Here is a 72,089-nt window from a genome sequence, read left to right as displayed (position 1 = left end):
CAGACACCGGTTTTGTTTGTTTTGGGGTATTCATGGTGTTTGTCGACTGCGATGGTCATTTACACTAGGCCGATATTATTCTTATTTTCCGTAACTGCCGACTTATAACACGGCCCACCTCTAGGTTTGTTAGAAACCGCTGACACGGATGTTGTGGCGAGGAGGAGCCTAGGTAAACCTCCAACACTTAAGTATAGACACTCGAAAGTCGACCTTGGTCGGACTCGAGCCCGCACCCACTGGTGTTGTAGCCGCTGATTATACCACTGCGCTATCTCGCCACTGACAGATACCTATCTTGCATGACAATGTGCCCCGCTACACGAATCTGCATGGATTTGCGTGAAACATTTTCGATCATAAACATTAACAAGACGTTCCAATCTAACTTATGTTCACGTACAGTCTTTACTAAGAATTTGTGCGTCTAACATGCAGCCAGAGTTCAAAGAACTTGTCGACAACTTTGATCGACCACAGATGTCTGATTGACTTCAACAGCTATTGAAGTACATTACGTTAATAATTTTATTGACTAGTGTTTTGGTATCTTAACACTAACAATAAATACGATTCCTTTCTGCTATCGGTGGACAAATACGCGATTAATGTATCAATTCAGGAGTCCGGCCCATACAGTAAATCGTTTTCTCATATCCACCCCGAAGACTGTATAAGTTACCCTATGGTTGTTATAACAACCTGGATATGATCGAAAATAGCACATACAATTATACCTTTAATTAGTCGAGAGGTTTAATAGTGAATTCCCAAACCGAAACCGGACTTCGACCATTTACCCATTGTTTTTACTACAGTCCTTAAAATAGGGCCGCTAGACCCACGTAATTTTTTTAAAGGGGCGCCGGAGAGAAAAGGTTAAGAACCACTGATCTATACCTAAAGCACAGGCAAACGAATGACTTAAATTATAGCTTGTTAGGTTTTTAGTTTCGTGATGTCGTCGGTAATTAATACAATTCATGTTTTTGTATGACATGGAATTAATTCGGATCGAGGTAAGCGCGTTGGAAATGACTTTCATACAAAACACGCTCAATGTATTCGAATGTGGTCAATGCATACTTCATGTATTCGGATTCATTTCGAAAAGGTTAAACATTCAACTGCGACAGATACGAATTGTCATACTCAACTGATTTTTATACCAAGTAGTTATTTAGGTCACAACAACGAAGGTACAGAATAATGTATGTCTCTCTAAATAGTCGAGTATACTATATATTACAATATTGCAAAACCGTTGCTTGGTTGGTTATAAAGCTACTCCGCATACCTTTCTCCATTCGCGTTTGACAGCTACCTTGTTCCCACATGAATAATATGTTCACTCTCCTGTTAAATAAAATCAACACTCTGCGTAAGACACACAAATCCTGCCACTCACAATAATAGTTCATACTAACGACAACTAATACGCGACTCGGTGAGTTGAAAACACTGTAGCCTATACCAGAACCTGTGATCCTACAAAATTTAGTTATCGCAATATTAAATTTCCATGGGAGTATTTTGAAGCATGATTTTTGTGTGGATAAACGGAATACCGACAACCATGATAAACGCCTACACGAAAAATGTGGTGTTTCAGGTTTAGCGCGACGGATAACATCCATGTACATGGTCCTAAAATTATCATTTTACACTCACGTCGGTTCGCTATAAATCGTACAACAGTATGTAGTACAGTATTATGTTGTTTTAATTGAACTGGTGAACAACGTGAAAGTGTTTCTTGAGCGTCAAGTCCGTATGTGGATTAAAGCATACATCAAAGCGTCACAGTCACAGCCTAATTTAAACCACGAATGTATTACCTTTATTTTATCGCAAGCTTTCACGATGTTAAATATTTAATTTTCTCCACCAACCTCGAAAGCATAAGTCCAATCTATCATTTTCATCGAACACTGGAACCAATATTCTGATTTTGTTGATCAGCTACAGTTAATAATTATTTTTATTGGTATCATTATGACACCAATATCATCGAGACCTGTTTATGATTTTAGTGTGTATGGCATACCCAGGAACCGTATTAAAACTGTGTCGATTCGACAGAATGCATAAAGAGTTGAGATATTTCGATTCTATTTACATGTGATATTCTATGGATTTTCGTAGAACGAGGTATACAACGCGATTTCCTAAAAGGCCCATCTCTTTTGCGTTGCTTTAGACCGAACGCGTAATATACACATTTGCATTTGGATAATGATCTTGTTTCATCACATGAACAATATGTTCAGTGTTCACCCACGCGATAAAGCAAATCAGTACTCTGCATAAGACGTGCAAATCTGTCTCACACTCATAACAGTTATACTAACGGCAACTGTAGTCGGCAATATATTGCAGATTTCGATGTGATCAGCAGACCAATAAAAATCGCGCATAGCACTCACATTCTGCGCAATAATTGGCTTCAGGTGTTTATAGGTATTTCATTACGATGGAAGCACGTGAACCTAATTTTTAGTCGTGATTGGTAGTGACCGAGCGGTAAAATATGGTTGTGTGTAATCTGTGTGTGCGTGCGTGTGTGTGTGTACGACGGTGAATCTAGACTCTACGACATCACGCCGTGCTTCACTTGTTAGGATTAATGCTTAGCATTTTCGAGACACAATACGATTGATTTTGCAATCAGTGATAAACGAAAACCAATGAATAATGTATAACTTCAACTACACGTCGATACACCGTCAATACAAAATGTTACAATGTGTATGATTCTACAAATTGCCCCCGTGCTCCACTGTGGTTCAGTTCACTCATACAAGTACTTGAAGAAGATGTTACGTGTGTAGTTGTGGTGTGAAAACTGTGTGTAAATAAAGTTTGATAGATGCTGCCTCGTTCTGGAAATATTTTGATTCTATCATCATGTATGCTAGAAGTCACCGACATTCGTACGAAATACTTGAAGTTGTACAATTGTTTTACAGTTGATAGTTTACTGTCTGTCATAATTAGACGATATGGTTGCACCTGAAACGATAACCGCATTTCCACTAACAGTCTTGTTAAATGGTTATTCGATAAAATATATACCATAGAGGCTATCGATACAGTGAACAGCACAAGAGCGATATATTCACAGTCAAATATGGGAACCATGAACAATAATGAACCCCGATTTTCGTTGAATATTCACAACACCGACAAATCGATACATATGTTTACCACTGACATCGACTAAACAATTGTCATCCCAATGCACAGTTCGAATGGTAGGCTCATCTGGCGTGAAATCCAAATCAAATAACACCAAGGTGTGCTTTCTTGACTTCAGGATCTGTACAGAGGCATCATGCCTGTGTTTTAGCACTACCGTGTGAGGCCAGAGAAAACGGTGTACGGAATAACGTATTGTCATGACCCCGTTGATATGATTAACTCACTCGATAGAGGTTTGATAATGACTTGTTTCGAAATGTAGCTGGATGAACTAGACCAAAACTTTTGATGACAGGTTTTATAGTTGTTTTATGTGTGAAATTCCGAGACAGCGCTCTCTTGCGGCGTTAACGACTGACCTATCAATCTCGCTTCCCATGACATGACGCCATATATCTTGTCGCTTTCTTTTTCTATACTATCTTCTTTACTTTCATTCAGTGTGCATGCCTCCTCTATACATCACCTAGGCCAAGGTGGGTGTCCGATTCCATAGGCAACTCCTAGTCGATTCGAGATATCTTCCTTTCTTTTCATTGTATCGCATTTTTGTGGTGTATTGAACTGATAAAATTGCTAATAAACCAATGATGATGATGATGATGAACGCGATATCAGTCTTCATCTTGCAGAAACACCCCTACCTGAATTACATTATCAGTGCTGTGAATATTCAACGAAAATCGGGGTTCATTATTGTTCATGGTTCCCATATTTGACTGTGAATATATCGCTCTTGTGCTGTTCACTGTATCGATAGCCTCTATGGTATATATTTTATCGAATAACCATTTAACAAGACTGTTAGTGGAAATGCGGTTATCGTTTCAGGTGCAACCATATCGTCTAATTATGACAGACAGTAAACTATCAACTGTAAAACAATTGTACAACTTCAAGTATTTCGTACGAATGTCGGTGACTTCTAGCATACATGATGATAGAATCAAAATATTTCCAGAACGAGGCAGCATCTATCAAACTTTATTTACACACAGTTTTCACACCACAACTACACACGTAACATCTTCTTCAAGTACTTGTATGAGTGAACTGAACCACAGTGGAGCACGGGGGCAATTTGTAGAATCATACACATTGTAACATTTTGTATTGACGGTGTATCGACGTGTAGTTGAAGTTATACATTATTCATTGGTTTTCGTTTATCACTGATTGCAAAATCAATCGTATTGTGTCTCGAAAATGCTAAGCATTAATCCTAACAAGTGAAGCACGGCGTGATGTCGTAGAGTCTAGATTCACCGTCGTACACACACACACACGCACGCACACACAGATTACACACAACCATATTTTACCGCTCGGTCACTACCAATCACGACTAAAAATTAGGTTCACGTGCTTCCATCGTAATGAAATACCTATAAACACCTGAAGCCAATTATTGCGCAGAATGTGAGTGCTATGCGCGATTTTTATTGGTCTGCTGATCACATCGAAATCTGCAATATATTGCCGACTACAGTTGCCGTTAGTATAACTGTTATGAGTGTGAGACAGATTTGCACGTCTTATGCAGAGTACTGATTTGCTTTATCGCGTGGGTGAACACTGAACATATTGTTCATGTGATGAAACAAGATCATTATCCAAATGCAAATGTGTATATTACGCGTTCGGTCTAAAGCAACGCAAAAGAGATGGGCCTTTTAGGAAATCGCGTTGTATACCTCGTTCTACGAAAATCCATAGAATATCACATGTAAATAGAATCGAAATATCTCAACTCTTTATGCATTCTGTCGAATCGACACAGTTTTAATACGGTTCCTGGGTATGCCATACACACTAAAATCATAAACAGGTCTCGATGATATTGGTGTCATAATGATACCAATAAAAATAATTATTAACTGTAGCTGATCAACAAAATCAGAATATTGGTTCCAGTGTTCGATGAAAATGATAGATTGGACTTATGCTTTCGAGGTTGGTGGAGAAAATTAAATATTTAACATCGTGAAAGCTTGCGATAAAATAAAGGTAATACATTCGTGGTTTAAATTAGGCTGTGACTGTGACGCTTTGATGTATGCTTTAATCCACATACGGACTTGACGCTCAAGAAACACTTTCACGTTGTTCACCAGTTCAATTAAAACAACATAATACTGTACTACATACTGTTGTACGATTTATAGCGAACCGACGTGAGTGTAAAATGATAATTTTAGGACCATGTACATGGATGTTATCCGTCGCGCTAAACCTGAAACACCACATTTTTCGTGTAGGCGTTTATCATGGTTGTCGGTATTCTGTTTATCCACACAAAAATCATGCTTCAAAATACTCCCATGGAAATTTAATATTGCGATAACTAAATTTTGTAGGATCACAGGTTCTGGTATAGGCTACAGTGTTTTCAACTCACCGAGTCGCGTATTAGTTGTCGTTAGTATGAACTATTATTGTGAGTGGCAGGATTTGTGTGTCTTACGCAGAGTGTTGATTTTATTTAACAGGAGAGTGAACATATTATTCATGTGGGAACAAGGTAGCTGTCAAACGCGAATGGAGAAAGGTATGCGGAGTAGCTTTATAACCAACCAAGCAACGGTTTTGCAATATTGTAATATATAGTATACTCGACTATTTAGAGAGACATACATTATTCTGTACCTTCGTTGTTGTGACCTAAATAACTACTTGGTATAAAAATCAGTTGAGTATGACAATTCGTATCTGTCGCAGTTGAATGTTTAACCTTTTCGAAATGAATCCGAATACATGAAGTATGCATTGACCACATTCGAATACATTGAGCGTGTTTTGTATGAAAGTCATTTCCAACGCGCTTACCTCGATCCGAATTAATTCCATGTCATACAAAAACATGAATTGTATTAATTACCGACGACATCACGAAACTAAAAACCTAACAAGCTATAATTTAAGTCATTCGTTTGCCTGTGCTTTAGGTATAGATCAGTGGTTCTTAACCTTTTCTCTCCGGCGCCCCTTTAAAAAAATTACGTGGGTCTAGCGGCCCTATTTTAAGGACTGTAGTAAAAACAATGGGTAAATGGTCGAAGTCCGGTTTCGGTTTGGGAATTCACTATTAAACCTCTCGACTAATTAAAGGTATAATTGTATGTGCTATTTTCGATCATATCCAGGTTGTTATAACAACCATAGGGTAACTTATACAGTCTTCGGGGTGGATATGAGAAAACGATTTACTGTATGGGCCGGACTCCTGAATTGATACATTAATCGCGTATTTGTCCACCGATAGCAGAAAGGAATCGTATTTATTGTTAGTGTTAAGATACCAAAACACTAGTCAATAAAATTATTAACGTAATGTACTTCAATAGCTGTTGAAGTCAATCAGACATCTGTGGTCGATCAAAGTTGTCGACAAGTTCTTTGAACTCTGGCTGCATGTTAGACGCACAAATTCTTAGTAAAGACTGTACGTGAACATAAGTTAGATTGGAACGTCTTGTTAATGTTTATGATCGGAAATGTTTCACGCAAATCCATGCAGATTCGTGTAGCGGGGCACATTGTCATGCAAGATAGGTATCTGTCAGTGGCGAGATAGCGCAGTGGTATAATCAGCGGCTACAACACCAGTGGGTGCGGGCTCGAGTCCGACCGAGGTCGACTTTCGAGTGTCTATACTTAAGTGTTGGAGGTTTACCTAGGCTCCTCCTCGCCACAACATCCGTGTCAGCGGTTTCTAACAAACCTAGAGGTGGGCCGTGTTATAAGTCGGCAGTTACGGAAAATAAGAATAATATCGGCCTAGTGTAAATGACCATCGCAGTCGACAAACACCATGAATACCCCAAAACAAACAAAACCGGTGTCTGTTCGCGGACCGCTCAAAATCACGTCGCGGGGGCGGATCCAACAAGTTGCTAAACTAATCGAATTAATGTTAGGAAATCAAGTTCTTTTAATGGTTCGCATTTTGTGAAGTTAATTATTTTCGTAGATAAAGTGGAAAAAAGTATGTATCGATGGATCGAGAACACATTAACCCGATTTTGGAGTAGTCCATATTACGATTTATTTATTGTCGGGCATTTTACATATAACTCAAGTCTATCCGACTAGGTTCAACGTCGCAAACATATTTCTATTTGCTTTCGTGGTGATCAAAGTGTTTTTTAAAACTTTACCACGCTGGGTAGAGAGGATGAAACGGAATTAAGTATTAATCAATCAGTGGTATGCAAAATCAAGTTAATAATTTATTTCTACCAGAATTTTTATGTACCTTTGGTATCTTGTAAATATTAAGATGGTAGTGTGTGATAAGCATTTGCATTATGGGGGTGAGTAAAACGGACCATGAATTTGATCTGACCAAAATCAACCTCGCGTCACACAAAAAACATCAATTATATTATAAGTGTAATATCGAAAAAATTCCTATTGTGTTATATGATGTGCGATATCGAAAATAACAATTGTATTATATGATTTTTGATATCGAAAAAATAACAACACGGCGATTAATAATTTATGTTGGTCGTTCGTCGGTGCTTTAGGTGTTGATTGATAAGTAGAGTAAGTGATATTTTGGATATGCGCACTAAGTTGAAAACTCAGTGATGCTTCTGTGTATTGCTGAATTTAGCTATGTGTGGGTAAATTGGTAGTAATTCAATCACAACTCAAATTCATATTAACCGAAAAATACCTTTCGGTGATTTGGATTTTGTGATAATATTTGGTTCCATTACTGCGAATGAACAGTGATACAAAACACCAGATTACCATATTCACCATATTACGGTGTACAATTCCGATTTCTTTGATGTTCCGAATTCAACATATAAAGCAATAACTTTACCCAACTAGTTTAAGCATAATCCCAACTTTGTGAAATCGCTGTATCTCGCCATATTTTACATTGAGCGTGTTGGATGGTGCTGCGAATAGACTCAAGCACGATTCAAGCCAACATATGTCATATCTCACACGCTTCGAATAGTGATCACACGAACCGCTGCACATTGCGATGTAACGACGCTATTAGTATCTGTTTAGCTTCCCGTCACAAGTACCGATAATATGACTTGTGTGAGTTGGTGCATTCGACCTTCACTACAATGTAAGATGTGGTACACATTAAATCATTTTAATTGAGTACTGATCGGATAGTTGAATCTCGTGTTGCGAATAAATTGGGTAATATGTAATCCGTAAAGAATTTGCTCGCATTACGATATCTTACATTATAATACATGGATTCACTTGCGACAAAATATATCTCAATCTATCATTGGTCAAACATTCGCATCTCGTATACTCAATATACAACATGTTAATCTCAAAGTCACAATGTTGGATGTAATGAACATTTTATCAATCGCTTTTGCGTCTTTGCGATGATGGAAGTGTTTGTGATAAATCTGTAGACCCAGAATTTTACATTGGGAACGTTATATAGTACGATAGAATTCAAGCAATATCCAACCCGCGACATGCAAAACCGGCCACACGCTATATTCTCGCGCAACTTTTATTTTATCGTACATACAACGGTTAAGTTAGACGGGAAGGTATAACTGGATATAACACATGCCGATCTGTCAGTAATTGGCCTTGTTAGGTTTTGTAAGATGTCGATATTTCGGATGCAATGGCGATAGCATTTTCCAATACTCAATTTTGACACGGGTAAAACAGATCACTGATTGAGTTGAGTTTCAAATCATTTTGTGAATTCTTTGACATACTACACCCGAGAAACACTTAAAATTAATGAATATAACATATTACCATGTCTAGGTGAGCTTGAGATAAAATCACCTTGATTTCGGGGTGGAAAATTAACACAGTGATTGTATATCGTGGTGTAATATTGTCATAAACAGTCAGTTGGGTGTTGAGCGATTGGTGAATCTATATACTTGTCATGCAGCGAGTCAGTTGAGCGATTGTATTTATCATGGTAACGGTAAGCGATTGATCCGACATCCGCCTTGCGAAACGGTGCATCCTCGTATTACATTTGCGATATAACTACCATAGTAAATAATTGGACTCGATAGGATACCCGAGTTATTTGTCCCACAGAATATAAACTCCTTTTACAGTTGAATAAAAAAGACAGGTCGTTGGAACATAAATATAACCAGGATTTATTTAGGTTGCTGGTTACAGTGATTTATGCTCATGCAACCTTTTTTTAATCATATACATACACTGTTTGAGTTTGTCGAGTAAGGTGTGGTGTAAGTAATGTTTCAGTAATTGAATCTGTCATACAGAGTCATGTTGGGTGTTGAGCGATTGCAGACTTATCATGCCTACTTAGCGCAAGGGCCGTGCATTTTAACGCGTGCATGGTTAACCCTACATGCAGCTTGTCAAACGTTGATTCCCGGTATCACATTTACCACAGGTATTTATCGGTCTCGGCAGGATGTCAGAGTCATTTGTTGCACATAATATGTAGGTCACTACGCATTAAAAACACCTGTTTTACGCTCACGGATTGCTTCTAGACCAACCTGTTCCACGGGAAGCAATTGGCGATATAACCACTATAGTGATTCAGTGGACAGGATACCATAGTCATTTGTCTCCGCAGAATATGTAGGTTACTTCGCATTAAAACACCTGTTTTCAAAATCGATCGCGGGAAGCGCACAATGACGCTTTTTCGAAGCTCCGTAGGCCGATTTTCGACTGGCTAGCTAGCTCAAAATGCACCGTTTGTGGCTTCGAAATACAACATTCTTGACTTCCGGTATTTTACCTCTCACCAGCGACTAATTACACTACTGGCGCATCATGGCTGTTTAAATGGATAATTTCATCCAAAATATTTAGAATAAATACGACGGAAAATTTTTTTGGTATGGAAGAATGTTGCTATGGTATGAAAAATTGTTAAGCATGGTATGGGACAGGGGTGGGCAAACTACGGCCCGCGGGCCGCATGCGGCCCGCAACACCGTTTTGTGCGGCCCGCGAGAGTCTAAAGAAACTTAATAAAAATATTGATAAAATGCTTACTAAAAATCGAATTAATGCAACTTTTTATTAGTAAATTTCAACATGATAATTCTAAGGCAATGATACTCAAACTGGGGGCTCGCCTCCCTCCCCCAACCTTGGGGGCGTGAAAGCATCTGAAGGGGGCCGCGAAGCTGAGCTCAGGTGAAATATTTTTTCGCTTCCCGCGCGATTTACATCTAATCGACAGTTGTTGCTTTGTATTCAGTATGAATTTCATATTGAAAAATCTCTCATCCACGGTCGTCATCTTTCATGCCATCAAAGTATCCGATTCTTTCTCTGTATGCGTAGAATTAGGGTATTTATATTTTATCTACCCATAGTTGAAGCGTGTTTGATGCTAACATGGTTATGATCAGGCCGTGTTATTTTTGGCATATGCCAAAACTGCCAAAAATAACTTATTTTTGGCATTTTTCGATTTTTATTTTTGGCAGTTTTGGCATCGTCCTCTAAATAGATCGTTTCAGCCTCGACTTAGTTACAAAAACGCCTTATTTGGGCTAGTTTGTCAAAAGACACCACAAAATGTTCAGCATCCACGAATAATCAGTGCCAACAAACAATAAGAGAAGAAAAAACCTAACATTTTCATTGGTTAATTATATAAAAAAAAAACACAAAATGTGCAGTATCCATCGGAATCGGTGCCAATAAGCAAAAAGAAAAAGAAAGAAAAGCCTAACAAACACGCTCAACAGCTGATACTTAAATCGTTTGCACTGTAGCAGTGCTTCCAAACTCAGGTCAGTTAAGTTTCTCCTAAATTCATTTCTCGCCTAGCGAATCTGGGAAATATCGGCTTCAACAGTAGCCGCTGAGGGAAACAATGTTGCCAGTCATCCACAAAAGGTTTTCAGAGCTTCAAAATCTTTGGAGGGCCGAATCGGCTTCCATGCATCATGAAAAGAGATCACTTCGCCAGTGCCATCGATCTCATCGCGGAAATAATTCTCTTCCTGATCCTTTTCCAGGAGTTTCCTGTGTTGTCTCTCAACACATTCTATTTTGTAGCCCGACTATCATTTCTCCTTCAGTCTACCGATATATTTTCGGAGAACATTTTTTCACTTCAGGTGGCTTTAATATTACCAACTCGCATGAAAGAGTCCTGGGAAGGTTAGCTTGTTTAAGAACATTGACGCAACAAGACTGTCTGACAAAACGAGACTATGCAGCTCAGAAATAGCCAGACAGTTTGTTGCGTCACAATGTTTAACTCGATCACAATGCAAAAATCGTGGATGATTTTGGGAGTTCCAGTTCCATAAGCAGAATATAATTTATATTTTAATAATCAGTACTGCGGCAGCTTCTCATTGATACCCGTTTTTATCAAATTTAGCGCTAGACAAGCCGGTCAAAAATGATCGTAAAATTGCCTTTGGACAAATGGAAAGTATGACGTAAACCAAATGCAGTCAGCCGTTCAATCTCGCTGTGCCAACACCATTTAGGACACCATGCTTTCACCCCTAATGAGTGGGCTGGACCCAGATTAAGAAACATGCCTTTCAGAAACGCTCTTCTCGCTTGTAACGCGGTCCTGTTAACACAACACCATGAACGAAATACACTATTTGGCAGGCCGTGTTATTTTTGACATATGCCAAAAATTGCTTATTTTTGGCATTTTCAAATTTTTATTTTTGGCAGTTTTGGCATCTGGCTCCTGAAATGACAAAAATAACACGGCCTGGATATGATGCTGTCAGCATTATGTGTCCTGGAATTAAACCAAAAGTTGAATTAGTAAATCTATGAACAGTTCGCTGCGAATAGATTTAAATTTCAATCCTGTTCTAAGAATCGGAACAACCGACTTTCATCACTATAGTTTTGTCACATTGGTTATTGAGGTCGACGAGATTATACAATCTCGCCACTGTTTCTGACACGTGTACGATATCATCAAATCAATGTTTGATTTGTTTTAAATAAGCATATATATAAGAGACATGTCCTTCCTATATGATCAAATACCAATATTGCCTTTTGGTGCGGCCCGCGAATGGATTCAGATTTTGAATGCGGCCCGCGAGCTCAAAAGTTTGCCCACCCCTGGTATGGGACGATTGGGGTGGGTATGTAGGACGGACAATTCCCATTCCATACCATACCATGCCCTGTGGTCGACGTCGGCTCCTGTTAATTACTCTTGATTGGGTTCATCTAGATATCTCACCATCCAATCCGCGTAAGCGGTGTGTTGCGAAAGTCCAGAATGTCGGAATGTGAAGTCAGCAGCACGTGAATCATGACAACGAATATGGGCAAGGTGTGAAATGTCTATTGTATAGTCGAAACATCATGAATATTAAAACAACGGCGATTGGGGCCGTTACATAATTATAGTACATATTTACCACAACTTGCGCCAAAATTGCGGCAGAATGAAATCTGTGGTGCCGTTTTTTGTTTCGACGTTTGGCATAGGCCTACTTACAAAGATAGAATTGTGGTTGATGTTACGTCAACAATAAATATCCACTGGTAGTGCCAGCCTCCATGTTACAGAAATGAAAGGCTCGTGAGAGTATCATCATGTTTTGAAGCCTGAAAGCCTGCAACTGGAATACTATGGACCGGCCTGAATGCGATAAAACGATATTAGAGACGGCTATTATAGACCATGTAACTGTAACATGTCATCTTTCAGATTAGTCTCAATAATTTGACTGAAAAATGTAACAACTGTCGCTTTGAAGGCTCTGGATGACTCCATATCTGTATGGACTGAATGCCGAATTACAAGAAATCAAACTGAAACAGGTAATTGGAAGATTACATATGAATAATCCCCTTTCCGACCCCGTTTTACCGTCAAATCACACAAATAATATTGATATAGGCGCCTTCCGGCACGCTTATGTTTGATGAAAATATTCGATTCGTTCGAAAAAATTGCAGAAACAATATTTCCACGTCAATTACGATTCCTTCGCATCAAAGCACTGATGTGTGACGGACGAAAGTTAACTGAGTCTCTCCATTATCCCAAGGTCAGTGTCGGTTACCTTACAAGTAGTGACTAGAATTGCGGCAGAACGACTATGCAGAGTAAGTAAAGCCAAATTATAATAGAAATCACAAAGCTCTGATCCGCTTTGCTTGCGATCCTTCCTTCTCACTTTATTGCCATTTTTTGTAGTATTCTGTATCAAATTACAAAAAATGACGATTTTTGAGGAAGAGGATAAAGTATTTGACGCATTCTAAGCGAGACATTATCCTTATAATGAAATCAAACTTGTTTTACTTTCCAAACTTTTTGTTTATTACATGTACAATGACATTACGAATTTCATGACCGAGAATGCGATAGTCAAAAAAGGTAGCATGAACAAAACTTCAGCGAAAAATGAAATTTGATTGAACATTTGAAGAATTCACATTGTTATGATGATTCTTCGACTATAATATTTCTAGTTTTATTGTATGTGACATTTAGTCCCGTTGCCAATTGGATCGCAATTATAGCGCAGATCCTGTCACTTGGGATGTTTTCAAGTTAAACTAGAGACCTCAAGATTAAAGATAAATCCTCAGGCTGACAATCACAATCAACTTTATTCCAATTATATTGCGGTGGCGAAAAAGCGTAGTAGTATAATCCACAGCTACAACACCAATGGCTTGGCGGTTCGAGTCCGACCGAGGTCGACTACAGTATTCCTACCTATAAGTGTTAGAGGTTTAACCGTGCTCATCCTCGCCATCTCATCCGTGTACGCGGTGTCTTGTGAAAGGTCTATAAGTCGGCCGTCCTATAAGTCGGCAGATACGGAATAAAAATGAAGAAATTTCACCTCGTGTAAAATGAACATAGTAGTCGACAAGCACAATGAATACCACAAACAAACAATTATGTTGAATTGGCAATAGCTACTGGGAGAGAAAAATATATACTCGCACTTTAGAGGCTGATTTGGTTCTGTATAGTGGTGGAGTATATTTACATTCAAATGTCTTCGCGATTGCTGGCGGAACTGATGACCTTGCGGTAACTTGACGTCACCAGAGATGTACCCGAGTTTGTTTTTGCTGGTGCGATTCCTGGTGCGATAACCAAACAGAAAAAAAAACTCGATATTTTCCCTGTATCGAATACATCCTTCACAAGTGGCGAGCTAACGTAGTGGTATATTCTAAAGCTGCAATAGCAACGAGTTGCGGGTTAGAGTGCGACCAGATTGCTGGAGGTTCATTTAGGCTACTCCTTATCCGTGTATACGTGGTGTCTTATAAAAACCGCGAAGTGGGCCGTGCTATACCATTCGGCAAATGCGGAATAAAAATGAAGAAAATTGGCCTAGTGTAATTGATGATAGTAGTCGACAAACGCCATGGGTACCGCAAACAGCAACAACAACATCCTTCACGGGGCATTGGGAATTTCGAATGCTTTCTCCAGGTGCGAAATCGCTGGATTATGTAACTTACCAAAGGGGTGGCCGCCCATCATTTCGCTAGTCACCGCTGCTTTTTGATTACTTCTATAGCGTACGGCCACACACCAGCGGACAGCTGTAAATGACTATATACTTGAACCCTACAGATCCACTTTAAATTCAGTACCGGAGGTCGTCGCATCACGTGTCAACACTCTTCGCTAATAAAATGACTACCGCATAACACGATAGCCCCCCTCCCCCCTCCCGCGAATTTTGGTGTCGCCATCTGAGAGCACCATCAACTGCCTAGGACCTAGGTTCTCTAAATACTTTTTGAAAATCGTTTCAGATAATGCCGATTTCAAGGAATTCCATGCATATTTGTGCTGGCTACTGAAACTGCAATATAACGCATAAGCGATGGTACTTAATACTAATAATAGCACACCGATCATTAGAACGATCGTGATACAGAGGAAATAATAATATTTACCCGGTGCATTATACAGATCAAGAAGACAGTGATGCTATCGTGGACTACTGCGTCAAAACAATCGGCCTACTCCTACGATTGGAAACTATCATGGTCATATCTGATTTCCAGGTTGGAAAATCCAATGGAGCAGGCACAAAATCATTTTAATAGGTACATCACTGACTATAAGAACTCACTTGACGGATGGCTATAATCAGCTGGATGAGATATCAATGTTTAAGTCCTCTCGAGATGCGACGTCATCAATTTCCCATGTGCTGTATTAGACTATAGGCTACGTAGCAAGCGAGAGCATATCTACATATGGTCTTGAAAACCGAGACATCACATTTGACAAAAGACAAAAGAAAACCATTTAATATTGTAATAAAATAAGACTACCAGTTACTTTAACAATATGAACTATGCCAGGGGTGGTGCAACCTGCGGCCTATCCGTAGGTTAGTTATCTACAATTAAACTGTCATAACTAGGGCAAGTTTTTGCAACTTTTGCAACCTTTTTTACAGATTCCGGTAGTTTCCAAAATACTCAGAAGTTATGTAATATGGTGTTTTAGGCTGTTTGGAGGAATCTTATATTGCAACTTTTTGCAAACTTATCTCAATTTTTTCAAATAACTTTTTGCATGTTTTTTTCGAATATTCCTGCAATTGTTTTCAATTTTTTTCGATTTCTCATGCAACTAACTTTTTACTTATGTAGATTGATCGCTGGATTATTTCACTGTCGTTTAAATTTGAGTTCCTTTCTGATTTGACGTACATTCAGGCTAGACCATTGGGTCAATTTTTTTCAGGCGATTGATTTTGTTGAAATCGCTAACACTGAGTTTTGCTACAGTGCCTTGGATACGGATCGATTCGAATATCTCATACCTTAATAATTTCAAGGAACTTGTCCATAAATGCACCATTTAAGTGCAAGTTTGTAAAAAATAAATACAACTTTTTACTGTAACTTTTATAAAAAATAAGTTCAAATTTCCATGGATTTGACTGCAACAAAAACTAACCCTAGTCATAACCTACATGAATATGAAGTGGTGGTTAGTAGCGAAGTACTTCTACTTTTTCGAAGTACTCAAGTGGCTGTCCTCCACTTCTGGTACTTACTAAAGTAGATCTGATTTTCGCTACTTCTACTTCTACCTCGTATTATTTTGTGATATACTTACTTACTTTCAGCTATTTTCAGTTTGTCAAGTAGAAGTAATTTAATCTTCCAATCAGGAAGATAGCCTGTGAAATTTCGGGGCTGTTTCCACGGACTAAAACCATAGCTTGACCAAGTGTTCATTAATACGCACCCACCTCGCATGCGTATTCCGGATTCAAAATAAAGTCAATGTAGAAAATTATTCCGTAACAATTAAAGTCGCAAGAATTACCCAAATCTTATCTGTTGCCATTATCACATTAGGCTACCTGTTACACTAGTGGTTCTCAACCGGGGGTCCGCAAAGCATTATGAGGGCGTCCGCCCAGCCTCAGAATAGTTGATAAGATAATTTGTATGTTTTTATTTTATTTCGGAAAATCAGGAGGCAGTTTCGCTTCATTACTAGGAAAACTCCAGAGCTCACATCAACAGAATGACCGTCTGATATGAAATGTTCCACTATATGTAGACTCATTTTAATTGCTAAATTGTCTATCACCTACGGATACAAACATTTTACTGTTTAGAGATGTCGTTTTTTGTGGATTGTGGAAAAAATTGGGATGGTCAATCAAGGTGACTTCGAAATGTTTACTAAAATTTATTTTCTCCTGTAATATATATAACCATTTTCCGTAATAATTTCAAGGTAAGATATAAATTACCAGGCTTGACGTTATATATGTTCAGTAAAAAATGTTTGTCAATTTTGGTGCCATATTTGTTGCGATCATACCCAAATGTATCGTCGGAAGCAAGACCGAAACAGCACTTCGTCCGCTCCCTAACCAAGTTGGTTGTTTCCCCCACCCACAGAGTGATAAACCAAGCGACTGCGGGGCTTGCCTCCCTTCCATTCCCCCATAACGTTGTACGTTTTTTCCACTACTTGTCAGCGAGATTTCTCTTGATTAGTGAGTCAACTTAACTCGCCAAATCGCGCGAAGCGCGGAAATCTTCTATAAATCATGATTGAATCGGTCAATATGATCAGGAATTACATTGCTATCAAAATTTCTCCTCTCCTCTCTGCCCACGTAATCAGATTTACTAGTAGAGCTGAGCGAGGTGTCTTGGAACATGAAGGGCCCGCAATAAAACATATTCGAGCGTACCCGTTGGTATAATGACTTCGTTATACATAATATTATTTCGTGACCTCCTGTCTGCTATGTCAAAAGATATTGAAATCGCTGAAACGTACCAAACTGAACGATTTCAAATTTTTATTTCTTCACTGGCAAATAATCTTTCTCTGTGGGATGGCATTTGTCATGTGGGATTCAGATTGTCAGGACAGGAACATTCGGCGAATATTCACCCATTTATGCAGCTATTGACAATCAAACATATATCTAAATTGGTTCGAAGTTTTCGGTCAGCATAAGGGCAGTCCTTTTGCGCCAAGATTTTCCCGTTGCCGATTGTTCTGGTACAGTTCTTGGAGTGGCATGTTACGTATCGTAACACTTCATGTCTTGGATCGTCGTGGCGCGGCAATGGCCGACGCTGAAATGCCGATTTCTCTAAATCAATGGGTTTTTTTTTTCGGAAAAGGGTGCCCAACAATCAAAATATTTGGAAACCTTAAATCGCGCCGAGCGCGAAAATATTTTGAAGAGGTTGTATTAATTTAAAAGAAATACTCTATATTATATGGTAATTCACGAAATAATACTTCCTGGTCGGAAGCGTACCGCGTTATTATTACATTCGCCACCATCTATATTTGTGAAAATGGATTTTCGGCACTCGTTAATATTTTACCGAAGGCGCGGATTTGCAAGAAATACAATTGCAGAATTCGCTTTGAAGTAATCGAAGTGAACTCAATTTCTACATGGATATGATGATCTTATCATCAAGAAAATACACGTTGTTGTTGTTTATCACTAAGCCTATACAGGTATCATTTGCACATTTAACAGATGACGATTTCACGGTAATTGAGCTAAATCTGAACAAAAACTTTGTGGGGGTTCGCAGGGATTTGTGACGGTCCGAAAGGGGTCCGCGAAGACAACAAAGTTGAGAACCACTGTATTACACGGTCTGGCTGGCTTCAAATTGTTACGGGACACGTTTCCCAGTCCCTAATTCCTACAAAAAGTTTATCAGTACCCGTATCATCATCAAGGTCGTAATTGCCGCCCAACATGCGTCAAGTGTGTTATCATAAAATATTTTGGCCGAAAATGACCGCCTCATGTTGGCCAAAACCGTCAATAGGCCTACATATATATTGTCAATTTTCCGAGATGGTACGACGCCGGCTATCAGAAGTCATATACCTATTCTACCAGTAAATCTGATCATGTGGAGTCATAGAGTAAGTAAAATTATTATATGCAATTATATGCTATTTCCAATATTATGGAAAAATTCAATCCTGAATACGATTTTTTTCTCGCGATTCGCGCGAATACCTGCACACGTGCATACGAATCGCCTATAACAGTAAAACGTGCCTTTTCAGGAGGTGGTAAAAAGTTTGTTTTGTTATCCGATATGGGGGCCCAAGACCAATGTTTTTAGGGCCGGACGATGCACTGTTTCGGCCCTGCTCATCATCATCCATATCACCCATAACGGATTATCGGTCATGTCAAAAACAGAAAGCTGAAAGCTGAAATTCAAAGATGGGTTAGAGCACTAACTATTTTTTACTGAAGTCAGAGGTAAGCTCGTCTTATTAGGTGTTAGAGCCGAGCGGATCGCCGTGTTTAAGGAGTATAATTATAATTTTAGTCGGTCTGATGACAAAATCACAAAGACATGCACTCGGTAAAGAGAGGGCGAATCTCAGAAGAACTGCAAAATTCCCTCAACAACAAGGCTACTTCGCTAAACTGCACACTGCTCGGAGGCAAGCTACCACAACAATAAGCTTTGTAGTATCCCAAAGCCATTTTAATGTATTGATAGAAAACACGGATAGGGGTTTAAAGAGAGTTTAAAATGTACCATTTTTAACATCGTTTCGAAATAATACGGCAAATAAATAATATTTTGTGGTATTTAACCGTCACTCTCTCATACCCTAATATCAACACATCTACTGTGCAGCATTTATTAGATAACAGCGTAATTCACTGCTTTTCATTTAGAGATAAAATTTATACGCTTGGGTTTACAGCTAAAAATCTTGACTCGGCCTTCCAACGTATTTTCTGCTTCTAAGTTGGCCCGCGGAGGAAAATAATTGCCCACCCCTGGTCTTGTTGCAACTTTGCCCATTTACCCGGGACGGGACCGGCTTTGGTTTTGTTCACCAGTGACTGGATTCTTAGGGTAGGCTGAACGACCTTTGGTCTGCGAGTCCAGCAGCCGCGTATTCACCAGTGTTAGGGCGATTCGAGTCATGATTTGACTCAAATCCCTCTGGAAAATATGATTTGACTGGACTTGACTCAGCGTCTGAAGTATGTCGATTGACTCGTGCCTAGAAGTAGAATTTTCTTCAAGTCATCAAGTAATCCGTGTAGAGTAGGGCAGTGCTCTTCGACTTTTACGACGTGGTACATCCTTTAAACCTTTACTCAAAACTCGTACACCCCTGACAACATAATACACCGATTCCGTACTAAGCCGCATTCCGATTGCATATATATTATACGGTATACGACTGCATTCCAGCGGAGAGTCGTCATGGCCGATCTGGAAAACATATTCTCATGTGAAATCGGCTACTGGGAACACTGCACCTCAGAGAACCTTTGTGGTGTTCTGTGCCATCAATGATTTCTTTATAAATACCATGCGTATGAAAGTTTCAAATCGTACGCTCACTAAGTATGCACCAAAATCGCGAGTATGTCAGGAAAATTTAGTGGGATCACGTATCTAGTCGCGCGGAGCGCGAACGTTTTTTCGACCTCTTGAATGAATTTCGTCGATAATGTTGGTATACATTTTAATAATATATTCATGGCAGAAATATAGTAAAACCTGCCATGAATATATTAATGAAATGTATATTAAAGTTCTGCACCCAAAAGAGTCTCTTCAAATAATGTCGGTAGTTACATATTACTGTGGCAACTTTATTCATCCTAAGCCCAGTGATCAGATTAACCGGTAGAGCTGATGGAGGCGATGTCTTCGGAAAATTCCGGCACAAAATTAACAGTGACGCATTTTCCGGTTTTTATTAATCACTTTGTTGCATGTTGTTATTTCTTGACCTCCCATCAGGATTGTCGGTATGGTCGAAATATACTGGAGTCGCCCCAACGTACCAGATAAACTTTCATTCATGAGACGTACACGATTCCAACTTGGTATTTGATTGCAAGATTGCAAGAACACTATATCTTATACTAAAAACCAAAAATCCTGAATCGCGTTAAACGTTAAGACCATTTTTAGGTTGAAATCTTCTAAAATTTGGGCAGCAATTCTTATATTCAAACTGCATATTGACTGCCACCGACACATGCTAATCCAATTATGTGAAGACGGCGCACAATTGTTGTTTTACGGCTTCATGCGGCCGAATGTTCGCAGGCTGACCACCCCTGGCATAATCAAAATAAAGATGAGCAAGGCTAGGAAATGCCAAATATTAATCAGGGCTCGAGGTTACCGAACCACTATTTAACACATTGGTCCTCAAACTCGACCCCCCGAAACCCCCTAGCTATGCGCCTTTGCAATTATGTACACTGCGCTATATACAAGGTCGTCGCAGGAAGTACCAATTCAGAAGTCTGAGTTATCGCGAGGATTTCCTCGAAAATCACTATAGACAGAAATCGTAAGCTGAACACACGTTAACTCGATCCTGTTCTATTCCAAAAGGACCCAATAAGTCCATTACCAAAGGTTAAATGATGATGAGAAACATTTGCTCATGAAATCATGAAAAGAATGTAATATACATCGACATGCAGTTAATATGAACAATGTACGATATTGCTCATCCTAACAACCTAATCTGAAGCATAAATTTGCCTATTTATTGTGCTAGCTAGTCAACGATCCATTGTAATACGGATCTGGTACACCCCAGTACACCCCATCCGAGCGGTACACCCTTTAAAACTGATGGTACACCCTGGAGTGTATGATTCACCCGTTGGAAGAGCCCTGGACTAGGGGTCACCAACCTTTTTGAAACCAAGAGCTACTTCTTGGGTATACTGATTAATGCGACGGGCTACCATTTAATCCCGCCGTTTATCCGTGCTTAGTTGGATTTCTTCACTTAGACCAGTGATTCTCAAACATTTTTAGTCACGTCCTCCTTTCTGATAGTGATAAATTTCGCACTCCGGTATCGTTATATCACAAAATGCAACCACGATACTGCGGGCAATTCCCACGGATAGTTTGATGGCATTGAAGGTTATGACTATTGATGCGAGAATTCTCAAATATGAAATTCGGACTATACACAGAGCCATAACCATGATTTACAGGTAAATAGCGCGGAACGCAAATAAAATATTCATTTGACCGCAGCTTCCCGCCACAATCGAAAGCTACCTTCGTATATTCCGTAGGGTCGACTGACCCATCCATGTTCAACTGCTGCTCATATGATCCTCTTCTCTTCTACTTTCAAATCTCTCATTTGAATGTTTGTTACTTGGACCGCGTGCGACTCATCTGGTTCTCGCGGGTTATCGGTAGCCCGCCGGCAAAGCGCTGGTGACCCCTGGTGTAGACTGTAGACCAGGGCTGGGTAATCATTTTCCTGCGCGGGCCAAATGAGAAGTAGAAAATACGTTGGCGGGCCGAGTGAAATTTTTTAGCTATATTCTCCAGCGTATTTTGATTATATTTCTAAATTACATTGTTAATAAAGGCTGCTCAGTGAATGTGTTGATGTTAGGTAATGAGAAAGTAGTGGTTAATTAAAAAGATATCTATTTCCCGTCATGATTCGAAACAATGTGAAACATGATACATTTTAACTCTCTTTAAACATTATTATAGGCTATCACTTCACTGAAATGTATGGCTGGAATTAGCAAAATGACGTCACGTGATAAGTTATACAGCAGTAGCCAACACTAGAATCGCTCGGATTTGGTTTTTATGACACAATAACATATGAAATCAAGATTGACCCAGTGCGCATGCTAGATGTTTTACACCGAACAACGATATCAATTTCATTGATGGGTTGAATAAGCATCATTCGCTGACTACCTATATGTAGTGTATTTCACCCTTGTTGTTGTGTGATTGCGGGTCAAGCTCGCAGCATAGAGTCACTAAATATTCACAAACGGAAAGCTGGATAATTCAAACTAACTTTTGTACCAAAGCAAGTAAAATGTTTAAGATTGTCAAGGTGCATGCTCGTTTAGTGTTGATTTTTTTTATGCTGCCAGCACTGTGCATAGAGTGACCCGCGGTTGAAATGCAATAAATTTCAACCAAAGATGTTGTAATGAAGTGAAAATTGTAATATATGAAAAAGGTTCACAATGCAGAACCTACCAAGGTTCGTTTGTGAACGCGCACCTCTAAATTCCCGAGTTTCACTAACAGAACGCGAACGTGAACCTCACGTTCACACCATCCGTAGACAGTTACTTTAATGTACTAGGTTAACGAGATCCGCAATTGAATACGCGGAAGTTAGCAGGAAATTGTCCCTTCTCAGGCACATGAACAGAGAACCGTGTCTTGCATATTGTCGTTCATCTGTGCTATATATTAAACACGCTAGTAGCTGTGATCGCCAGAGCACTCCATCATCAAGGACATGCATCACGCAAATAAATGGTTACAGAGAAATGGAGCAGCGATAATCATTATTCATATTGATATCGATATCCAGGTTTACAGGGCGCTGTTCCGTTTACGGTTATGACTTGTGTTATGTAGATCTTGCCACTGCACTGCACAACCCTTGTATGTAGGAATTCACCGGTTACAGGTACAACTTAAACATCGACAATGTATAAAGGAATAACCGAAGCATGTTCTGGTGACTTTGTTCAGTACCAATAATGCACCTATTTCCTCTCGCAGTGACGGCCGTACGCGGTTTTGATTTAATTAGGGCATGTGTCTCGTCGTTGGATTCACCATAGTTGTTATTGCTGTGATATCAAGTGTACTCTGGTTCCGAACTCTGCGAGCTGTTGACCAAATAGACCTGTGTAAGTGCATGAATCCTACCATTTTTATTCGCACCACCGATAACTTTATGGCTAACTAAGACTCACATCGCATATTCATTATCCGCGTGTAAGATATTTGTATGATATTTCGGTAACCCCGTCACTTTAAAGCTATATTCTTGCTTCAGTGTTAAACATCAGCTTTAAACTTGGCATCCAACGTCTGGTGTTGAGGAGACCCGCCCTTCATAATTTGTCGCTCTCCAATGGTCGTACACTGTTGATGCCCCGTGCGTTTCTGAAGTATTCAATCAATGAGGTACTGAAGTTGGATATCAGACATGATGACGTCATTGTTTCGTCGTACATGAAAGCTGGTGAGCGGAATCTTTGTATTTATTGTGTCATTTGGAGTGATATTGCCAGTACGTTTTATGCCTTTGTGTGCACATTGTACAGTAATACTATAGATTACCAACCTACGAATAGATACGCAACTTCCACCAAAACACGTCGTTATTCTTGGGCAAGCAGTGTCTCTTATTGCTGAGCAATCTAACAGCAGCATAATTGGTAGTGCTATAGCTGGCGACCTGAGCGCTGAAATTTAAAAAAAACAGGCCTTAATCGAAAGTCTGAAAATCGGCGTTGTTCCGAACAATCGCTGGACAAAATTGACCATTGTTATGTTTATTGTGTTGCGGTGCTGCCATAGTTGCAACAATGCCGAGTTTCAGACTTTAGGGGCGGTTTCGTGGTTGTTCCATTGCCCTGACAAGATTTTAATTTATATTTACGGAATCAGTACGACACTAGCTTTTGATTAAGACTAGTTATATTAACTTTCAGCGATCGTTTCGCCAGCTACAGCACTACCTATTAAGCTGTTTTCAGATTTCTCATCAATAGGAGAGACTTCGCCGAAGCGTAACCACCGGGAGTTGCGTATCTATCTGTCTATAGAAGGGGTGGGCAATTATTTTCTTCCGCGGGCTAAATGATAAGTAGAAAATATGTTGGCGGGTCTTGTGAAAAATGTTAGCTATATTCTCCAGTGCATTTTAATTTTATTTCTAAATTAGACTGTTCATAAATTCTGCTCAGTGACTATGTTGATGAGGTAATGAAAAAATGAAGGTTAATTAAAAAAATATATATTTGCCGTTATGATTCGAAACAATGTTAAACGTGATACATTTTCAACTCTCTTTAAACCCCCTATCCTCGTTCTTCCATTAAGACGCTAAAACTGTGGTTCTCAAACTTCTTTAGGCGCGCCGCCCTTTATGATAGTGAAAATTTTCGCGCCCCCTTATCATGATATCACAAACTATTAAAATGTGCTACCAGAATGCCAGCAATTCCAACGGATAGGTGATGGCATGAAAGGTTATGGCTGTTGATGACATAATTCTGAAATATCAAAGTCGGACAATACACGGAGCAATAACTATATGCTGGTGATAAATCGTGCGGAGCGCGAAAAAAAAATTAATCAAACTTCGGCTTCGCGCCCCTTCTGATGCACCCACTTCACTGAAATGTATAAGCAATAGTACAAAGCTTATTTTCTTGGTCGCTGTTTTTCGAGCAGTGTACAACATAAATAGCTTTGAAGTTGAGCGAAGCTTGCAGTTTTTCCGAACTTCGCCCTCCCTTGACAAAGTGTTTCGTGTTTTTGTCATAAGACCGACTTTAATGAAAATCCTCACTCTCGACGATATGCTCGGAACAAAACTATGAGGACGGATTTACTCCTGACTCCAGTATACAAATATCTAGTGCTCTCTAAAGTTTAAACCTTCTTTGAGTTTCAGTTTTCGGCTTCTTTTTTGGCATGTCCGTTGCCCGTTAATCCTTTATGGGTGATGGATATGATGAGCAGCACCGTAACTGCCGCACCCCAAACCCCCCAATTGGGGGGGGCGAGCTCGATGGGGGGCCCAAAATTATTTCGTGAACTAGCATAAATCATAGAGTATTTTTTTAAAATCTATGCAATTTTTTCAAAATTTTTTCGCGCTGCGCGCGAATTCAAATAGCCATTTATCTTATTATTGGATATTGGGCTATTACCGCGCCACGACCCACCAAGACATACAATCAAGTTTTAGGCCATATAACATGCGACTCCAAGAAGTGTGCCAGAACGAGTGGCAGCGAGAAAAGCTTGGCAGAAAAGGTCTATGCCCTTATGCAGACCAAAGACTTCGCTATACATACAAAATACATATAGGTTTAATTGTCCATAGGCGCCTAAATGACTGGCGCCGAATGTTCCTGTCTTTGCAATCGGAACCTCACAAGACAAATACCATCCCGCTGGGAAAAATTTATGCCAGTGAAGAAATACCAATTTGAAATCGTGTGCGTCTCTTAGTTTAGAAGCCTACGTTTGGGCGGTTCTATATTTTTTGATATAGCAGACTGGAAGTCACGAAATAACATCATGTAACGAAGTCATATCAACGGTTCCGCCCGCCCGAAGATGTTTAATCATTATGTACGGGCCCTCTCGTTTTCAAGACACTTCACTCAGCTCTACCGGTAAATCTAATTACGTGAGTAGAGAGGACAATAAATTGATAGCATATTATATATGCAATCGCCGATCTGATTGATCGATTTTATCATAAATTATCGAAATATTTCGCGCTTCGCGCTTGCTCACAATGCAGTCCAGGTAATTTCGTGGCAAACGCGAACAACGTGATGGGGGGGGGGGGGCGTTTTATCACCCTATGGGAGCCCAAGAACCACGTTTTTGGGGGCCTGACGAGGTGCTGTTTCGTTCCTGCCAACGGGTATAAGCCCGAAGATCTTTAATTATTATTGAGTGGTCCAACCTTTTCAAACACACCTCACTCAGCTCTACCGGCAAATCTGATTGCGTGAGCAGAAAGAAGATAAAAATTGATAACAATGTATGCAATTCTCGATCATACTGACCGATGAAATCATGAATTCTATAAATTTTGCGCGCTTCGCGCGCTTAGGCGACAAAACCTGATTCACTAAAGGAACTCTCAATGAATATGATGAATAGTGGTAAACAGCGTAGCGCCGGAGGGGGGTCTGGGGGGCGAAGCCCCCCCAGACGTTCGGTCTAAAACCCTATGGGGGGCCCAAGACCAAAGTTTTTGGGGGGGCCTGACAAAGTGCTGTTACGGCCCTGATGATGAGTCAGTAAATGCGAGCAGTGATTGACTTGTTTCATGAATCAGGGATTTGTAAACGTAACACGTAACAATTGAAAACAAATACCGTATAATGCGCAATGCGACAATGGCAACAAAAAAGGTTTGAACTAAACTATATGGAAAGAATTATTTCTTGTGACGTTAATTGCTACTCATACTTACCACAATGCCTTTATTTTTAAGCCGGATTACACTCGCGAGGTACGTAGGCGCGTAATCGTAGCATATTAATGAACAGTCTTTCAATTAAATGAATTGCCAACTTAGTTGATAAAGCAGGGTTTTATTTATTCCAAGTTTGTGTTTTGAATTCCAAGCAACCTTTCGCGGGCCGCACAGAATAGCTTCGCGGGCCGCACTTTGCCAAGGTCTGGTCTATAGGTTAGTTATCTGTAGCAGTGGTTTTCTACCTTTTCGAGCTCCATTCGCACTTTCTTAGAAAATAAATTTTATTTGCACAAACCAACCGAAAATTGTTATACAAAAAGAAGATGAGGATACTTAAGAATATATTCTGTTCAGATGCACAACAAATGTCTTAGTATAGGCCAGGGGTCACCAACCTTTTTGCAACCGAGGGCTACTTTTGGGTAATGATTGAAGCGGCGTGCTACTATTTACTCCCGCCGTGTACCCGAACCACACTTAATTTCCGCTTTGATATTCATAGCACTGGGCAGGCCTGGGCATCATGATATCTGTTTAGCAGTCAGTGGGAAGCCTGGCATTGTATGATATCAAATAGTGCGCTGCACTCTGGTATTTAACTTGACACTGCAATTCTGAGTGAGTGTTCCAGATGTGCATTAATGAAGCGTGTTTTGTGTTTGTTTTTGATGAAGTTCATGTCCGAAAAGGCTGATTCACAACGATAAGTTGAACCATAGACGCTTGCATTCTTCATAGCTGCTGCGCATACACCACTGTACTTTTCCGTATCAACAATGCACCAAACGTTTGCTGCAGACTGAGATGGGGGTCATTTTGTAGTGTTACAAATTTCAATCTCCAACTGTTCAGCATCCAGAAATTACAAGATTTCATTATACCGGACAGCAGCAACGATTACAGAAAGTTAGAAACATGACATATCAAACTGCGTTGAGTGTAACAGAAACAAGCTGTGCCAAAAGATGCAATATGTAATGGGTATACAGCAGTGGCGGCTCGTCCTATAGGGCAACTGGGGCATTGCCCCACCTAAAATTCTGTTCAATAACAAGTTAACCATTTATAGACGCACAGCGCTCAATATATACCGAGATCACAGCGAAACCCGCGTTCTTCTTGTGCTTTCGCTTGCAAATGCCCATACATAGAGAAGTCTCTGCGAAAATCGAATTCTCTTCTGTGTTTTCGCTTTGTGAATGCCTATAGCCGGGGCTTGCCCCGGTAGCGCTCATAACAAGCTTTCACTATCTATTCTCTCAAAGCCGCGCACAATTAAGAAACGGTGATATACTCTCTCCTATTCGTAAAATGGCCGAGCAACCGGGGCATATATGCCTGTCGCCCCTAAGGTGTGATGTAACAATCGTATCTATATCTGAACTCGGATACCGTGATATGCGTTGAGTCGACCTTTGCTGGTATAGGTCGATTTTGATGGTGTTTCACACCATGATAATTCTTGAAACTTGGTATATCATGTCGTGATGGTGGTATTTAACACTGTCCTAAGTTTCAGGGTTTCTACTCAAAGTTTAGGGTAGTAATTCCGTTTCCAAAGTCGAGTGTGTGCTGATCCGTCATGTATCGCAAACATATTTCACGCAAAGCCGGTATTGGTCTCCATTAATTTTAACGATGCTCCTTAGCTAGATCCGTCATGAGCTTTTACATGGTATGTCTTGATTTTAGTATCGAACGCTGTGCCACGTCTCAAGGTTGGCACTCAATGATTAGGGCAGCAATTTCGTTATCAAGTTCGAGTATGGTAGAGATGTGCGCTGATCTGACACTTAGCCTACCTAACGCATTGCGGATTTCACGCAAAAGCCGGTGTATCTGTGTTCCATACTGAGATAAGTGATGAGATGATGATATCATGAAACAGTTTACTAACATCCTCGGTTTGCATTCAAATAATTAGTTTTATTTTATATTCTCCAATGTCAATTTCACCGTGGAATGGTGGCCTTCGGGCCATTTGCTCACAATTACAACCCCTGTCAAGCGCGATAGCTGTTTCGTTTTCGATGGCGGCTAACAGCTTATCGCTTGATCAGCCTATTCCTCAGTAAATTTTACGCAAAATTCGGCGTTGATCAATTCGTATTAATTTTGACAGTGTACCATACCGAAAACGGTCATGAGGCTACTTCTCGATGATTTCATGTAACAGTGTACCAAGTTTTCGGCTTTCATCCACGTATTTATTCGGTAATATATTTTCCGAATGCGATTTTGCAGCAGACATAGACAGTAGACACTATAGACCGTAAGCCGTATGTGTCGTGTGTGACAATCTCCAGCCTCAAGGTCAAAATCTCCCAAGCTGTACCGGGACCGAATTTCCGAGGCTGCTATCCGTAGTTCTTCAGAATGATGTTTTGGATTCAATATGACATTTCCTTGTCCAATCTATGAGATAACAATTGCGTATGTGTCCGAACTCGTTTACCTTTCCAGTAAGGCATACGCAATCTCTCGATTTATAGTCATTTCCATTTCTGCAGATAAGTAGTCACGTCAAGTGCGAACATGAATCGTGTTGAATCTTTGCTCCGTACGCCATTTAGCCAGCTGCCTTTAGAGCAAAAATTAGAGGTAAAGCGGCTAGGTCCGTATCAGCCTAGAAATTGCCCATTGGTCCAATCGTACGCCGGAGGAAAACGCACTCGTGCCTTTTCTTCAGCGCATTTCGATAAAAATGAATGGCTTACTTATAGCGAGGATAAAAACACCTTGTTTTGCTTTTACTGTCTTTTATTCGACAGTGCCGGTACCGGAAGCAGTGGCTCTTGTTGGAACAAAATTGGTTATCGCGATCTGAAGCATTTGTCAGAGCGTGTGAAAGCGCACCAAAAATCCAAAAATCATTGTTTACGGGAAATTCATGTGACCATCATGAACGTTGAAAAACGCTACTGTGACGTCATATTGATAACAAGTCGCTTGCGGCCCTTGCCCCTCCACCCGATATTGTCACAAGCCGCCACTGGTATACAGATATCGAAAATCTGCTAGTGGGCCTACTTCACGGCTATCTGACTCCGAACAGTAATATTGTTTACTACTTTGGCATTGTCCTGGTCGTCGAGCTATCGCCACGGAACCCCCACCATTTCAAGAAGACCGTGGACGGCATTCCGTCATGTCGCCTTTATAGGCAATGCGCCGTATCTTGAATTTCTGGTGATTCTATCACATACGTCTATATATCACTTATTGTAATTGAAGATATTTTTAAGTGTTTATATATGTAATTTACATGTTAGTGTGTTTGGAACAAGAATAGCTGAATCAATCAATCTATATATTCAAAAGCTCACTGGTAATAATCTGACGAACATTGGTAAATGCTGCTATTCCACCTATTTTTAGAATGGGCTCGCGGGCTACTCATCTAGTCCCCGCGGGCTACCTGGTGCCCGCGGGCACCGGGTTGGTGACCCCTGGTATAGGCCATCAAGTGTCTCATTAAAAATGCAACTGTTTCCCTTGTTTTGATATCAACTATTTCACTGTAACTCTTCTCGGCCAAACAAGTTGTGGGGTTTTGTACAATAACGTCTACTATAGTGCTTGGATGGCCAGGTCTTAAGAACTGTTCTGCACTTCTATCCAAAATACAGCGTATTTTCCGCGAGTAAAAAATACATGATGACGGAAATCATTTTTAAGAGATTACATAAAGGTCCCGGAGGTGTCACTTTGTCGAAAGGGTGGTAAACCCACATGTTTGTGTTAAGGCTCCAAAACGATCAAGGAAAGTATGCACTTTAGAACTCGCTACCTTTTGACCTCATGAGACGTTGCTCCAACTTGTGTTATGTTTTTATTTTCGATTGCCCATTTTTTGTTTCGCAAGTAAATGAGAGGAGCAAAGAAAGTCACGATACCGTGTGTTCGGTTCTTTAGCTCAATAACCGTCAATAACCAAAAACCTGCTTCACGACAAAAATCCATGTTCAGTGGCATCTCGCTACCGGAGCCTCACACATGAAAGAAATGCATTTTTGATAATACAGTAGTATGCTGCGATTGTACGGACATGTATGACATACAGAACGCGAACACCACAATTACACCCAATCCGAACGTCTGACGCACGCGATTTCAATTAGGGGTGATTTAAATTCCTCTGGTCGTTGCATTTGTAGGCCTACTACTGTCTCCTCCACAGCTGGATTATGGGTTCGAGTCCGACCGAGGTCGACCCCAGAATTCCTACCTAAGTGCTGGAGGTTTATCTAGGCTCCTCCTCGCCACCTCATCCGCATAAGCGGTGTCTTTCAAAAGCCTATAAGTGGGCCGTGCTACAAGTCGGCAGTTACGGAATAAAAACCAAGGAATATCGGCATGGTGTAAATGACCATTGTAGTCGACAAACATCATGAATACCACAAACAGCAACTGTATCCTCAGATTGCTAGAACGAGACTATTCGGCGCCTACTGCGGACAACGGAGCATATTCATATCGAAAGATTTGGCCATCCAGCGATGGTCATTTTCGGCCACGGTTTTGTCGCCGCTCATGTTTTGGCACCGCATTCCAGCTAACCACTTTTCATGTGCGCCGACGCGGAAGTGGTTGGCTTCGAAATGAAGAAGTCTTATAGGCCTGAACTCGCTCGATGCACACCCCTACATTAGTTCATCCTAACAGTCTTCGACCATGTTTTCCAGAAAAACCAGTCGGATAAAACTTATCATTAATTCAAACCACAGGTCGACAGATTCTCGTCATCAAGCCATATTTTCTGATTGTCTCGCATATTGGCTATAGTATCCAACACAGTAGTAGTATAGGTGATCGCTCTGGGGGTGGCAGGGGCTCTTATGGGTGCGGCGGCACGGTGCCGAGAAACTCGTGGTGGCACGGTGACCCTTATCTCTTATGGGTGCGGTCGCACGGTGCCATTGTGTCTTATGTCTGCGGTGGCATGGTTACCTTTTCGGGTATAGGCGGCGGCGGCACGGTGTCGTGAAAACTCGTGGTGGCATGGTTACCTTTTCGGGTATACGCGCGGTGGCACGGTGTCGCGAAAACTCGTGGTGGCACATCGTACTTTTAGGTATAGGCATCTGTCGCACGTCGTACTTTCGCATGTCGCATTTCGCGTATAGGCAGTGGTGGTGATTCGCTGTGTGTTCTTATGGATGCGTCGGCATATCGTACTTTCGGGTATAGGGTATCTATCGTGCGGTGGCTTATGGTTGCGTTGACATGTCGTACTTCGTGTTGAATATGTATCAAGTAAATAGTCATGTGAATGAACCTTTGTTAATGTGTATATCGTAAATTATTATATGTGATGTCATAGTTCAGTCGTGACAAACGACCGATCGTCTCAAGTCTTTTCGCGCCGTGCCTATTGATTTCTACGTAACCTGAATAGTACTTTCAGATCGGATTATTCGCACCTTCTATCCCGCTGTTTCGCACCTACAGAATAGTCTGCTGTTCACAGCCGTGACTTCACCGCGATAGCGCAATTTTCGAATCAGTCGCATGGTAATGTTTTGCTATTTAGTTTACCACAGAGCCGGTGTAGACGACGATTCGAATACCAACAATAGCCGCGTTCACATACTAACACTCCAAAAAGGTGTGAAATATTTCCTACGACCACTCACAAGATAGCACATCAGAATAGTCATCTCTCGTGGTTTGATGTTACAAAGATAGGAATCACGCGCAAGTAATATTTTGGTAATAAGTTTGTCACATAACCGGCGTAGACGGTGATACCAACAATAGCCGCGTTCACAAACTAACACTTCAAAAAGGTGTGAATTAGGTTGCAAACCCCGCGATCGCTGACAAGATATTGTCTCGGACATAACCATCTTTCGCGACTTGCTGTTACATACATCCCAAGCACTCACAAGATACTATTTTAGTACTTAGTTTGTCACAGAACCGGATTTAACTGGTAAAATTTAATAAGTAACGAATAACAGAGCCGGCGTAGACGGTGATTCGAATACCGGCAAATTTTCACTTATTTCTGCCCCAACCTCTGTGAAGTTGACGCTTATTCAAAAAAGGTGTGAAATAATTGTGAAATCCTACGTCGGTGACGCGATAATGCATCAGACATAGCGATCTAGTTATAGTACGGTGTCGGAATCCATTCGCGAGATGTTCTATAGGTAAATTGAGATAATCCGAAACGAAATATTTTGACTTTGGCGTAGTGTGAATTGAAATAGGATTGACAAACATGACTATCAACTTTCCCACAGTCCCATATTGATATTATACGCACATTGATTTGAAACAAGTAATGGAACATTGCAACTCTATTCGCGACCCGACTTTTCGTTTGTCAAAGCGACATTTTAACATCTTACCATACTCAAAAGAATTATTTACAACATTAACAAGTGTTTAAAATCCAGTTTTCACTTACTTGATTATATCACTGCAACTCACAAATTTGAATTAATTCATCCTGGTTGTATTCGTATGATCGGTCTTTTTTATTCAATTGTAAAGGTCGTTACTATTCTGAAGACAAAGTAAGCTATTTACCAATCGACACATAAATGACTTGACATAAACATATTAAATTTTGAGTATACGAGATTTGAATGTCTGAACAATAACTGAGAAAGAATTAATCGCAATAAAATACGTATATTACAGCGTAAAAGATGTTTGAATGTCAGCAACTCTGTACGGTCATAGTTACTAACACTAATTTACCCGACCAACTCGTCATGATCATTCCTGAAATCAACACAAATATGACCACTGACTTGAGTTAACCACAAAACAGCATCAAGTTTCAAATCCACTCGTAGCTTACGGATTATTTGAATGCTGGTTATGTTTTGTTGTAATTGAGCTAACGAAATAGTATTACGTCTCGACATCTTACCATCTTACCATATTCAAAGAATCAACCACGAAAACATTGTCAAGTAAATCCGTTAACCGACCAACTCAAACAGTATCAATACGAAAAACAACCAAACATACACGAATCCATACAATCACTAAAACCTAAAATCCATAACAAACTCGGTTGTATTCATATCCCAACACATCTTTTTTATTCAACTTGAAAAGTCGTCACTATTCTGTAAGATAGAGGAATTACTACGCGATATATTCTGCAAGACAAACTAATTATTACTCGGTATATTTTGTAGGACAAAGTAAATACTACTCGGTGTGCGGTTTGGGATTAACATAATATGTTTTAGTAAACGAGATTTGTCAGTCTAACCGTCGTAGTTGAGAATTCATTTCTTACAATCGAACGCCGGTGCTACATTGAAAGTTATCATGTTGTAAACATCCTTATTGACACATTGATTTGACATATGTAATAGTTGATCATGACTTGATTATTAAATTATTTGCGTTAATTAGATCTGCATTGTGGTAAATGTTATGACAGCAACAAACTTTCAGAAACATTGTTATTAACATATTGATTTGTAAAACTATGCGTGTCTGAAATGTTTTTGATTTGAAAGATATTCCGTGTTTGTACAAATCACTTTGCGTATTACGGATATCAGAAAATATTTTTACAAATGTAGTTGTTTCCAGTAACCAACACTAAAGATGGCACAACAATTTCGTTATCCAAACATTGAACACCCGATGCAAAATGCTTTATTGGTCAAATTCGTGACGGCTAATTGAAACGACTACGTATAGAGTCAGTATATTACAATTTCATGTCGTTACTATTGAATCCAGCAATTGATACAATCCGTTGTCGGAGTTGTGACAGCGCATTGAAACATACACAACTTACAGAGTGTGAAAATATCACTTTGGGTATCGAGTACCGTTTGAAGCGTGCGATCAATACATAATTCCGTTCGCACTCTCTAAGACGTTGTGAAGTCTACAGATTTACACTTCAAGACTTTGATCAACACATATGCAATTTGGAATATCTTTACTGGATGCATCCTATTCTACTAGACTTGAGTAATACACAAAACTCATAGCATTAACAAAGCCGCAATAGGCGCTACACTGAAATCTACGAAATGTGTTTCTATTGTTGTTAGTGATCATAAATTATCATTTGAATGAGTAATTGTAATCATAAAACCAAACTTGCGAAAGTCATTACCATAACAAAAGAATATTGTAGGTTGCTTGCTAAATGTAGGCCGGAAATATTTGTAGAACGCTCACGACCAAAGAAATTGGAAATTTTCCCATTGTCATTCGTCAAAGTAAATGTCGTCACAATAATCAGTCACTAAAATACCTTACTTGTATGTGATTGAATCGCCGACAATTAACTCGGTAAATCAAACCCCTGAGAAATTTCACTCAGTCATTGGATAGGAAACAGCGGCACTTAATCGGTGTGAGTCGTTTTTTCTAAATACTAATCATATCTGTCCACCCAAGAACAATTTTCACTCACTTGGGTAACGAAACCAGTGTCCAATATCAATACAAGATATTTTCGTCACACAAAAATAATCAACTTCACTCGATATTCCCGTACTACGAAACTGTACAATGGTTTCATATTTTTTTGTGTGACATGGAATTAATACCGATCGAAGTAACCGTATTGGAAATAACTTTTAAACAAACACACTCTACGTGGTTAACATTCTCGTCGATTCTATTGTGATTAATGTATGCTTCATGTGATCTGGATTCATTTCGATATGGCTAAACATTCAACCTCGACGGATACGAATTGTCACACACTCAAGTAATATCATACCAAATAGTTATTTACAAGACACAGAAAATTTGTTTTGGTCGTTTCGATTTTATTACTGGAGATACTCATCACTTCGCTTAATACAATCTAGATTTAAACTCCATCGAACCTTTGGTGTCTATCGTTTGCTGGATACGAATTATGTTAGTCTAAGAGTACACAATTTTCACTATCTTGGGTTATGAACTCAGTGTGTTAGCGATCATTCAATATTTTGTAGTATCAACTAGCTACCTCGTAGGATACGAATGATAATCCTCACAACTCTTACAAAAGTACGAAGGATATTTACATCACACAAAGTAATCGACTTTACTCGATATCCTCACACTACGAAACTGAATGATTGGTTTGACTCTACAAACTGTTCTGATGTCACAAGAACTTTTTCATACGAATGGTTACGTATCTAAATATTCAAATAATCCAACACACGACTATAGTAATTACAGAAATATCATAGTTCTTGTAACAAAGTTGTATAAGTATAATGTTTATCGTAAGTCCTACATAACCACGATATCCGTCCGAGTTTGACTTTTAGAAAACATTATACCGACATCGCGACATCTTTCAAAATTAAAACCACGGTGACTGCTTCAGAGACCTACCAATGATATTGCAGTAATACAGTTACTTCCACAAAAGACTATGTATTCGACTTACTTACCACAAATCTAACACACAAAACAATTTACTTTACTAACGAGAAGCACCGAACCTCACATCCAAACAACTAGAAAGTGGAACTATATTAAAAAACGTCGCTAACCTTTGTGCACCAGCTGTAAATCACACAAGCAACATGTTTCAAGATTCTGGTTATTGATAAACGTTAAAGTGTTTCTCCTGCACCAAGTCGTTATGCTGACGAAAGCGTATATTGTAATACCATGATCGATTTTCATTCGTTGGTCACAAACTGTCACTACTCTAAATAATTATTTTTCACTCAAACACAAAAGCATACTTGTCGCCAATCGTTTTCATCAAGCACGAGTTCAAGAAGCTTACTTACTACGACATGAATTGTTATTTTTATGTTGTGTAAATAGGTAATAATTTATTTTAGTAACACTACATCAACATCATCGAGTTGTGCGAATAGATTTACATGTGGTTTTAATCGAAGTACACAGCACGGTCTAATGTAGATTCATCTCTATTGTACAGCAACTCGGTAATCGAAATGCATTAACATTTAAACAACGATCTTGGTTCGTCACGCGAAAAATATCTTTACTGTCGCAACACTCTGATACTCTGCACAAGATGTGTAAATCCTTTTCATACTCATAATAATACACTAACGGGATACCGACGTCAAGCAACAACGTTTAACAACATCACTGACACTGAACATACGATACCTACCCAAGTAAAAATAACATTTTAACCAGGAGGTCAGCCGTTACTTGTGTACAATTACCATTTCCCTTTGGAGATTTATCGTTTACCCAGCGTAACAAAACCATTTTCACTTGGAAATATATGTTTTCCCTCAACAACAATCCTTTTTCACTTGGAAATCTATTTTTTCCCTGGGTAACGATCCTTTTTCACTTGTAAATATTTTTTTACTCGGCTAACAAACCTTTTTTTCACTTGGAAATATATTTTTTCTCTGGTTAACAAACCTTTTTCACTTGGAAATATATTTTTTCTCTGGTTAACGAACCTTTTTCCCTGAGCAACACACCATTTTGACTTGGTGGTCGTCGTTTACCCGAGTAAAAATATCATTTTCTTTTGGAGATCCGACGTTTACCCAATGTAACAATACATTTTCACTTGGAAAAATACTTTTACCTAGAGTAACTAATCATTTTTTTTTAGAAATATATTTTCTCCCTGGGTAACAAACCCTTCTCGTTTGGAAAACTATCATTTACCCGAGTACCAATACAGTTTTCACTTGGAAATCTATCTTTTACCTGGGTAACAATACCATTTTCGTTTTGAAAACGGACAACCACACCGGACAATTTGAAATTTTTGTATATTGTTACAACGGGCAACGACAAAATATACACTAACAACGACTCCAATACATTTGCGTAATCGCATATTCACTTGTTCTGGTGCATCCCATCGAAATCCTCAGTTACCCGCATGCAGTGTGCTGTTGTACATCGACGTGTATGTTTTGGAAATTGGGCAATAGGTTTCGACATGTTTGCGATGTCCGGGTTCGTGCTTTAGATTTTCCAGAGTCAAAATGTCTGAATAAAACACCTCCTCGACTTCGGTAAATGTTTGGCACGCAGATAACGGCGGTCGGAAATCGAGGAATTAATGTTTCCATCGGGCTAACAACTCCGGGTTACTTGTGATTTATCTCACACGTGTTTACTATGTTGCGTCGCTCTTTATTGATCAATACATACCACACCATTCAGTTTGAAATCGGAAACCCCGAGAATGAATTAACCGGATCCGGATATCAACTCTGAATCGATAAACCATATTCAAGTAAACATGGCACAACCTGCGTTTCCATGAAAATAACAAGACATCGCACAAATCAAGTATACTTCGCGATTATTTACCCACACAAGTAATCACGTAAACGAGGTGTATGACATTACATACATCATGGATAACATCGTGTCTAGCATTACAAACATCATGGGTGACAAATTCGTCTTCTCAAGTCTCGTCATGCACCGACTCTGTACATTCAGTGTGGGTATAGATGACTTGGAGATAGACAAACAGACATCTTTGACCGTAACATGGTTATTCGTTCAAATACCATTGGTGATATCGATACAGTGAACAGAGCATTATGCATACCGATACATTCATAGTCATATATGCGAACCATGTACTATCATGTACCCCGATTTTCGTTGAATATCCACGACACCAACAAATCTGTACATTTCTTTTCCCTCAACCTCGACGATAGAGTCGTCATCCCAATGTACCAATCGAGTGTATGGTTCTTCAGGTGTAAAATCCAAATCAAATGTAACCAAGGTATCGTTTTTCATTTTCAATATTTCCACTGCCGCATCTTGTCTGTGTCGTAAAACCACGGTGTGGGGCCAGAGGAATCTATGGAAAGTTACGCGTAGTCCCATCCTCGTGTATATGATCAGGTAACGACAAAGTTTTTTCAATTGCCTTGTGGTGATGGTCCGTTTCGAAATGCAAGCGGATGAACTAGATCAAAAGTTTCGAAGATGTGTTTTATAATTGCTCTAGGTGTGAAATAGACATCACACTCTTGCAGGGGGGATCAACACGAATTTAGTCTTCACACCACAGAAACCCAGTATCTCGGATTACAAAAACCGCAATCGAATTTAAGATTTACATACGCGGAATCACTGGTAACGATGTCTGACTGCGACGTTGCACCCGTGTAACGAATTCTCGTGCTAAGGCCATGTTACGGTCAAAGATGTCTGTTTGTCTATCTCCAAGTCATCTATACCCACACTGAATGTACAGAGTCGGTGCATGACGAGACTTGAGAAGACGAATTTGTCACCCATGATGTTTGTAATGCTAGACACGATGTTATCCATGATGTATGTAATGTCATACACCTCGTTTACGTGATTACTTGTGTGGGTAAATAATCGCGAAGTATACTTGATTTGTGCGATGTCTTGTTATTTTCATGGAAACGCAGGTTGTGCCATGTTTACTTGAATATGGTTTATCGATTCAGAGTTGATATCCGGATCCGGTTAATTCATTCTCGGGGTTTCCGATTTCAAACTGAATGGTGTGGTATGTATTGATCAATAAAGAGCGACGCAACATAGTAAACACGTGTGAGATAAATCACAAGTAACCCGGAGTTGTTAGCCCGATGGAAACATTAATTCCTCGATTTCCGACCGCCGTTATCTGCGTGCCAAACATTTACCGAAGTCGAGGAGGTGTTTTATTCAGACATTTTGACTCTGGAAAATCTAAAGCACGAACCCGGACATCGCAGACATGTCGAAACCTATTGCCCAATTTCCAAAACATACACGTCGATGTACAACAGCACATTGCATGCGGGTAACTGAGGATTTCGATGGGATGCACCAGAACAAGTGAATATGCGATTACGCAAATGTATTGGAGTCGTTGTTAGTGTATATTTTGTCGTTGCCCGTTGTAACAATATACAAAAATATCAAATTGTCCGGTGTGGTTGTCCGTTTTCAAAACGAAAATGGTATTGTTACCCAGGTAAAAGATAGATTTCCAAGTGAAAACTGTATTGGTACTCGGGTAAATGATAGTTTTCCAAACGAGAAGGGTTTGTTACCCAGGGAGAAAATATATTTCTAAAAAAAAATGATTAGTTACTCTAGGTAAAAGTATTTTTCCAAGTGAAAATGTATTGTTACATTGGGTAAACGTCGGATCTCCAAAAGAAAATGATATTTTTACTCGGGTAAACGACGACCACCAAGTCAAAATGGTGTGTTGCTCAGGGAAAAAGGTTCGTTAACCAGAGAAAAAATATATTTCCAAGTGAAAAAGGTTTGTTAACCAGAGAAAAAATATATTTCCAAGTGAAAAAAAGGTTTGTTAGCCGAGTAAAAAAATATTTACAAGTGAAAAAGGATCGTTACCCAGGGAAAAAATAGATTTCCAAGTGAAAAAGGATTGTTGTTGAGGGAAAACATATATTTCCAAGTGAAAATGGTTTTGTTACACTGGGTAAACGATAAATCTCCAAAGGGAAATGGTAATTGTACACAAGTAACGGCTGACCTCCTGGTTAAAATGTTATTTTTACTTGGGTAGGTATCGTATGTTCAGTGTCAGTGATGTTGTTAAACGTTGTTGCTTGACGTCGGTATCCCGTTAGTGTATTATTATGAGTATGAAAAGGATTTACACATCTTGTGCAGAGTATCAGAGTGTTGCGACAGTAAAGATATTTTTCGCGTGACGAACCAAGATCGTTGTTTAAATGTTAATGCATTTCGATTACCGAGTTGCTGTACAATAGAGATGAATCTACATTAGACCGTGCTGTGTACTTCGATTAAAACCACATGTAAATCTATTCGCACAACTCGATGATGTTGATGTAGTGTTACTAAAATAAATTATTACCTATTTACACAACATAAAAATAACAATTCATGTCGTAGTAAGTAAGCTTCTTGAACTCGTGCTTGATGAAAACGATTGGCGACAAGTATGCTTTTGTGTTTGAGTGAAAAATAATTATTTAGAGTAGTGACAGTTTGTGACCAACGAATGAAAATCGATCATGGTATTACAATATACGCTTTCGTCAGCATAACGACTTGGTGCAGGAGAAACACTTTAACGTTTATCAATAACCAGAATCTTGAAACATGTTGCTTGTGTGATTTACAGCTGGTGCACAAAGGTTAGCGACGTTTTTTAATATAGTTCCACTTTCTAGTTGTTTGGATGTGAGGTTCGGTGCTTCTCGTTAGTAAAGTAAATTGTTTTGTGTGTTAGATTTGTGGTAAGTAAGTCGAATACATAGTCTTTTGTGGAAGTAACTGTATTACTGCAATATCATTGGTAGGTCTCTGAAGCAGTCACCGTGGTTTTAATTTTGAAAGATGTCGCGATGTCGGTATAATGTTTTCTAAAAGTCAAACTCGGACGGATATCGTGGTTATGTAGGACTTACGATAAACATTATACTTATACAACTTTGTTACAAGAACTATGATATTTCTGTAATTACTATAGTCGTGTGTTGGATTATTTGAATATTTAGATACGTAACCATTCGTATGAAAAAGTTCTTGTGACATCAGAACAGTTTGTAGAGTCAAACCAATCATTCAGTTTCGTAGTGTGAGGATATCGAGTAAAGTCGATTACTTTGTGTGATGTAAATATCCTTCGTACTTTTGTAAGAGTTGTGAGGATTATCATTCGTATCCTACGAGGTAGCTAGTTGATACTACAAAATATTGAATGATCGCTAACACACTGAGTTCATAACCCAAGATAGTGAAAATTGTGTACTCTTAGACTAACATAATTCGTATCCAGCAAACGATAGACACCAAAGGTTCGATGGAGTTTAAATCTAGATTGTATTAAGCGAAGTGATGAGTATCTCCAGTAATAAAATCGAAACGACCAAAACAAATTTTCTGTGTCTTGTAAATAACTATTTGGTATGATATTACTTGAGTGTGTGACAATTCGTATCCGTCGAGGTTGAATGTTTAGCCATATCGAAATGAATCCAGATCACATGAAGCATACATTAATCACAATAGAATCGACGAGAATGTTAACCACGTAGAGTGTGTTTGTTTAAAAGTTATTTCCAATACGGTTACTTCGATCGGTATTAATTCCATGTCACACAAAAAAATATGAAACCATTGTACAGTTTCGTAGTACGGGAATATCGAGTGAAGTTGATTATTTTTGTGTGACGAAAATATCTTGTATTGATATTGGACACTGGTTTCGTTACCCAAGTGAGTGAAAATTGTTCTTGGGTGGACAGATATGATTAGTATTTAGAAAAAACGACTCACACCGATTAAGTGCCGCTGTTTCCTATCCAATGACTGAGTGAAATTTCTCAGGGGTTTGATTTACCGAGTTAATTGTCGGCGATTCAATCACATACAAGTAAGGTATTTTAGTGACTGATTATTGTGACGACATTTACTTTGACGAATGACAATGGGAAAATTTCCAATTTCTTTGGTCGTGAGCGTTCTACAAATATTTCCGGCCTACATTTAGCAAGCAACCTACAATATTCTTTTGTTATGGTAATGACTTTCGCAAGTTTGGTTTTATGATTACAATTACTCATTCAAATGATAATTTATGATCACTAACAACAATAGAAACACATTTCGTAGATTTCAGTGTAGCGCCTATTGCGGTTTTGTTAATGCTATGAGTTTTGTGTATTACTCAAGTCTAGTAGAATAGGATGCATCCAGTAAAGATATCCCAAATTGCATATGTGTTGATCAAAGTCTTGAAGTGTAAATCTGTAGACTTCACAACGTCTTAGAGAGTGCGAACGGAATTATGTATTGATCGCACGCTTCAAACGGTACTCGATACCCAAAGTGATATTTTCACACTCTGTAAGTTGTGTATGTTTCAATGCGCTGTCACAACTCCGACAACGGATTGTATCAATTGCTGGATTCAATAGTAACGACATGAAATTGTAATATACTGACTCTATACGTAGTCGTTTCAATTAGCCGTCACGAATTTGACCAATAAAGCATTTTGCATCGGGTGTTCAATGTTTGGATAACGAAATTGTTGTGCCATCTTTAGTGTTGGTTACTGGAAACAACTACATTTGTAAAAATATTTTCTGATATCCGTAATACGCAAAGTGATTTGTACAAACACGGAATATCTTTCAAATCAAAAACATTTCAGACACGCATAGTTTTACAAATCAATATGTTAATAACAATGTTTCTGAAAGTTTGTTGCTGTCATAACATTTACCACAATGCAGATCTAATTAACGCAAATAATTTAATAATCAAGTCATGATCAACTATTACATATGTCAAATCAATGTGTCAATAAGGATGTTTACAACATGATAACTTTCAATGTAGCACCGGCGTTCGATTGTAAGAAATGAATTCTCAACTACGACGGTTAGACTGACAAATCTCGTTTACTAAAACATATTATGTTAATCCCAAACCGCACACCGAGTAGTATTTACTTTGTCCTACAAAATATACCGAGTAATAATTAGTTTGTCTTGCAGAATATATCGCGTAGTAATTCCTCTATCTTACAGAATAGTGACGACTTTTCAAGTTGAATAAAAAAGATGTGTTGGGATATGAATACAACCGAGTTTGTTATGGATTTTAGGTTTTAGTGATTGTATGGATTCGTGTATGTTTGGTTGTTTTTCGTATTGATACTGTTTGAGTTGGTCGGTTAACGGATTTACTTGACAATGTTTTCGTGGTTGATTCTTTGAATATGGTAAGATGGTAAGATGTCGAGACGTAATACTATTTCGTTAGCTCAATTACAACAAAACATAACCAGCATTCAAATAATCCGTAAGCTACGAGTGGATTTGAAACTTGATGCTGTTTTGTGGTTAACTCAAGTCAGTGGTCATATTTGTGTTGATTTCAGGAATGATCATGACGAGTTGGTCGGGTAAATTAGTGTTAGTAACTATGACCGTACAGAGTTGCTGACATTCAAACATCTTTTACGCTGTAATATACGTATTTTATTGCGATTAATTCTTTCTCAGTTATTGTTCAGACATTCAAATCTCGTATACTCAAAATTTAATATGTTTATGTCAAGTCATTTATGTGTCGATTGGTAAATAGCTTACTTTGTCTTCAGAATAGTAACGACCTTTACAATTGAATAAAAAAGACCGATCATACGAATACAACCAGGATGAATTAATTCAAATTTGTGAGTTGCAGTGATATAATCAAGTAAGTGAAAACTGGATTTTAAACACTTGTTAATGTTGTAAATAATTCTTTTGAGTATGGTAAGATGTTAAAATGTCGCTTTGACAAACGAAAAGTCGGGTCGCGAATAGAGTTGCAATGTTCCATTACTTGTTTCAAATCAATGTGCGTATAATATCAATATGGGACTGTGGGAAAGTTGATAGTCATGTTTGTCAATCCTATTTCAATTCACACTACGCCAAAGTCAAAATATTTCGTTTCGGATTATCTCAATTTACCTATAGAACATCTCGCGAATGGATTCCGACACCGTACTATAACTAGATCGCTATGTCTGATGCATTATCGCGTCACCGACGTAGGATTTCACAATTATTTCACACCTTTTTTGAATAAGCGTCAACTTCACAGAGGTTGGGGCAGAAATAAGTGAAAATTTGCCGGTATTCGAATCACCGTCTACGCCGGCTCTGTTATTCGTTACTTATTAAATTTTACCAGTTAAATCCGGTTCTGTGACAAACTAAGTACTAAAATAGTATCTTGTGAGTGCTTGGGATGTATGTAACAGCAAGTCGCGAAAGATGGTTATGTCCGAGACAATATCTTGTCAGCGATCGCGGGGTTTGCAACCTAATTCACACCTTTTTGAAGTGTTAGTTTGTGAACGCGGCTATTGTTGGTATCACCGTCTACGCCGGTTATGTGACAAACTTATTACCAAAATATTACTTGCGCGTGATTCCTATCTTTGTAACATCAAACCACGAGAGATGACTATTCTGATGTGCTATCTTGTGAGTGGTCGTAGGAAATATTTCACACCTTTTTGGAGTGTTAGTATGTGAACGCGGCTATTGTTGGTATTCGAATCGTCGTCTACACCGGCTCTGTGGTAAACTAAATAGCAAAACATTACCATGCGACTGATTCGAAAATTGCGCTATCGCGGTGAAGTCACGGCTGTGAACAGCAGACTATTCTGTAGGTGCGAAACAGCGGGATAGAAGGTGCGAATAATCCGATCTGAAAGTACTATTCAGGTTACGTAGAAATCAATAGGCACGGCGCGAAAAGACTTGAGATGATCGGTCGTTTGTCACGACTGAACTATGACATCACATATAATAATTTACGATATACACATTAACAAAGGTTCATTCACATGACTATTTACTTGATACATATTCAACACGAAGTACGACATGTCAACGCAACCATAAGCCACCGCACGATAGATACCCTATACCCGAAAGTACGATATGCCGACGCATCCATAAGAACACACAGCGAATCACCACCACTGCCTATACGCGAAATGCGACATGCGAAAGTACGACGTGCGACAGATGCCTATACCTAAAAGTACGATGTGCCACCACGAGTTTTCGCGACACCGTGCCACCGCGCGTATACCCGAAAAGGTAACCATGCCACCACGAGTTTTCACGACACCGTGCCGCCGCCGCCTATACCCGAAAAGGTAACCATGCCACCGCAGACATAAGACACAATGGCACCGTGCGACCGCACCCATAAGAGATAAGGGTCACCGTGCCACCACGAGTTTCTCGGCACCGTGCCGCCGCACCCATAAGAGCCCCTGCCACCCCCAGAGCGATCACCTATACTACTCACAGTGACCTTGGATATGTATAAACTAGCTATAGCAAGATTTTTTGCAATAAATTCAACAAATATTACATACGTATTACCAGATAGCTCTGGAACCGTGTCGACCCAAAACTATACCCTTTGACTCATTCCATTATAATTTAGTAATGCATACCCTCAGAATTGTCCAATATTTAGAAATGTTGTTCTTTTTTTAATTCTGGGTACATTAAAAAAAATTAGATTGAAAAATTTCCAGCGGTTCAAAAGATAATGCGATTCAAAATTCTCATGTCACTAGGTGGCGCTGCACGCAAAAATCTTTAAAATCCATATTTTTTGCTGTAATGATGGTGGAGAATCAATTAAAACTTGCAAATGTGAGTCTGTAATGGTGTCATTTCTTACTATCCTCGCGCTAATCGAACTGTTATTACGAAAATATGATGATTGTTCAGCGAAAGATAGCAGAAAGCCAATTTGACGTCATTTTTGCATCCCGTCGCCGATTTAGACGGGCTGATACACTGTATGTCTGCCACTACACCGGCTTTCAAAACAGGCTTTTGATTACATATTAATTATAGTGCCAGGATATTAATTCACTACGGCCTCCTCGTCACCTCATCCGCGTAAGTGGTTTCTTACAAAAAGCCTAGAGGTGGGCCGTGCTATTAAGTCGGCAGTTACGGAAAATAATGAAGAATATCAGCCAGGTGTACATGACCATAGTAGTCAAAAAACACCATCAATACCACAAAAGAAACAAATACAGCATGTGAGCAATATTCCTTTCAATTTTCCACGAGTCTGCGTGCACTCACCAACACACTGCGTGGTCCCTTGAACAACAGTGCATAGCCAGTGGTGGCCCTAGGATTGGGGGGGCCCTGGGCGAAACTTCCAGGGGGGCCCCATATATCCATCAACGCAGCTTCTGGGGGGCTCCGCCCCCCAGACCCTCCACCCCTCTCCATACAACTCTTATACATTGCATGTCTACAGATTCCATGATGCTATATGGAATGTTTCTGTGTCATTCAAGTTCAAGATGTGATTCTCATGCGTGATAGTAATCACAAATACAGTGTCAATGGAAACTAAAAAATAAAAAGTTCATACTTTTTCAAGGAAACGATGGCAGGAATCCAATGACTCGAGTCATGATATTTTGGTGACTCGACTTGGCTCAGATCAAAATATAAAAGTAGAATTGATATTTGACTCGGTTACAACCCTGAATGAGAACCAAGAGCTAATCGATCACTAAGGTGACCAAACAATGAAGTTTATAGAACATATCCATGGAATTGAAACTTCCAATGAATGAAGAAACTGCTATGACCGGACAATTGAATTGATGCATTTAGTTCTTCAAAAAAGTAGAAATCAAAATGACGATAGCAAATATGACACCAAAAGTAAAAAAGAACAACTAAATGGGAACTATCATACGGGTACAAAATGATATTGGCTTGGTGTAAACTTACCGAAGCAGTCGAGACATTATGATTCATGAATACTCAAAACAACAACAACAACAACAATGACTTCCCTTCTTTGACAAGATGACTCAACCAAGAGGAGTTTATGGTCATCAAGAATTATTACCGGATCACTCAACAAGGATTAACTCATGGACTATATTTGTACAGTGAAAGAAAAATGATTTATTCCCAGCAGCTAACAGAGCAAAAGTACCTACAGAAAAGAACAAATACCGATATATTACAAATCACCACTTGTCCCAGAAGTTACCTAACCAAGACAGCTGCATGTTTATGGTAAATTTTACAATGAATGCTTGCAATAGTACCGGTCATAAAACAGCTTAGCCAGACAACCTCGTCTAAACGCCTAAAGATAGAATAGAAGAAGCTCTTGAACCTGACAATAAAATGAGGTAAGGGGTCAGAACTAGGCTCATAATAATTTTCAAAATCAAGTCATACACAGCGTCAAATTCCAATTTTGTTGGCGCAACACTGTCCACACGAAAATCTCGAACGCTAGTTTTAAGAGGAACTAAACATTCAAATTGACTACTTCTGCCTACAACATACATTGCTGTCACAACTTAAAAATTATCTATTCAATAAAAACTCATTTTTCAGCATTCTTATATTAGCTTCCATACGATGACTAGTGATGAAAATTTTCATGTTGACAGAAATGAGATGGATACTGCAATGATTTTCATTAGCAATGACTTAACTTGAGTGCCGTACACAAAAAAGCTAAATTGCAACTTGAATGATATATTAGATCAACTTCTACAAGATAGCTCATGTACAGACCTACCAAAAATTCTATCAATTTTATGATTGAATGAGCCGGTAAAGCTTGTTTTTTATCATGCGATGGCTTGAAAAGCTGGATATTGAATTTAAAAACTTGAAATTGTGATGTAGGCTACTCGGATCAATTTCAAAATCACTTGATCCAAATTTCTGTCAAATCTAAAAACTGTAATAAACCATCAATTTGTTTTAGGGCTACTGACATGGAGTTAGCCTATTACTGAAAATGAATGAGATGCACCAGTCATTGAAAATATATACTTCCTGTATACACTGTAGTAGTTTCTTGTCAATGTTATTGTAATTTTAAAGCACTGAGAAAGAGGTGTTGAATATTATTCAAAAATATCATGGAAGTGATAATCATTCACAAAAATTTTTTACGTTAGCTGATGCGATCGCGTCTCTCACACAAATCACCAATTTGATGATCGACAACCGTTTACGGTACCATATTTTACATGGGTACATATATTTTCACGGTTATTCGCAAAATGATAACCAAAAATTGCGTAAATGTAGGAGGGGCCCCCTGCATAAATCGAAGTAAGCTTGCATGCACAACGCGTGCAGAAATTTAATGATCGACAACTGTTTACAGTACCATAATCAACATGGGTTGGCCTGCATGTATTTTCAGTTATTTGCAAAATGATACCAAAAAATCGCGTAAATGTAGAAGCCCCCCCTTATAAAATCAAAGTAAGCTATTTTACCGCGCACAGAAATTTGATGATCGACAACTGTTTACGGTACCATATTCTACATGGGTAGGCCTGCATGTATTTTGACGGTTATTCGCAAAATGATAATTAAAAATCGCATAAATGTAGGAGGGCCTTCCCTCATAAAATCAAAGTAAGCTCTTTTACTGCGCGCGGAAATTTGATGATCGACAACTGTTTACGGTACCATATTTTACATGGGTACATATATTTTCACGGTTATTCGCAAAATTATAACCAAAATTTGCATATATGTAGGAGGGCTTTCCCTCATAAAATCAAAGTAAGCTCTCTTACCGCGCGCAAAAATTTGATGATCGACAACTGTTTATGGTAACATATTTGACATGGGTACATATATTTTCACGGTTATTCGCAAAATTATAACCAAAAATTGCGTAAATGTAGGAGGGGCCCCCCTCATAAATCGAAGTAAGCTCGCACGCAGAACGCGTGCAGAAATTTAATTATCGACAACTGTTTACAGTACCATATTCAACATGGGTTGGCCTGCATGTATTTTCAGTTATTTGCAAAATGATAACCAAAAATCGCGTAAATGTAGAAGCCCCCCCTTATCAAATCAAAGTAAGCTCTTTAACCGCGCACAGAAATTTAATGATCGACAACTGTTTACGGTACCATATTCTACATGGGTAGGCCTACATGTATTTTGACGGTTATTCGCAAAATGATAACCAAAAATCACATAAATGTAGGAGGGCCTTCCCTCATAAAATCAAAGTAAGCTCTTTTACTGCGCGCAGAAATTTGATGATCGACAACTGTTTACGGGACCATATTCTACATGGGTGCATGGATTTTCACGGTTGGTTATTCGAAAAATGATAACTAAAAAAATCAGAATTATGATTGACCCCTTTTTACAGCACTGTACCGTATTTTTCATGGATACAAGGATTTCCACGGTTATTTAGAAAATGGTAATAGTTGAAAAAAAGCGCATAAACCGGACAAATAGTTGGTAAAAAGCGCGTAAACCGGAGAAATAGTTGGAAAAAAGCGCGTAAACCGAGGAGGGAGGCCCCTTGGAAAGCGCGTAAATCAACCAGGGGGGCCCTGGGCGACCGCCCACCTCGCCCACCCCAAAAGCCACCACTGTGCATAGCATTTTGAGATCCGAAACAGAGCACAATGTGTTGACTGGAAAAAAAGGTCATCACTATGCCTAAACTACCAAATTCCACGATTCTTTCCTAAAGTTGGACGTTCGCTGCGTCGTTTTTTATCGTAATTTATTACATTTTTAACATTTTTATATCGAAAATGGTCGTCAGTTTGGTCTGATGATCATCAGTGCCTTCTGCGAAGGACCTAGTGATAATTTTTTCCTGCGCGGCGTATATTTTTCTTTGCGTGCAGACTTCGTGTGCAGTGCGCTGCCGCAGTTATGGAGACAGTTATGGAGACACTGCCCTTGAATTTCCTATTAGGTTCATTTGAGATAATCAACGTCAGAAAAATTAACAATTAGCTACGATTTCCATCCGTTCTCATCCAGATTTTCATTCGCACATTTCGCACCACCTTCGTCATTCGCACTGCTCATGTTTTTATTCGCACAAGTGCGTACCATTCCACTGGTTGAAAAACACTGATCTAATGTAAGACAGCATGTATCAATGCTTGGAAGATAACGGTGTGTACGCTGTGAGCGTGCTTTTATTTCAGTGTTGTACGACAGTTTGTCCAGTACATGAATAAAGAGTCATAAATTGACGAACAGGATCTTAGTAATCGAGCCCAAAATCGATTTTCACTGCAAACCATTCCAATACATAGGCACGACATGGGTGTCAGAGATTGTCTGGCTGATATGTAACGACGCAGACACCGTAGCCGCGAAGAAAAGTAGTGTTCGCAACCGATTCGTGTACGTGGAGGCACTGGACCACCAGGGTTTCGGTTGTGGACTACAGACCGCGGAAAAACTGCCGAAGGAAAGAAGAAGGTATGTAGAGATAGTTAATGATAGTATCAGCTGAAATGCATACAAATGACACAATACATCTATGGATAACGTTTATCTCGCCATAATGGGATTCTAGGTATGCATATACCGTCTTTTGTATCCCAGATGTTGATTGGCGTTGACTGAATATTTCTCTAGCTAATTCTAGATCTGCAATTTATGTCATGTTCTGCGACTTCGGCTTGTTTTGGTATATACACACACTTACACAGTCACAGCGACTGTATGTTGTCAATGACAAAATCCATCTGCGATATGCATATACATCAAGACACACCTTCCTTTCGAATTGTTGCCGAACCAACTACAGCGTGCCGGAAAAGGGAAAATGATTTACGTCGCGAGAAATCCGAAAGACTTGTGCGTATCGATGTATCACTTCTATAAAATGGTGGTAACCGGCCTACCCGATCCTGGAACTTGGAGCCGATTCCTGGGCAATTTTTGTCGTGGGAACGTGGCGTACGGGTCTTGGTTTGGTCACGTTGAAAAATACTGGCAGGTGAGCTAAATTGTACAGATGTACAGTGAATTTTGTACGCGAGGCGATCTCAGTGATACCAGAAATATAATCGATCTATGGAATATTACCTGATTGCGAAATTCCTGGCTCCGAAGCCTACATCCACACTCTTGTTTGATCCAAATCAAAAAATTCCGAATAAAAATCTTTGATAAGTGCCCAGGTTAAAGTCCATATGTACACTGTTAAAAATATTCTCTGCCAAATTACTGGTCTGGTCCTGGCAGCAGTTTTACGACTCTGAGACCGGTAAATTTGAAAAATATTTTCCCGTAAATATTATTGACCGTAATTTATTTTTACAAAGACTGACTGTTAAATTTTTTACGAAAATTCCCGTTACCTGATGTAACGGAAAACGGCTGTAATACCAAGTTACTGGCCTGGTCCAGTGCAGCAGTTTTACGCTGATGAGACCAGTAAATTCGAAATAACTCTCCCCGTAATATGATTTTACATATGCTGACCGTTGGAAATTTTACGGAAAATTTCCGTAACTAAAGGTAATAGAAATCTGCTGTAATATCAATACACTCGTCTGGTCCCTTGCAGCAGTTTTACGTTCCTGAGACCAGTAAATTTGAATCAGGTTTATTTGGTGCGGGAACACGTAAAAAAAGTAAGTGTGGATAATGACGAAAATCCAGTCTTTCTTGTGGAGATCATCAGTCAGCAACTGCCTGAATGAAGGGCGCTTCATTAAAACTTCAGCAGCAGTTGAAGGACTGTACTTTGGGCCATGCTCTTTTGTAGGTTCTTCTATAACCTGAACAAAGATTATGCTGTCATCAACACAGTTACAATTTGGAAACTTTGAGACGCTATAGTATGACATACTGCGACTTTTCATATTCTTGTCAATTTCTCGAATAATGATGGCCTAGGATAGCGGTGTCGAACATAAGGCCAGCAGGCCGCATGCGGCCTACGAAGCAATTCTGAGTAGTTTGAAAAACCCCTGTATTACGCAGCACATTTTCTAACAAATGTTGAGATATTATTGTAAGAAATACTTCCCGCAAGGCCACAAATGTCAAGATCATAGACCGTGATATAATGATCCGACAGTGGTGTTATAGTTTTACTCTAGTCATCATCGGGAACAAGTTGGTGATACTGACATCCAATTCCCAAACTCTAAAAAGTGCACACTGAGTTCATATTTTTATGAAGAAATGTGCCAAAAAGTAGTTATTCTTGAAGTGAAAAAAAAACTGTTATATGCAGGTCGCATGGAGAATATAATAGTTATAAAAAATACAATTCAAATATATTTGGTCGCACTGCTGTATCACTTCTACTCAAAGGCCCCAGACAGACAGAGAAACCCGAATGACGATTAATAATGAGCCAAATTCTCACGTCTGCGTTTACAATTAAATCACTTGTGTTCCTCAAAGCGTATACACGATGAGTTAACGGCAGATTACGAATAAAACAAAGGAAGCATACAAATATGTCAGCCTATTCCGTCGTTAGAGTCAGTGTTTTAGCAGTTGAATTCAAACGATCAATCTTTGAATTTTTGCCAAAATTCCGTTGTTTGCGAGTAAAGGCGCTGCTAGAATATATCCATATGATATGATCGTGAATGTTATGTAAGATAGCAAAATGTATACAGGATTGATAATAAACTATTCAAGCGAAAAGTAAGGTCGGGTGTTTTGATGTACCGTAACATTTTCGAATGATTTGACTGATCCGGCCCGCGAACGGTTTGAAAGTTTGAATCCGGCCAGCGACGCAAGTTGAGTTTGATACGGATACCCATGGCCTAGGACTTCGTACCTGAATCATCTTTTCCAGCGTGATTGCAAACTTTTCTGGCAATATTCCTTTGCATCGCACGTCCAATGTATTTCGCACGGCATCGTGCTAGAAGCGAGAGGCGAAATGATCCCTTTCTATCACATAAGCATTCGACGTCATGATTCATAATGCCATAACGCTTCCATTTTCGTGTAGTTCAATGTCAGAAAATGTAATAGATTCTTATAAGCCATAGCTTCTGTTAACCATTAAACTGTAACGAAAATACATACGTCTTCAGAAACAGGACTGTGAATAACTTGCCAGATTTGAGCTCGGATACTCCTATACCTACAATATCTGCTATCAACACCTGCAATATTCTAAAGCTAGAGTTAAGATGTGGCTTCGAAACCCTCAATATCTTACAGCAACGCATCTTGTTATTATCCAATACGAAAACAGCGCGTCGATATAATATCTATCTCAGAACATTCAGCCGCACGTGGTAAGGCTCAGATATGTCTGACGTCTGACGCCACTATGTCTGGAATATGCATGACGTCACAATGTACTGTTCGCTCGAGCAGCTACGAATTCATGATCAAACAATTCATAAGACCATTCGTGGGAAAAAGGTAAAGGACGTCTACTACTCTCGTCGCAATGGCAAAGGAGCATGGCGGCTATACGCCAGCTCCAGTGTTTCGATATATAGTTTGCGTCATACATGCGTTAAGGAGTCTACAATGGTGGCAGAACTGGTCCAACAGATAATTACACAAAAGATCATACCTGCAGTAAAACTACATAACATACCGAATTCGCGTGGCATGCTACTATTGCTAGACCTTGATGTATCAAAGGATACTATTTATAAATCGATATAAACGATGGTATCTGCAATGCCCAAAGGTTCGGATACCATTCACCGATTAGCATTCAGCACGGCCATCGATGTCGTAATTTGCTTGATGATTGAAACATGATGTAATGACGAAAATCACAAATATATGTCCATAATAAGACCGTAAGCGTGTAAAATGATCGAATTGTAAGTACGATAGCAACGTTGCAAATAATGATTATCCAGTAAATCGCTTTTACGAATACAAAAGTAAATCCGGAATACTGATTATCCAGTAAATTGCTTTTACAAATCAAAAAGTAAATCTGAAATACTGGTTATCCCGTAAATTGCTTCTACGAACTTAATGTGTAATTTTTTTAACCTTTAAAAACAAGTAAATTTACTTTTGACGTGCCCGTATATTAATTTAACGGGCATTTACCGTTAATATAACTGACGGGACAAATTTACCGGTATAATTTGGGTAAATCTACGAATATTTCTAAGAGTGTAGTTCTTTGTATCAAATGTACAATCACCGTGGTGTAAAACGCCGTATGAGGCGACAAGCGCCAAATCTTTTCGTTGAATAAACATCAACAAGAATTTCTAGGTATAATTCAGATTTTTCAAATTTAAATTAGAATTAAAAATTACTACATATATCATGCGCAAATCCAGTACAGTTGAAATTGCAAATGCGAATCCAATCAAACTGCATACAAATTCATGTTTTTCAAGACCAAATCCATGCGCAATGCACATCACTAAGAGGAGTGTATTTCCTGATATACATGTCGTAAACTCATCTTTTCCTGTTCAAGTGAACGTTCGAATAGCACCAATTTCTGAATTTACCTGAACAGTGAAAACGCATATGTATGTGATTATGGCATGTGTGATTGACTGAGGCCTTTCTACGACTATATATCCTGTACAGCTATTTATCCTATGTATTTACAGCTTGCTGACTTTGGTAAGCTGGTCAGTTTCATTTGCGACACTTTTAAGCAATTAACAAGTGGAACCAAATCTAAAAGTATACCCTATTCAGACTCATACATAGGTAGTGGTCTAACGTCCAATTCTCCACGATCAGCTTGCGATCGGGATTCGCTGATGGTAATATGTATCTCGGCGCAGGTTTATCAAGAACGCAATAATACCATGTACTTTGTGACCTACGAGAATCTTAAGAAGAACCTGAACGAGGAAGTTGAAAAACTGGCCAGCTTTCTAGAGAGGGATCTGTCTGATGAGAAAATAGACAGAATCGTGCGGCATTGCACCTTCGCCAATCTCAGCGTGAACCAAAACGTCAATAATTTGGAGGCCGATGCTTCCGGGGTAATGGATTTCAAAATTTCGAAGTTCATGAGGAAAGGCGAAGTCGGCGATTGGAAGAATTATTTTACTATCAATCAGAACAGTGAATTCGACAGGATGTTCCGTGAACGAACGAAAGACTGGACATTGAAGTTCGAATTCGAACCCGAATTGACATGATTATTGTATCTGGGAAATCACCCCGTTTTGACATCATCTAACGTGACAGTAATATTTTAAAGGAACAGTACGGATATATACACTTATCACGACACGTTACACATACGTCTTAATCTAGATTTGATAAACCTTGCATTGTCGGCACCGTTCATCACAATTAGCAAATTCGGTTTGAATTAGTCTGAATATTTATTCGATAGGAGCAGCATTGGAATGTCCCTTGGCCATTCTGTGAAATGAGAACCGATAAACTTCTACTATTATTGTATTATTCTGTCTCTTTCTAGTCTTTGGAAGTTAAAAACTATTTACATAAACTTACGTTTATTGTTTCATTCACCATTGTAGTTGCCACTTGCGCGTAACTGTGTATAGATGAGGGGACACCAACCCACGAGTCGCATGTGGCTCGCATATGATATTATGTGACCTGTGGGGTTTCAGAGTTTGGAAAAATACCAGATTGGTTATATTTAAATGCTGAAAATAATTTCAGTTTTGCAATGGCGAACAAGATCAGAATAATAGTATTTAATATTCTGTTTGTTAGGGAACTGGTAATGTTCAATTTTCGACTGCAATGACCAAACCGAATGTCTCATCTGCCTTGTAATAATTGCTTTAGATATGAACATAGTTTTCTGCTAGTATTGCGCAAGATGAGAACGCAAAATACTCTGGAACAGTGGTTCCCAACCTTTTTATGCTTATTCCCCACTTCCAAATTATTCCGAGCGTTCATTCCCCACCTAAAATCTTTATATCCATATCCACCCGTTAAAATGCTAGCTCCAATAAAATTTCGCAAGACTTTGCTCCTACGTGCTATTGGTGATTGTTACGATCCCCGGAATTGATCAGCACACAATAAAATTAATACAGCAGTGAACTGCTGGTAACCGTAAACGCACCTCCGTAAATATGTATCTATAACCCGGCGCGCAGCCAACAGAAAAATAGGAGTGGTTTGAAAATTTTCCAAATGTCGCGGGGTATAGCATCAATTTACATACGTAAACGCCGAATAATACATGGTTCAAATAAACTTCCTGATATTGACGAACTCATGCGTGCGATATATATATTATCTGCCGTAAACTACACTTTCGCAAACTACCAAAAGAACTTGAAACAACATAACTATGTAATTCCATTTGTAACGAGTCCGGATGTACTATCAATTAGCGGTCCATGATCTCCCTTGAATACAAGTTCAGCAATATGCAGGAGATCGCGTGTCGCTATCCAGGCGATTCTCGCTAATTGGAGGCACTGATATTATGAATCGCTGAATTGCAAATGAGCTAAGCTATGATCGGCATTTCAAGACGACATTTAATAAAGGAGAATATTACTGTAAAGAATTTTTCAAAAGGGAGTCTATTCGCCACTAGAAATCCCGAAATTCCCCACTAGTGGGGGATTCCCCACCGTTTGGGAATCACTGCTCTGGAACAAAACGTTAACATACGTTTTGTCACGACAACTATTTTATTAGGCAAGGAACTTTTCCTAAGTCTCAACAAAGTCAAAAAATGATTCTAAAGAAATCGGCCTTACGCTCGCCTCATGTAGACTAACATTTTCCAACGATCTTAGAAAAACTAATTTGGCGCAATGTGGAGTCATTATAGTCGATGCCAAGCGTTGTGAAGTTTATAGCTATGGTGTGGGCGCAGCAGGTTGTCTCAATGCGAGACGTCGTCACGTCCCCTCTAGGGTCCGTTACGGAAAGCCGGTAGATACGTTGACATGCACTTTATTGTACAACAGAAAATATTAACGGACTAAGGATAAAAGCATCGGATACAATAAACAGTGTTGGTCGTATAGCGTCGGTCAATTATCCTCTTTAAATAGTCAGAATGCAAGACATCGTCGCGCACAATCATCATCAATGATTGTAATTGATGATCCGGCGTCCAGAGAGTATGTACGTACACTGTACAGTGTACAAGTACACCGGTCCGTCCAAAGGATCTCTCCGCTCGGAAATGCTTTAGGTATAGGATGAGAGCGATTCAAGTCGAATATTAATCATTGAAACATAGTGAATATAGCCTTGCAACACAGGCAGATCATGAACACAGCAAGTCAACATTACATATATGTTGCAGATACCGAAGGGTTGTACACAGCGAGTCACAACACGACGGAAAAATGCAAATCTGCACTTCAAACACTGCAGGTGGTGCTAGTACAGAATCTTGCAAGTGACCGGGTGTTCTGACAACACGATCACTAATCGTAACATTCGTCGATTGAGATACGCAAAAGGTCGCGTTCTGAGTGTCACTATTAGGTTGACTGTGTTCGAAACAATGTAAGGGCAGCCGATCCGGTATCAAACGGTCAGTAGAGACGTTGAGGACCCTTACAAGTCTCTATAGAGAAACACATCGGAGTGCGCTTCGAGACTTTTGCGGGCCAATATAGACAGGGGTATAGAATGATCGTCGTAAGCTGTCGATCCCTAAAATACGTGGGTGCAACTGGTTAAACTACGGTATTGGGAACTTGCGACGTCGCCCTCTGACCTCCGCACCATGCCCAAATCATACAAAGAAAGTTGTTCTATATTTATTACAGCTAATATTGAAACGGATGAAGCTGGTGTATTATTGTCGTCATCCTCGTCATATTGAGTTTGAGTTTTGATCAGAACAATGTCATTCTAAATATCCTGTCTCCACGTATCCCGTATACGGTCAAGTCGGTTTCTGCTATAGGCTAAGTCAGAAACCTGTTCACGGCACAGAATACACGTTTTATCAAATATGAGCGGGGAAGGGCAACTACGAAAAAGTCCACCCTACCCTAGTGCGAGTGTTTCTATTTGATTTAATTGTGTATCCAGAACTCGTTCTACACTACAATATAATTAATTATTCATTGATCACCTCCTCAATCACTTCATACTCGGAAATCTTACAGTGGATTGGTTATCCGCTAAGGAATTTGTAATTGGAATATATCCTGCCATCAAAGCATCATATCCTCGTGCAAGATGATTGATTGATTTATCTCTCCATCAAAATCGGCTATTCGAGCTGGACCGGTAGCTCATGCAAGCTTTAGAATTGGAACATTTGGGACACGTGTCGCAAAATTTCGGTGAAATATCACGGGCTTATCACTGAATCCGGACAGCGTCATTTTTAACTTTACCAGGTTTCATCATTTCTGAGAAGGGATATATTCTACTAATAAATTTCGGAAAATATGCTCGCCAAAGAAGGCCGTGTCGAAGGCCATCGGTCGCGCCACTGTGGAACATCCACGATCGTTTGAAACAGAGATTAAAATCACGCAATGCAGTTTCTCTTAAAAAGCTATTACACCTTGCAGTGAGCAATAACTGCTCAAATGTTCCGTAGTTCTCCCAACACGCAATGAACCTCGCTTTTTAAGGATTCTGCCGACTTCTGAATTAGTCCATTAATGGACAGGATCAACATTGGCATGTAACAGTCGACTTTTCCAGTACAGATGAATAAATAGACGGACGACCCTAAACTGCCCTGAATGAATCGATTTTGCATTTTTACAGCGTATTTAGCTTCTTTATTGATCAGTCGTTTCAACAGTACGAAGCAATTGCCTTCTAGACCTTCATCGCTCCCATTTGCTCTCAGCGCCCCCTAACGCCCAATTCTTAGCCAGCACCCCCCAAATCGCCCATTTCATAGCGATCGCCCCCTTGACGCTCGCGAACGCCCCCAGGGAGGGCGCTGGCGCCCACTTTGGGAACCACTTGGTTAAAGGGAAAATTAGTAGAAGTTTGGCCGATAGCTGAAAAAAATCGTCTCAAGTTGCTCACGAACGTTGGATTGCTCGGTGCTATTCCTACATGAGAGGGGATTAATTAATTGGCCAGACAAGCGCAATGTATAGTAAAATAAATCAATTTGGATGGAAAGTACCGTAAATAATCTTTTATTGCAAAGCTCAGCCCTAAGAGTCAGTGGCGTAGCAGCGACTTGGCGGTTATGTCTCTGGGCCAGGGGCGACAGGCTCCAATTGGTGGAAAAATGAGGCTGCACAGTGTAAACAGCCGGCTAAATGCAGCGTAATTTGTAGTGTTATAGTTGGCGACCAGAGAGTTAAAATTTAATCAAACTGGTCTCAATCGAAAGCTAGAGTCGCACTGATTCCGAAAACACAAATTAAAATGTGAGCATGGCGATGTAACCACTACGGTATAGCCGTCAAGGCCGAGTGTTCCGAACAATCAGAGCGCCGCACCAATGACCAACTAACCATGGTAATGGAAATTATATCGAGCGATTATATCGAGCTGCCACAATGACCTTGGCCATGGTAATGGAAATTATATCGAGTGATTATTCGGAACAATGCCGATTTTCAGATTTTGATTGCTATTTTCGGGTAGTTCCGTTCACCTGACCAGCTTTTAAATTGTATTTCCGGAATCAGATAGATAGATAAATCAGTTATTAAATTCGTCTCAGAAAAAATAAATTAAAACATTCAAATAATCGGTATGGACAGGGAAGGGACGATACGACCGGGTGGCCATCCAGTCAGGGCAATAATTGCTTTCGATTATAATCAGTATTGTTGAATTGGAGTTAGCGGGGGAGATAGCGTAGTGGTGACGATAAGCGCCTACCGCACATGCAGCGCCGGTCGATTCTAAGTCCGAGGTTATTCTGCGTTCCTCTTCCACCACGTCTCCGTTCTCTCGGCGACAAAAAAGAAAAAGACCCGATGAAAGAGCACACCCACAAGGAATAGAGAAAGACCAAAAGACCGCAGAGTAGAGACTAACACCGAAAAAGGAACTGTGAAATCGGCAGAGGTGGTCAAAGTAGTCAATAAAGCTACTCAAGTAGAAGTAGAAGTAGCGACGGAAAAATCTACTCAAGTACGAGTAGAATTACTTATTCCATAAGCAACCTAAAACTATACTTGAAGTAGAAGTAGAATTGACTGACTTTAAATCTACTCAAGTAAGGAAGTAGTTTGTTTTTGGGTATTCATGGTGTTTGTCGACTACTATGGTCATTTACACCAGGCCGATATTTTTCTTATTGTCCTTAACTGCCGACGTATAGCACGGCCACAATGAAGCTTGAAAAATCAACAGCAACAGATATATACAGGGTTGCCATCGCCTGGGACCAAAAAATAAGGACAGTCAAAAAATTAGATTTTTACGAAAAAGCGTTTTTGTACATACTATGTATTTATACGAGGCGTGGCATATCACACTCCATACTTTTCGCCAGAAATAATCTACGTCAGCAACTCCTTGTCATTAGAAAGTGCTTAATGGACCTTGCGACATCTCAGGTCTAGGTTCACCTTTACTCAAGACCGAAACAGCCCTTCGTCAGCCCCCCTAAAAAAAAACTTGGACTGGACCCCATAAAATAGGGTGATAAACCGGCATCAACTTGAATGAAAAAAGTTTATACAAAATCATTTTTGAGCGTACGTAGCAAGAACTCCAGTAACATATTTACGATGTTGATATCGGGGAATATTGTCGATTTTTAGATTTTGAGGTGTATTTCAAGGAGGTTCCATTGCCCTGATTAGATTTTATTGTATATTTTTTGGAATTAGTGCGACAGTAGCTTTCAAATAAAATGAACATTCATTATTGAATTTAAGCACGCGGGTCGTCAGCTATGGGATTAGCAATTATGTTGCGTTCAGATTGCTGAGCAGTAATTTCCTCCGGGCAAGCAAGCGTGACGACGGGTGTTGCGTATCTATCCGTAGGATAGTTATCTATAGTTAGATACCTTTGAATTCTCTCATAACCGTCACGAAAAACGTTATTACGTCTTCTCATTTTAACTAATCATAATTTAGAAAAATTTATGAATGATTTATAGCTTTACTACTTTTTAACCGATGTGTCGACTGCACTGCACTGCTAGCTTCACCACTTAGAAGTCAAATCTTATGGTGTGTATACGTCACGAGAGTTCCTTTCATTCATGATGTCATAAATCCCCGACGCAAAAGCATAATTTTAGAATGTTATGCAACACAGATACCTGAGGAAAACGATCGAATTTCTGTATGTGGTGGAAAATAAGACAAAATAAGGACGGAAGTCGAAAATAAGGACATTTCTTAGAATTAAGGACGGTTTAGTTTTCTAAGACGTGGCCCTTCAAAATAAGGACAAATCTTAGAAATAAGGACGGTATGGCAACCCTGGATATATATCATAATCGAGCCGTTCTTTGTTGTTTATCGTAACGGCAGCCTGCAGCATCTGTATTCAGTTGAAGGCAGAATCTCATCTTCACTTCATCTTATTCCCATATGAATCTATTTGGAACGGGCGCCAATCGTTATTTCACGAATCTTTACTCAACATTAGGACCTGCTGCCATAGCCATCCGCTTACATACCATGTTAGCGTGGGTTGTATTAGCTAGAATCACAACCAAAACAGCCATTCGTGCCCCACTCCAAACGTTTGTCTTGGACCCAAATAGAGTGGTCAATTTTTAAATTGAAGACTGAATTTCGTCAATATTATAGGTAACTGCATTATATTACCACAGCGTCCTACAAGGGTGCGGACAAAAGGAAATCTCACGGCTCACTGCCATTGCTCTACGTCACACTTTCCATTTGCTAACGACAATTTAACGGTGATTTTTGACCGGCTTGCCAAGGGCCAAATTTGATGAAACGGGTATCAATCCACACCTACCACGGTACTGATGGCGAAAATAAATGTTTTATTCTGCTCGTGGCCCTGGAACCCCCCCCCCCCCATAATCAGTCTTGACGCAGCCACGCCGTCTGGGAGCAGGTGAGAAGCAGCGCAAACCGCAAGGGTATTGGCCATTGTTGCACAACCGATTGAGCATTCACACTCTCACTCTCGTGCGCACTCGCCCCTGCGCTGTTTAGACGGCATGGTTGCGTCACAACACAACACCAAACCCCGTTACAATGCAACATTCGATGCTGATTTTGAGGGGTTCCAGGGCCACGAGCAGAATAAAATTTATATTTTCGCAATCAGTATCGCGGTAGCATTCGACTGATGCCAATTTTATCAAATTTCGCGCTCGGCAAGCCGGTAAAAAATTAACATCAAATTGCCGTTAGCCAAATGGAAAGTGTGACGTATACTAATCGCAGAGAGCCGTGGGGTTTGCTTGTGTCCACCAAAGGTGGTCAAAGTAATCTAGAAAATTACTCAAGTAGACGTAGAAGTAGCGACGGAAAAATCTAATCAAGTACGAGCAGAAGTACTTCATCCATAAGCAACCTGAATCTACTTGAAGTAGAAGTAGAATTGACTGACTTTAAATCTACTCAAGTAGGTAAGTAGTTGTGAAAACGATCGTAATTCGTTCGCATTGATTGTCAAAAGCTGCAAATTGAGCTATGCGAAAGGTGATATATATTGATGCATACCAGGAGGTATCCAATTTTCGACAGAATAAGCGTTCGACGGCATGATGGGATGAAAATGATAGTATTGATATGAAAATGCGATACTAATCCTCTGTTTACTCGAACAGTACGTTTTAGAAAATATCCTGGTATGGCACCCTCCCCAATGTTATAAGGCCAGTAGTTCAGTCGAAGAGGAATACGGAGACGTTGTATCGTATACGGTGTAAACACTTTGCGCAATTAGTAAACGTCAATAAAAACTATGGTGGATCGAAAAAATGCCATATTTTGTAGCTTTATTTCCGGAAATTAAAGGCATTACTACAATTGCTTTTATACTTCAACATGTATGTTCTCCAGACAAAAGAACTGATACTAATTAGAAATCAAAGTATGATAATGGGAATTGAAAGTGAAAGATAAATGCTATTTCTAAAAGCGGAAAATGTATTTCATGTCTTGAGTCCAGAAAGTTTCAAAGGTTGTATACTAAAACAGGTCTAGAGCTAAAAAAAGTCAGAGCCCACTGTTCCAGATTAGGACACGCCATGGACCGCTAAACTACGATATGATAGAATGCTAGATTGCGAAACATGACTTTGAAACGTGATGACGGACCATATATACTGTGATGAAATATTTCATATGGGCGACAATGCGGTGTGAACGGAACCACGCAACCCGCTACCTAATTGTATTCGCCGATACGTTCGTGAAACCATATCAACATCCACTGTGCGTGAAGCGCGACAAAAATTCTGGGCTTTACTCAACTTTTCTGAAAATTAAATGTTGATGCTCCGTGAAAACAGCCCCGAAATTCCTCAGGCCATCTTCCTGATTGGACAATTAAACTACTTCTACTTGACAAACTGAAAATAGCGAAAAGTAAGTAAGTAGATCACAAAATATTATGAAGTAGAAGTAGCTAAAATTAGTTCTACTTAAGTAAGTACTAGAAGTAGAGGAAAACTACTTGAGTACTTAAAAAAGTAGAAGTAGGGGAGATGTGGTACCGATGGATCAAAAATTGGAAAATGATCGCTGGCCCCAAAATGTTCAGCCGAAAACAGCAAATTTTTTGCTGGCTCAGCACTTTGATACAAGCTCTACCTATCGCGCACATATACATGAATATCCATCTTTTCAAAAAATATTTATGGACGTTCAAAATTTGTTGCTCGAACGTACCATCGGTCCCCACCCGATGGGTCCTATGGTACACGACCCGGGGGCCTATGAGACATACTCTCCAAAACTCACATGTGATAACTTTTCTTGCTCTGTGTTATAATCTAAGCTACAGCAAGCCAACCGCAACCGTCAAAAAATAGAATAAATAATAACTCAAATGTTGCCATAAAATCACGTTACGATTTAGGCTCGAACTTACAAATTTGAGGGTAAATACATATTGCGCGAAAATCAACATTGTGACTTCCAAATACCTCGCTATAGCGATAAAACATGATATGAAATTAATACATAAAGAGTTTCTGTACTTAGGCATGTTTCAGTTGTTGCATGATTATTATGCTTGATTATTTTGCTTGATTTGGCTATTATATCATCAGCCCCCCCCCCCCTACGAATTTTATACATGAATCGAAAAAAATTCCCCTCAAGGAAGGTATTGAATAAAATAATATGTGCCATTATATAGCCTGATACAAGCCCTACACTTCACATTAAAAGTGATTGCTGGTTTGTTCGTGTTGAAGGTTACAAAGAAAAATGTATGCGTCGATCGAAATTTACTTTACACCCTCCAAAACAGAAAACATCTGTCAGAGACCTCATAGCTCACGCACGTCGGAATTTTTTGTATGTGAGGAAAGATTTTGCCGGCATGCAATTGTAGACAAGTTAACGGAGTGTAATCATGGAATTATCATAAAGAATTTTCAAAGTATTTTCGGTCTCAGTGATCCATCGGTACCACATCTCCCCTACTTCGTTACTGACCACCTCTGGTGTCCACGCCATTGTAAGACCATAGTGTCCTATATTCGTTGCGTCACAATACTAAACTCCGTTACAATACAACATTAGATGCAGATTTTTGGGGGGGTTCAGGGCCACGAGCAGAATAAAATCTATATTTTCGCAATCAGTACCGCAGTAGCTTTCGATTGAAAGCAGTTTTTATCAAATTCAATGCTCGGCAAGCCGGTCAAAAATTACCGTCAAATTGCCTGAAAAGAGTGACGTAGACCAATTTCACTGAGCCGTGAGGTCTGCTAGTGGCTATACCGTATAAGATACCATGGATGGATACTATTATATTACTATTCTTTTTTATTCCTCTCTCAGCCCCTTATGGTCAGATTTACCCGTAGAGCTGGGGGTAACTAATTCATAATTTTAACATCTGGTATGTTGTTATAATTGATTCATTGTATGTTGTTAATTCGTGAGCTCCCGTCTGTTATATAATCAAAAGATTTTGTAGTCGCCCAAACGTAGCAGACTAAATGAAAAACTTTCGTGAGACGCAGACACAAATTACCATGCCTTTATTCCTCTGTGCGTGCCCCGGGTGGGATTTGCATTGTGGGATCAGATTGGAGGGACAGGACTATTAGTCCCACCGACCCAGCGCCGCTATTGACAATCTACAAATATCTTAAGTTTTGGCCTGGGTCTTTCGTTAATAGCACACTCCGTGGAATCGCATGTTGGCCAACTGCACATGTCTTTTTGTGTGTCGTGGCGCGGTTTATGACTGGCACCGAATCGCGTATTCCCAAAAATTATGCATGTTTTTTCAAGAGGAGGAGAGTGAAGAGTTCTGCATTTCCAAATCAAACTATCTACTAGACCAGTGGTTCCCAACCGGGGAGGAATTCCCCCCTTGGGGGGAATTTTGCAATTTTTAGGGAGGAATTCTACTTTAGAATTGTAACAGATTTCCCAAATTGTTCATGTCCGAACTGTCATGTAGTCAACCAGTTATATCCGAACGTATGCTCCTTATGGCTGTATTTATTTGATGAAAGTATGTTCAAATGCTATTTGTAATCTCTTTTTCACATACAAATTCCCCTTCGTTTTTTTTTAAACTAGTTCAGATGTGCTGCAGTTCCCAAGACGATTTTGTAGGCCAGCGACGACCTCTTAATCAAATATATCCTGAGCGAGCAAATTTCGTGCCGAATCTACCACAACAAGGCCTCTGGTGAAAGTATTTTTCTTATATTTTCAAGTCAACATTTTCAGACAGTGACAAAATATTTCAACGTCATCGATTCAAGTCAAAGAGATCGCTAGCCTTGCCTTATTTTTAGTGAACAGCTACCCGATCAAAATAGGCATGTTAAGCTTGGTGCAATGTTGCCGAAACGTAATGGGTGTCCTAAATTTCAACGAGCTCCAGCAGGAAATCTGATCACGTGTATGTAATATCTCAGGGCTGTAACCAAGTCACGAGGCTCCGAGTCACAAGTCAATCTCACTTTCATAGTTTTGACTCGAGTCAAATCGAGTCATTTTCAATTCACCATTGAGTCAAGTCCGAGTCCAAGTCACCGAGCAGAGGGTTGGGTCCGAGTCATGGTATTATGACTCGAGTCCGAGTCCAAGTCATTGTGTTGACGGCTCAGTTTCCAGTTGAAGTCTTGTTAAACCCACTTTTTACAACTCTGTTTGGTGATATTGAATGTTTTGAATTTATAATACACTAATTTTCCTCACTGTGAGCAGTTTCTTGTCGCATTTTCAAGTACCAGGATCAATAGACGAAATTCCAATAGGGTGGTCTGGTCACTTTATTGTTCTTCGAAATTACAATGAAATGTCGGTCTTGGCCGTCTTAAAGTCTCGAGTCATATGGCTTGGTTCGAGTCATGCACAATGACTCGAGTCCAAGTCGAGTCAATACACAGATTGTCTCGAGTCGAGTCGTTTCCATATTTTGAGTCACGTCGAGTCATCAGAAAATGATGACTCGAGTCTGGTCAACCCTGCTATATATGAAAGTACCAATAATATTGGCCAGATGCATACGCAAACTTGAGAAAAATAATCGCGAGACCAGTAAATTTATGCATACTGATTTTTCACAGCAGTTATATAAGCGATTGGTGCATGGTAAGCCGAAAACACAAATGGAAGTGTGGAGGTCTGTTGAGTCGAGCCTTCCAGAATTTGTTTGATTGGGACCAAGACCATTGTTTTGGAGGTCTCAAGTGTTGTTACAGCCCTGCTAGAAACAAACACTCGGTACCGCCCGTCTTATTCTCTCAGTCGACAGGTGTTTGAGCGGTAAAAATGACCTTTTTTAATCATCGGGCAGATATCTACTAAGGGGGGAATTTGGGCTTAAATCTCGGCCAAAGGAGGCACGAGATGAATAAGGTTGGGAACCACTGTACTAGACGATTAACTGGCGAATCTCAAAGAAAAATTTCAAGTTAATTAAATCAATCAGAAATACTCTATAATTTATGTTGGTTTAGGAAACACTTTTAAGTCCCCTTCGAGCTCACTTCCCACCCTATTGTGGAGTTTGGTGTGCGGCAGTTACGGACCTGGCAAGAATGCAAATCGTTAAGTGTGATGAATCGTCCCCTATAAAGTTGGGCACGGAGTTGATTATGACGTAACAAGCAATTGATTAATCACTTATAAAGAAAATTGTTATCTCATTAGGTCATTTCATCGCAATCCTTATATTGTCTTTCAATATATACTCTAAGATTAGTTCTAAGAATCAAAATAAATGTAATCGTGAGTAATCGTGATTACTTTTCCGATGTAATCGTAATCGTAACCGACTACTTCCTGATTTTGCTGTAATCGTAATCGTAATCGCAATCGATTACATTCATGAAGTAATCACCCCATGTCTGGTCATAATATAACATTACTTTAATGAATTCGTTGCTGCAATTCAAATCACCATTCGAATCCAAACATCCGAATTATAAGCACAATTTATCAAATTGTGAGGAGCAAAATAAATCAACGGAATTATGTTTGACACAATGGTAAATTATGTTGATGTCGTCCTTACAAAAGAACGTGACATGACAAGTTGAATACAGTAAGCCCTATGCTGAAACTCATTTAAGGGTAACGTGTTGGTGATCAGACTTCTGAAGTTCTGAAGACGCAGAATCAACATATGTATAAGTCGATCGCTGCTCATATATTCAAATTTCCATCCCATCCTAAGAGTCAGCACAACCTTCTTTCATCCCTTATTTTGACGAATTGATTCAAGATGGCCATTTAATAAAATCTCAGTATTGTTTCTGACGCGTGTGCGTCATCATCAAATCAACATTTGAATTGGTTTAATATACAGTCTTATGTATACATATGTATTATCTCCATGTCTTCGGTTACTTTATATCAGGGGTCCTGGAAGTATGGGTCGCGAAGGTTATAATTTTGGGTCACGATGGCATCTGAGCGATCTTTTTACATGTAATATTAGTTGAATTTCTTTCAACTACTATAGGCCAATCAGCGAGACGTGTAGAAAAGTAGACACAACAACTTGCCTTGATCAAAAAAATGTGCCGACCTTTGTATTGGCTTGAATCCACCACAAGATTTGTCCGACCTTGGACACATGACATATGAAGACAATATGTTTTGGCCAGCATATCGATAGGTGAAGTACGGTGCCAAAAATTGCCGGCGATGAAACCAAATTGACCGTCGCTGATTGGCTTATACCTTCGATATTGATGTGTCCGGTCGTCGAAATGGTTGGTACCGAATAGTCTGAGTAGAACGTCAGTAGGAGTGCGACCCGTGGTCAAATAACACACTCTAATTTGAAATCGCGTGAGTCAGACATGCTCCAAAGAGCTGCATTGCGTACGACTGCTGTCTGCGCGTTCTCTATATCGTATACATGCCGGTAATATGTAGCATATTTATATTAAAACCGCACACGATTTGACGTGTGAGGCTTGGGTCACGAGATGCCACTAAAACTCGGTCAAAATGGTTGGAGAACCACAGATTTATAGAATCGAGTAAAATCTTGCGTTTCGGCTTATAATTACGATTTTACTATAGTGAGGCCCGCGAGCTGAAAAGTTTGCCCACCCTGGTTTACGCAATGCATGTCATGACGTCATTCTATCGTTTGTCGAGTACTTAACGCGAGAACTGAGAAATACTCGCAGACTCCTTTTTAACCGCTACCCTATAAGAACATCTTATAATCTCTAAATATACTTCGTGTTTGAGTAAACATCTGTGGAACTCGCAAACCTCAGTACAGGACTTCCAGGTTATGTATCCAGCAAAGCTAACCTAATATATATCGGTCATCTACCTTGTTACTACAGGAATGCCGCCAAGTCCCTCTACTGTTGCAATACCAACCTGTAAATTTGAAACTTATTGTCATGTTGTTTTGTTTCAATTTTCAATAACAACCTGTCAGTTCTTAATGCCATGATTCTTTTTTTTCGCAATATAACCTTTACCCGTATCGCATAATCCACTGTTTATGTCGTTAAATAGAAATAGGTACTGACAGATGTTCATTACACTGGTCAACACTATTTTTGTTGACTTTGATCAGACAATTGATTTCGACCAACTTTTGGGCGCTGAATTAAAAAATGACTTCCGTTTTCTCTATCACGTCAATTTTTTGGGTTAGGCACCCACCACATTGTGTCATAACCAACATAATAGTACTATTTTTAATATTTTGTGTTTATTGTGTAAAACGTTTCAAAAACCACAAGCAGTCGAAAGTAAATCAATAGACTTCAAATAAACATTTGCACTCCTTTATTTGGTTGATTTAAACTCAATAGAATTTGTCGATCCGTTCCGCACTAATACCCAGCGTTGAATTCAAAAAGTGCCCAATCCAATCAACAAGCCAAATTCACGAAATGCCGCATATCACAAATTCTCACTCCGTCTCACATTAAGTGAAACGTTAATTTTTCTGATTTATTAATATTATATTGATGCATCGCCTTCATAAGGATAGGAGTTATAACATTCGTAATGACGAATTCACGAAATGCGGAATTCGCTGGTAACCGTCACCGCAATGACTCATACCAAACATCTTCAAAATACGCTGCACACCAGATTGGGCTCATGAAGTAATAGTCTTAACTGATTCGATAAGTTGATATTTCAACTTATAATTAAGAAGGGAGCAAGTATTCCTATAGTTGTCTATGCATACCAGAATGCGTGCAGTGTTAACGACGAGTCCTGAGTAGCAATACGTAGATCCAGAATGCCCGAAGGCGATCAGTAAGCGATTTTTTGCTAGTGGCTTGTGAAATTCGTTATGAATAGCTGAAGATACTACGACTTGATGGGACTTGAACGTAAAATAAAACACTGCGGCCTGCTAGTCTCGAGATCATTAGTTCTCTGCGAAGTATTCCCGAACACTTCAATAATTGTATTGAGCGCAGTTTGAATCCTTAAGACGATCGAACGGCATCACGCCTCACTGGATTTGCATTTTGTCAGTACATCGGCGTTGGTAATAGCCTATTTCTTCTTCACGGGAGGTTTAAGAGTTGCCTTATTCATAACGCGGCATATGTGCTAGCTTGGTGGTGGCATCAAAATCTAAGTCGCCATAAGCGATGAATAATAAGTCTGTAATTCTTGTGAAGCGAGGTCTAGGTAGTCATAAAATGCCGCGAAGGACGTGAAGATAGGTGAAAATAACGTGGGGATTTTGTATGTCTGGATTAGTGACTGACGCAAAACTGTTTTGATGAAAACTATTAAACGAATATACGGGTGTCAATGTTAAGGTGGCGTTGCCAGAGATTGATATTGCAAGGTATATTTGCAATGTTACTTATTGCGTTGCATTGGTCACCGAGCAATGTATCGGAATGCAGTGAAGTAGGCGTTAGCTAATGCGAGGGCGCAACAAACGTCTGAGCAATTATTACGTTCCGTAATTGTAGTCGTCCGGAATGTTGCAAGACAGGGATGAGGTAAATGGGCTGCCTGCAGTGTTAGCGAGCGGGTGGGTTTAGTATATTCAAGTTGAATGAGCTCTTATGGTATAACACTCATATATAGCGCGTATCCAATATAATAATCTGATACCACGGTTTTTCAGTTATTCAGTGAGTGTATAGACTAGTTCATAACGAACGTCCTGATCATAGCATATGGATTTAAAATGGTCGTCGAGTGTTGATAACCATTCAATGTCTTAATTGAATCGGGTCTGCTTCGATTTGTGACACGGCCTAGAGTTCAACGGTTAGAGTTATCAAGAACGGAAGACGTGTAATTTCTGATAGCGTTTTAGGTATCGGTCTATCGGGTTAATTTCACTAAGATATGTGGTATTGTATTGCGTAGTGAAGGCCAGTCAAATGTAATGTGGTAGGATGCCGGAATAAGTCATGAAATTCAAAAATCAACGCCACACGTTGCTAGAATTAGAATGACTTACGGAAAAAAATTAGGATATCGAGAGGGTGAATTCGCCATCCTACCTTACGAAATACCATCATTTTGATACCTGACTAGAGGGTGTCGCGAAAACAAGCTCTCGTCATGCATACAACACGACATGTGACTATGGGGGTATCATATAACTTAATCTTTTATCGCAGTCTAATTATACGACGTATGGTTTATTATAATAAGCTCACAACTCTAAAATGAGCATACGGAGGAGGAACCGAGATTCTGGAAGCGTTGACGTGGATAATGGCGTTGGATCAAAGGAGAAAGTCGAGCTTAAGAAAGAGGTATACGTTGGAGCCTTTCCTTGCTCCATTTATTACCTGATTGGGATTATGTAACTCTATCGCCACATGCGCCTAAAGTTGCAATGCGCTTAAGACTTCAATTTACTTTCAGAGCTGTAATGTTTGTGAGTCTCCTTTGTCTCACCAAGATATCATGCATTATCATCGAATTATGTCATTATATTCCATGACCACCAGCGTATTATAAATTAAAGACATAATAGTAGCGAATCTGCTTCGCGCTGAATCTGCTCTACGTATACTGTTAGTATAGTATTAAAAGCATGAATTAAGCTGCATGTTGTATATAGCGTTATAGCGTAATAATATAAATTGATAACTTCAGCGTAGGGCCACTTGAGTGTTGATGACCTTTTTCTAGTCGTCCGACAGGAGCGAACAGGATTAGGTAACAATGATAACAAAACTTGTATTACTGGGCATCAAAATCGATGACAATTATGTCATGAAAACACAGTGTGCACACTGTGTTTACAGCGCACTGATGTTCTAGCCGCGCGAAGCGCTAAATATTTTCAAGGGTAATGAATGAATTCGGTCAATAATAATGTCACTTGCATATATTGCGGTTTGCGGGTCGCCTCTGTATGCCGCTGGGCTCATTTGGCAAGCACAGAATTATTCGGCGCTTGGACGCATGAATATCGAATAAAGGAAAGGAAAGGACGTAGTTTATTTTTGTCCTTGATATTTTTGCGCCGTATACACCGACTCATGATGCACATACACACGATCTGCGCATATGCATACCATGAGTGCATGATGTGCATATGCCACTGGACAAGGAAATGCAGATATACCCTTTACGGCTTTCCAAATCATGCACCACCCCTCCATG

The 72,089-nt window shown here is 39.5% G+C and overlaps 2 protein-coding genes and 1 long non-coding RNA gene across 3 annotated transcripts in view; 2 read left to right on the top strand and 1 right to left on the bottom strand.

The window, feature by feature from the left end:
• Nucleotides 1–23,164: 23,164 nt before the first annotated feature.
• LOC145443322 (sulfotransferase 1B1-like) lies at nucleotides 23,165–56,939 on the top strand. The gene is made up of 4 exons (XM_080321301.1): nucleotides 23,165–23,381; nucleotides 23,531–23,719; nucleotides 50,289–50,980; nucleotides 54,744–56,939. Exons 3-4 carry the CDS (start codon nucleotides 50,807–50,809, stop codon nucleotides 55,104–55,106), a joined length of 537 nt encoding a protein of 178 aa, XP_080177427.1. The 5' UTR covers nucleotides 23,165–23,381; nucleotides 23,531–23,719; nucleotides 50,289–50,806; the 3' UTR covers nucleotides 55,107–56,939.
• LOC145443323 (uncharacterized) lies at nucleotides 51,503–53,253 on the bottom strand. Its single transcript, XR_013916393.1, has 2 exons — nucleotides 52,790–53,253; nucleotides 51,503–51,767 (listed from the first exon to the last, which is right to left on the bottom strand). It is a non-coding gene; the product is annotated as an uncharacterized LOC145443323 (long non-coding RNA).
• A 12,882-nt stretch (nucleotides 56,940–69,821) lies between the features above and the next one.
• LOC145442696 (b(0,+)-type amino acid transporter 1-like) overlaps nucleotides 69,822–72,089 on the top strand; it is a 13,928-nt gene continuing 11,660 nt past the window's right edge. Inside the window, exons 1-2 of the mRNA XM_080320679.1 lie at nucleotides 69,822–69,972; nucleotides 71,093–71,230. Of these exons, the coding sequence (XP_080176805.1) occupies nucleotides 71,141–71,230 (90 nt within the window). The 5' untranslated portion in view covers nucleotides 69,822–69,972; nucleotides 71,093–71,140. The remainder of the gene's footprint in view (nucleotides 69,973–71,092; nucleotides 71,231–72,089) is intronic.

Source organism: Botryllus schlosseri, chromosome 7, assembly GCF_051294905.1.
Source record: "Botryllus schlosseri isolate E-star chromosome 7, Bs_hap1, whole genome shotgun sequence".
Lineage (NCBI taxonomy): Eukaryota > Metazoa > Chordata > Ascidiacea > Stolidobranchia > Styelidae > Botryllus > Botryllus schlosseri.
This window is presented reverse-complemented; position numbering and strand designations above follow the sequence as displayed.

Coding starts and splice junctions, on each gene's coding strand:
- LOC145443322 (XM_080321301.1), top strand. CDS start 50,807: ATGATTTACGTCGCGAGAAATCCGAAAGACTTGTGCGTATCGATGTAT. Junction 50,981..54,743: donor ACGTTGAAAAATACTGGCAG/GTGAGCTAAATT, acceptor ATCTCGGCGCAG/GTTTATCAAGAACGCAATAA.